The sequence below is a fragment of the Mobula birostris genome, chromosome 1 (assembly GCF_030028105.1).
Source record: "Mobula birostris isolate sMobBir1 chromosome 1, sMobBir1.hap1, whole genome shotgun sequence".
Classification (NCBI taxonomy): domain Eukaryota; kingdom Metazoa; phylum Chordata; class Chondrichthyes; order Myliobatiformes; family Myliobatidae; genus Mobula; species Mobula birostris.
In genome coordinates, this window is record NC_092370.1 from 11,507,048 (window position 1) to 11,579,136 (window position 72,089).

Sequence of the window (72,089 nt, forward strand, 5' to 3'; positions counted from 1 at the left end):
GGTGGAGGAGAAGAAGATATTCCTAAATCACTGGGTGTGTGTGTTGAGGCTCCTGTATTTTTTCCCTGAATTTAGTTATGAGAAGAGGGCACAGCTCAGTCAAAAACCAATCACCCCTGTATGGACTCTGTCTGTTCTTCACTGCCTCTGGAAAGCAATCAGAAAAATCGAAGTCCTCTCCCACCCCAGACTTCTCTCTTCTCCCCAACCCTTTCAAGTTCATGTTTATTGTCATTTGACTTTACATACATACAACTAAACGAGACAACTCTCTGCGGTTTCTTGCCGTCTATTGCAGAGTAGTTGCCATGCGAAGCTATGATGCATCTGGTTAGAATGTATACAGTGGTGCATCTATATAAACGAAAAATGGTCAGGGTCAACAGGGACCTGATGAATTTCTTTGGCTTTCTGAGGAAGTAGAGGTAGACGTAGAGGTCTATCTGTGGTCAGAGCAGGACATACTATTAGTGATGTTTATACCTCAGAACTTGAATAGATGATACAATATAGGGACAGAATTCAGCCATTTGACCCATCAAGTCTGCTCCCCCATTTCATCCTCTCAGCCCCAATCTCCTGCCTTATATCCCTTCATGCCCTGACCAATCAAGAATCTATCAACCTCTGCCTTAAATGTACATAAAGACTTGGCCTCCACAGCTGCCTGTGGCAAAGAATTCCACAGATTCACCAACCTCTGGCTAAAGAAATTCCTCCTTATCTCCATTCTAAAAGGGCGCCCCTCTATTCTGAAGTTGTGTTGTCCAGTCTTAGACTCTTCCACCATAGGAAACACTGTCTACATTCACTCTATCAAGGCCTTTCAACCATTCGATAGGTTTCAATGAGGTCATCTCTCATTCTGAATTCTAGTGAATACGGGCCCAGAGCTATCAAATGTTATCATATGACAAGCCTTTCAATCCTGGAATCATTTTCCAGAACTTCCTTTGAACCCTCTCCAGCCCTCTGTAGCCTCTCTACATCCTGAAAACTAATTGCTCCTCCACCTGTGTGCCTATTATCTGCAAACTTTGCAACAAAGCCATGAGTTCCATCATTCAAGTCATTAAAAAAGGATTGGTCCCAACACAGATCTCTGTGGAACACCACTAGTCACTGGCAGCCAACAGGAGAAGACTCCCTTTATTCCCATTCTTTGCCTTCTGCCAATCAGCCACTGCTTGATCCATGCTAGAATCTTTCTGTAACACCATGGGCTCGTAGCTTGTTAAGCAACCTCATGCGTGGTACTTATCAAAGGCCTTCTGAAAATCCAAGTACACAACATCAACCAATTCTCCTCTGTCTATCCTGCCCGTTGTTTCTATAAAGAATTCCAACAGATTTCTCAGACAAGATTTTCCCTTGGGGAAACCATGCTGACTAGGGCCTAGTTTTATCATGTGTCTCCAAGTACCCTGAGACCTCATCCTTAATATCCGACTCCAACATCTTCCCAACCACTGAGGTCAGACTAACTGGCCTATAGTTTCCTTTCATCTGCCTCGCTCCCTTCTTGAAGAGTGGAGCGACCTTTGGACTTTTACAGTCTTCTGGAACCAATCCAGAATCTGGTGATTTTTGCAAGGTCATTAATAATGCCTCCATGATCTCTTCAGCCACGTCATGCAGAACCCTGGAGTGTACATCATATAGTCCAGGTGACTTATCTACCTTCAGACCTTTCAGTTTCCCAAGGACCTTCTCTCTAGTTATGGTAACTTCACACACTTCATGATCCCCTATCACCACAGCACGCATCTTCTCCCCCCTTCCCTTCTGAGTCTCAGTGGCCAACTCAGTGCCAGAGACACGACCACTGTGATTTTCCTCTGTAAGATCATCCTACACCCCCCCCCCCCACACACTGACAGTATCCAAAGTGATATTCCTGTTGTTGAGGGGGATGGCCACAGGGGTACTCTGCACTGGCTCCTTAACCCCTTTCCCCTTCCTGACTGTCACCCAGTTTCCTGTGTCCTGCTCCTTGGGTGTGACTACCTCTCTATATGTCCAATCCATCACCCCTTTAGCCTCCGGAATGCTGGATACACTTCTTGCCGCTGTTATAATCAGTGGAACTGGAGGTTTCCCTGCCTTCCCACATCCCACAAGAAGAGCATTCAACTATCTTGCCTGGCCTACTGTCCCAGCTGAGCAAATATAAAGAAGGGAAAGGAAAAAAAACTTAACCTAGAGCCTATCCTTCCTTTGCTTTCTCTGACTGAGGCTTCTCTTTGCGGAAACCTTGAAGAGTTAAAGCCCTAAGATCAACACTCCGACCCTGTCCACTCTGACGACAGCCGCTGCGATGATGGCTGCTGCACTTGCCTCTGCCTTCCTTTAATTTGCTCTTGCTAATCAATTCCAAACGCCGAATGGTCACTGGTCAAGTTTGGTGGTGGGATCCCGTTAGAGATGGTGAAAGTTCCACCCCACCTGCCTCCACGTGCAGCATATAATTCTCCAGAACATCTGCCACCTCCAGTAGGATCCTAGCACCAAACACATCTTTCCCTCTCCCCCCCCCCCCCGGCGCTTTCTCTTTTCTGCAGGGATTGCTTCCTACGCGACTCCCATGTCCATTCATCCCTCCCCACTGATCTCCCTCCTGGCACTTATCCTTGCAAGCAGAACAAGTGCTACACCTGCCCCTACACCTCCTCTCTCACTACTATTCAGGGCCCCAAACAGTCCTTCCAGGCGAGGCAACCCTTCACCTGTGAGTCTGTTGGGGTCATCTACTGTGTATGGTACTCCTGGAGTGGCCTCCTGTATACTGGTAAGACCCAACATAGATAGGGAGATTGCTTTGCTGAGCATCTACTCTTCATCCACCAGAAGAAGTGAAATCTCCCAGTGGCCACGCACATGGGTTTTAATTCCACTTCCCGTTCCCATTCCGACATGTCAGTCCATAGCCTCCTCTACTGTTGCGATGAGGCAACACTCAGGTTGGAGGAGCAACACCTTATATTCTGTCTGGGTAGCCTCCAACCTGATGACATGAACGTCGATTTCTTGAACTTCTGGTAGTGCCCCCCCGCCCAGCCTTTCACCATTCCCCATCACTTTTTCCCTCTCTCACCTCATCTCCTTCCCTGCCCATCATCTCCCTCTGGTGCTCCTCCCCCCTTTTCTTTCTTCCATGGCCTCCTGTCCTCTCCTATCAGGCTCCCCCCTTTCTCCAGCCTTGTATCTCTTTCACCATTCAATTTCTTAGCTCTTTACTTCATTCCTCCCCCTCCCAGTTTCACCTATCACCTTGTGTTTCTCTCTCCACTCCCTACCTTTTAAATCTACTCCTCATCTTTTTTTTCTCCAGTCCTGCCGAAGGCTCTCGGCCTGAAGCATCGACTGTTCTTTTTTCCATAGATGCTGCCTGGCCAGCTGAGTTCCTCCGGCACTTTGTGTGTGTTACTTGAGCCAGAATCTCCATCGGGGACAGGCGCTTTCCGTGGATTCACTCTCCAAAAAGCTGATCTTATGTCTCAGAGTGAAAAATGGAAAAGAAAAAAGGATTGGTTTAAGAAGCCAGAAGAAATGGAATGAAAAACACAGATGTTAATGTTTTCAAGTATTAAGAATATATCGACTGTAGAAATGAAGACTGAATACTTCGTTTTATTTCTGGGCTAAACAGTTTGAGTAATATTCTATTAAGAACCATCAAATCATTTAAAAAGCTTTGTTTTAAAGTTTCCATTCTTAACCCTGCTCGAATGAGTTTAACTCATCTACAGTCCAGCAAACCTCAAAATAACAAGACAAAATACTGAAAGGTGTGAATCAAACTTGTGGAAACGATGTTCTTTGACCCTGCATTGGGCTACCTACAGCAATATCCTCTGAAACCACTGACAACAAGCGCAATCAGTCAACACTCCCTAGGTCAACAGCTCCAGCACTTGTAACTCCCGGTTTGGCTAGCGGCTTAAGATAAGGGGTGGTAGCCCCCGGCCCGGCCAAACTTAAGCAATCTCGTTTGGGTGTATGCTGCACGATGAGTCCCCCGTTACAAATCAGTACCATGAAATAACAGTACAAAATATGCAATTAAACAATTGAGCTTTATAATTCTTAATTTGACTATATGATTAGTAAAGAAAACAAAAAAAAGAAAAAGGGCCCATTCTCATGAAACAGTCTAAAGCACAACGTTGGAGCTCACTGATAAGCCGGTCGTCCACCATCGACCTCCTCCGATTGTCGCTGACCTTCGGACCCTCACTCCAAGTCCACTCCATCCAGTGGTCTACCAACTCTCTCTGTTCGCGCCTTCATTCCTCATCTCTCCCCGGCAAAAGACCGCAAATTCCCGGCTCCCACAAACACAAGAAAGAACAACATCCTACTCATTGGCTAATATGCCCCATTATCTCTAGTCATAACCCAAACATTGCTGCTACAGAGAAACCATTCACCTCAGCAGTGGAACATTACAGAGAAGCCATTACATTAGCAGTGAAACCTTACAGCGCGTTACACCCTAATTACACTCAGTTGGTTTAAACGAACAGGCCATATCATTTGTATGTCAAGCACTAGACTCCTCAAACAGATGCCTTTTTGCTATTTCTATAGATGGAGAAGAAGTCTCCATCTAGACTGTTTCAATGACTCTGTGTTCTTGATGTTTTATATTCTGTGCACTTTTGGCTTGTTTTTTATGTTTGCCTGATTTGTTCTCTTCTTTGTGCACATTGGGTGTTTGATGTTTTCTTTGAACGGTTCCATGGTGTTTCTTCGTTTTGTGGCTACCTATGGAAAGATGAATCTCAGGGTTGTATAATTCATGCATTCTTTGATAATAAATGTACTTTGAAAGTGTCCAATGGGCTACTCAGATTGAGTAGGAATTTTCAGGATGGCAAAGAGAGTCTCAAACCTATTTGGAAGCACACACAAGTCTAGCATAAGCAGAAAGAAGCATCACCTCCCCACTTGCCCTGTTTGTGGCAGATTGTGGATCCTATTTTATCCTGATCAAGCATCTCAGAGCCCACATCACTGAAGTGGAAGACTGCTTTGAACCTGGGGGGGCTGTCCAAGAACAAGAGTTTAGAATAGTTAAAATCAGCATGCAGTTTAAAAATACAGAAGTAAAGACATGTATTATTTAATGCAGAGTTTTTGCCTTTCAGGAGGTCCTGATTGTTGTAGACTTCGAATTATTTCATTCATCATAATGAGTGTTGGAATCATGGCAGCCTGTATTTTTATAAGCATTCCCTTAAACAGCAACAGATAATGACCTGATCCATGATGAACACTTGGAAAAAGCTTTAAGATTAGCAGAGCTTAGAAAAATAGATGGCTACGCGGTAGGGAAATTCTAGGCAGTTTCTGGAATAGGTTACATGGTCGGCACAACATTGTGGGCCAAATGGCCTGTAATGTGCTGTAGATTCCTATGTTTCTAAAGGCTGAGAAAGTCCTGTGGGTGTCCTCAGCATCTCTGGCTCCATACCATTTGCATTTCTTGAGCTTGTAGAATCCTAAAGTTTGGAGCACTTGCTGAAAGAACCAAAGCGAAGGGTGATCTGGCAAATTTATCCTCTTTTATTTCCCCACACCACCACTCCCAATTATTTCTGATGAATTTGATCATAACGGTTTGCCTCTTAAAGTCCAACCCTACATCCCTGTCGTGAGAAGTGGAACCAGGTAGGCCCAGCCAACAGGGCCCTGGTGAAGCTGTCTAGGCCAATCCCCTGTACAGTGAGTGCAGTGGACTGCAGAGGTGGTGGTGAACTCCAGCCATACCATCAACTTCAGAGGATGATGGAGATGGGACGTCATCAATGGTCTATGCTCCATTTGGAGCTAAGGGCCTAAGTAAGTAATCATAACAGTTTGGTAACCACCAGCAATATACATCAAAGTTGCTGGTGAACGCAGCAGGCCAGGCAGCATCTCTAGGAAGAGGTACAGTCGACGTTTTGGGCCGAGACTCCTCGTCAGGACTAACTGAAGGAAGAGTTAGTAAGAAATTTGAAAGTTGGAGGGGGAGGGGGAGATCTGAAATGATAGGAGAAGACAGCAGGGGGAAGGATGGAGCCAAGCGCTGGACAGGTGATTGGCAAAAGGGATATGAGAGGATCATGGGACAGGAGGTCCAGGGAGAAAGAAAAGAGGGAGGGGGGGAAAAACCCAGAGGATGGGCAAGGGGTATAGTGAGAGGGACAGAGGGAGAAAAAGGAGAGAGAGAAAAAGAGTGTGTGTGTATATAAATAAATAAATAACGGATGGGGTACGAGGGGGAGGTGGGGCATTAGCGGGGTCTCGGCCCGAAACGTCGACTGTACCTCTTCCTAGAGATGCTGCCTGGCCTGCTGCATTCACCAGCAACTTTTATGTGTGTTGCTTGAAATTCCAGCATCTGCAGATTTCCTCGTGTTTGAGTTTGGTAACCACACAGTCTTTGTGGATGGGTAGAAGTCTTTGTTTCCAATAGGGCACCCTCGATTGTTCTGAAGGACCACTATCATGCTAGGTTGGATAGATCCAGAACAGATTCAGCAGTTCAAAGCTAGGCACCCATGGAATGCTAGAAATGAACAACAGGAGAATCGCACTCCACTGCCTCCTGTTACCCCACGGACAGGCACTTCCCCACTATCATTACTATCAAATCAAAGGACCACACCTAATCAATTAGTGCCACCAAAGGCTTTATAAAAAAAAAGGCTATGTTGATATTTCTGCTAAGTGATGCTTTACTTCAAGGCCTGCTCTGAAGATTGGAATTGAAATTTGGGGTTTATTATTGTCACACGTAACAAGATACTTTGAAAAGCTTGTCTTCATACAGATCAGATTTGGCACAACAACATTTAAGATGATTACATTTATAACACACGTTCACTGCATCTTAAAATTTTATTAAATTAATTGAGCGCTGTGTACCTTAAACTTTTTAGATTTAAATTTGCTTAAGTTTGTTTCCTCTCACAGGGAACTCTGGAGCTTTCTAACATGTTCTTTTTTCTTTGGAACATTTTGTTTTCCGTACAATGACACAAAGCTGTCAATATTTTTTTGAGATTCGGTTTCATCTCGTTCACACACATGATCTCAGTGGACGTCCTTTGATTGAAGTACTGATATAAACTGCTCATTTGTTCGTTATGTGCCCTGTTGTATGATGGAGGTGATCATGGTCTTTCCATGACCATGATTGCACTTGGCAAATTTTTCTGCAGAAGTAGTTTGCCATTGCCTTCTTCTGAGCAGTGTCTTTACAAGATGGGCGACCCCAGCATTATCAATACTCTTTAGAGATTGGCATGAGTGGTTCCATAACCAGGACTTGTGATATGCACCAGTTGCTCATACAACCATCCACCACCTGCTCCTGTGGCTTCACCTGACCCTGATCTGGGGAGGGGGAGAGGGGGTGCTAAGCAGGTGCTACACTTCGCCCAAAGGTGACCTGCAAGATAGCGGAGGGAAGGAGTGCCTCACACCTCCTTTGGTAGAGACGTATCTGAACCTGCCACCCAACTGTAACAGTTGGTACAGCTATAACCTGTAATGGTTTTAAAGTCTTTTTGATTTATTAATGACACTCACAGTGGGCCTTTTCTGCAACACTGACTTACTAAAATTGAATGGAATTATATCTATTTTTGATTTCTTAGCACAAAAGTTATTTAAATATAAACAATACCTCTGGCCTCTGACCATAAGGTTATGTTATGGAAAACATCTCTAAACACTGTGGTGAACATCTACAGTAACTAAACCTACACGGGTGCCTCATTATCGGTGATGTTACTGTGAAGTAAGTGAATTGTTTTTGAAAGGGGTGATTTTGATACTTTGAAGTATTCATAATTTGCCTTAGAGTCATAAAGTCATAGAAAAGTACAGCACATAAACAGGCCCTTCGGCCGATCTAGTCCATGCAGAACCATTTAAACTCCCTACTCCCATCAGCCTGCACCCAGACCATAGCCCTTCACACCCCTGCCACCATGTACCTATCCAAACTTCTCTTAAACGTTGAAATCGAGCTTGCGTGCACCACTAGTGCTGGCAGTTTGTTCTGCACTCTCACGACCCTCTAAGTGAAGAAGTTTCCCCTCACATTCCACTTAAACTTTTTACCTTTCACCTTTAAACCCTGACCTCTGGTTGTAGTCCCACCCAACTTCAGTGGAAAAAGCCAAGCTGCATTTATCCTGTCTAGACCTGTCACAATTTTGTATACCTCTATCAAATCTCCCTTTAATCTTCTACATTCCAAGGAATAAAGTCCTAAACAACTTAATCTTTCCTTGTAACTCCAGTCCTGGCAACATCCTTGTAAGTTTTCTGGGTACTCTTTCACCATTATTTACATCTTTCCTGTAAGTGGGTGACCAAAACTGCATACAGTACTCCAAGTTATGCAGGTCTTATACAACTTCAACATAACATCCTATCTCCTGTACTCAACACTTTGATTTACGAAGGCCAATGTGCCAACAGCTTTCTTTACAATTCTATCTATCTGTGATGCCACTTTTAATGAATTTTGAACCTATATTCCCTGATCCCCTCCTTCTTAGTGCCCAGCTGTTCGCTATATAAGACCCACCCTGGATGGTCCTTCTGAAGTGCAACACCTCACACTTGTCTGCATTAAATTCCATCTGCCATTTTTCAGCCGATTTTTCCATTTGGTCCCGGTCCCGCTGCAAGCCTTCCTCGCTGTGCACTGCACACCCCGTCTGGTGTCATCCACAAATTTACTGAACCTGATCATCCAGATTGTTGATATAGATGACAAACAATATCAGACCGAGCACCAATGCCTGCAGCACATCATTAGTCAGGTCTCCAGTCACAGGGGCAACTACCTACTACCAATCTCTGGCTTCTCCCTCAAAGCCAATATCTAATCCAATTTACTACCTTACCTTGAATGCTGAGTGACTGAAACTTCTTGACCAACCTCCTTTACAGACCTTGTCAAATGCCTTACTAAAGTCCATGTAGACAACATCCACTGCCTTGCCGTCATCATCCGTCCTAGTAACTGCCTCGAAAAACTCTACAAGATTGGTTAGACATGATATATCCTCAGGTATCCTAAAAGTAACACTAGAATTTTTGAGAATTGCATGAAAATAAAATATAAACATCATCGCCAGCATAATAACCTAAGCAAGAAATAAACAATTCTTTTGTTCTGGATACACTAGTAGATTGCTTTTCTATTAACAATATGCCTTCGACCAACCAAAGCACCCAGCACTCCTGAAATATCACTTTTATCATATCTTGTAACCAGTTTATGGCTCATACAAGTCCTATATTTACTGCCTCCTTGGTCATTTATTGAGTTGTAATTGACCAAAAACAAAATCAAGCGACGGAATACTTAATGGAAGATATTTATTACTGTATCATATTTAACTTCAAGAAATAAATTTCACCTGAATACTTGAAAATTTACCTGTCTGCAATTTACCATTTAGGGAGAAAATTTGTGAGACTGTTTTCAATGCTTAAGAGCAGGGTGAGCTGCCTGAATGATAATTGCCCAGTTGTACTCACTTCTACATGTGACAAAGTGTTTTAAGAGGTTGATCATGACCAGGATCAACTCTTATCTAAGCAAGGACCTGGGCACTCTGCAATTTGCCTACGGCCGCAATAGGTCTACAGCAGATGCAATCTCACTGGCTCTCCTCTTGGCCTGTGACCACCTGGACAATAACAATACAGTAAGCTGCTGTTTGTTGATTACAGCTCAACTTTCAACACCATCATACCCTCAATACTAATCATCAGGCTTCAAAACCGGGCCTTTGTACCTCTCTCTGCAACTGGATCCTTGACTTCATCTTCAAGAAAGCACCGTCAGTGTAGAAATAACATATCCTTCTCATTGACAATCAACACCAGCGCACCTCAAGGATGCATGGTAAGCACACTGCCCTAGTCTCTCTACAATCATTACTGTGGCTAGGCATTTCTCAAATACTATCTATAAATTTGCCAATGACACTACTATTATTGGTAGAATCAGAAATGGTGATGAGGTGGCATACAGGAGTGAGATAGGTCAGCTGGTTGAGTTGTGTGGCAACAACAACTTTGCACTCAATGTCAGGAAGACCAAGGAATTAATTATGGGCTTCAGGAAAGCTAAGCTGAGGAACACACACCCGTCCTCAATGAGGGATCAGCAGTAGAAAGAGTCAGAAGTTTCAAGTTCCTGGGGGTTCAACATCTTTGAATATCAATCCAAGGCCCAAATATTGATACAGTTATGACATGACAGAGGCTATATTTCATGAGGAGCTTCAGGAGATATGGTATGGTACCAAAGACTGCAGCAAATTTTGACAGATGTACCGTGCAGATCATTCTAACACCGTCTGGAGTGGAGGGGCCACCGCACAAGATTGGAAGAAGCTGCAGAAGGTTGCGAACTCAGTCAGCTCCATCATGGGCATTAACATCCCCAGCATCACAGACATCTTCAAAGGCAATACCTCAAAAGGCAGCATCCATCATTAAGGATCTCCACCACCCAGGCCACGCCCTCTTCTTATTTCTAGCATCAGGGGGGAGGTTTGGGAGCCAGAAGACACACACTCAGCATTTCAGAAACAGCTTCTTCCCATCTGCCATTAGATTTCCGAACAGATAATGAACCAACCCATGAACACTACTTTACTATTTCTCTCTCTCTGTTTTTTGCACTACTTAATTAATTATGCCAGTGATTCTGATTCTGATTTTAGATGGCCATATGAGAGAGGTTGAGTAGACTAGGTCCCTATTCTCAAGTGAATGAGAAGAGATCTTACCAAAGCTTACAAATTTATCATGCTGGATGCAGAGAGGCTGCTCCCCTTGGCTGAAGAGTTTGTAATCTATTCACAGCCTCAGAATAAGAAGCAGGTGATTTAGGACTGAGATGTTTTCATCCGGGGGTTTTAAGCCTTGAGACCTCTATCCTGGAGGGATTGAAGGTTCAATCTTTGAGTTTGTTCCGGTCCAATGTTGATAGGTTTCTGAATCTGAAGAGATTCAGGGGATAAATGGGATAGTCCAGAAGAATATTGTAGACCAGCCATGATCCTTCTGGTTAGTAGAGCAGGTTTGAAAGGTCAAAGTACCAATTATTCCACTTAGTTCTTAAGTTATTGTACCAAGTTCTTTTGAGTAAATTCAAAGTTCGTTCAAAGTAAGTTTATTGTCAAAGTATGTACAGTATATGTCACCATTTAGATAGATAGATAGATATACTTTATTAATCCCGAGGGAAATTGGGTTTCGTTACAGCCGCACCAACCAAGAATAGAGCATAAATATAGCAATGCAAAAACCACAAACAATCAAACAGCAAAATGCAAACTATGCCAGATGGAAAATAAGTCCAGGACCAGTCTATTGGCTCAGGGTGTCTGACCCTCGACGGGAGGAGCTGCAAATTCGATGGCCACAGGCAGGAACGCCCTCCCGTGCCGCCCAGTGTTGAATCTTGGTGGAATGTGGCCGAAGTCCATCAGTAAAAAGTTCAATATCCGGTCTACAAACACGTTCTTCAATCATAATATGACCCGGATTGCACCATCTGTTGTTAACCAGAACAGTAAGCCCCAACTCCTTTACGCTTACCGCTCTCAGTGCACTTCCAGTCAGCCCGATCGGTCTGGAAGCTGTCCATGGAGAAGTTTTGATCGGGAATGTCCTCGTGCAGTCCTGTTCCAGTGAAACACATAACACTGCACTCCCAAAATGTTCTCTGATTCCTGGCTAGCGCCGTGAATTCATCCATTTTATTACCCACCGAACTCCTCTTCTCCATATGTCTCTGTTGACTCAACCCGGTCCTCTTTCCTCGACTTTGTGATCCCCCTCTGCATCCTCTGTGTGTTTTCCTCTGGATTTCAGCAGGGGTGTCCGCCACTCTGCTCGCTAAACAGGCCGGCATTAGCGCAAACAGCCGGTCCCTGGAATAAACAATGCGACCTTGCTTCTGTCCCGCGTGTCTGGATGTAACTATTTCCAGCGCTAAAAACCCAAATAAAACTCTCTCTACCAGCATGTTAGAGATTCTATTCTACAGAGTTACTACTCTGAGATTCAAGTTTTGCAGGCATTCTCATTAGAACAATGGAGTACAACAGAATCAATGAAAAACTATACAGAAGTGAAAACTGACAAAAGCCAATACGCAAAAGAAACCAAACTCTGCAAAAACAAAAACAAATCAAATAACAATAGTAAATAAATGAATACATACATACAGATATAATACTGAGGACGTGAGTTGTAGAGTTCTTGGAAGTGGGTACACAGGTTATGGAATCAGTTTATGGTTGAGGTGAGTGAAGTTATCAATGCTGGTTCAGGAGCCTGATGGTTGAAGGGTAATCACAGTTCCTCAAACTGGTGGTGTGGGACCCTAAGGTTCCTGTACCTCCTTGTGTATGGGGTGTATGGGGTGTCAGGGAGGGGTAGCACCTCTGGTGGGGGAACATGTCGCGTCCTTTTCAGGGTGGTTAGTCCACCTTTGGTCCCCACCTGGCACTCAGCTGTCACCTGTGGCTCCCCGTAGCTGTTTGCATGCGACAGCGGCCACACCCCGGGCAACGGCTTCGACAAGCCGGCTAAACCAGGTGAGGGTAGCCGACGGGTCTCGAACCCTCGGTGAGATAGGGAGTTGTCTATCCCAGCATGTGAAGACAGACTCCGGCGGATTGAGCGGACGAGACCAATGGAAGGTCCAACGGTCAAGAAGATGGTCTCTGCAAGTGTCGTGGAACGTGTAGAGCAGGACAAGACACAGAAGACGTCCTGGTCATCCACTGTGCCTGGTCCCATTTCCAGCCGTCTAGACTCTGTCTTGCCACTGGATCCAGTTGGGAATTGGGAAGAGAGAGTGAGGCTGACGCTGCGCAACTCTCCCTCACTTAAATCCAAATCACGCGCTAGTCTTGACACCATCATAATGGTGTCAAGGTCCTCATCGACGTCAACGATGGACGAACAACCCAACCCAACCTCCTTCCTGATGGCAGCAATGAGAAGAGAGCACAGCCTGGATGGTGGAGGTCCTTGATGATGAATGCTGCTTTCTTGTGCAGTGCTCCTTGTAGATGTGCTCACTGGTGGGTTGGGCTTTTCCTGTGATGGACTAGGCTGTCTCCAGTACTTTTTGTAGGCTTTTCCCTTCTTGGGTACAGGTGCTTCCATGCCAGACCTTGGTGGAACTAGTCAGGATATTCTTCACTATATCTATAGATGTTTATCAATGTTTTTGATGACATGACAAATCTGCGCAAACTTCTAAGGAGGTAGAAGCTCTGCCATGCCTTTTTTATAATGGCATTTACATGCTGATCCCAGTCTCCAATCTCTACAAGTCCTTGCCTTTTAAATAAACCCACCCCCTCCCCTCTCTTATCCACTTGAGGAAAATTGGAAGTCAGCAAAATACTGAAGATGGTGGAAATCTGAAATAAAATGCTGAAAGTTTGTCAGTGAATATCTGTGGAGACAAAGCTGACTTGCTGTTTCAGGAGATCCATGAACATTTATCAGAACTAGGAAAGGTTAGAAACTGATGATATTTTGAATTGTAGAGACGATGAAGAGTGAATGTAAGAAAATATCTGTGGTAGACAGCAGGTAAAACAAAGTGACATGGTGTATTTAGTATTTCTTTATTATTGACACATCTAATGAAATGCAATGAAAAACTTTTGTTTGGGTGCCATTGCGACAAATTATGCCGTGCTTAGAGAAGGCAGTGAAATCCAGTGAATAACAAAAGACAGATTTGGAGTGGGCTTACCATTTTGAAATTGTTCATGTCTGCTGCTTTCTTGACTAGTAGTTCTGCCTTCTTGTTGCTACGATCAATCTTGTTAAATATTATTGTCAGGCAGACCCCAGTCAACAATGTCAGCAGTCTGTGTAATTATCTGGTTATTATTTGTATGGAGTAGGACCTGCTATTTTTGCAATGATTATATTACACACTTTAATGTGGCATACTGAAAAATTGATGTGCCTGTATGTTGAGAAGGAAATGTACTCATTATTTCCCATGAAATTAATATTTTTGTTGTCAAAAGAATTGCAGAAATGAGAGTTTAACAGATTATTCATTTTCTGAATATCTGTTTTGTAATTAGATCCTGCCACTTATTTTTGACTTTAGAATTTGTGCTCAGAATTTGAAGATTTCAATCACAATGGTTGCACAAAAATTAATGATAGGTAAGTACGATGTATTACTGCGCTCACTCAAGTTGAGCATAATGCTCTCCTTAGGGGTTCTCTACTGGTGTGTCCTCAGGTGGCTGCAGAGGCTGATCTGGGATCCACATATCCAGGTGCAGTGTGTACACGAGTAAATGGTGGCTGTGATTAGTGGTTGGGTCTTTTGGTTGTTCAGTCTCTGCTTTCACAGCTGCCGCTTGTTGTCTGTGACACAGAGGGGGTCTCTCTCATGTAACACAACTCTATCTTGAGCAGATTTCCTCCAGCTGTATCTACTGAGTACAGTGTCTTCCAGTTTTTAGATGTAATGTTGAATTTCTTCAGGCTGATTTTGATATTATCCTTGAAGTGTTTCCTTTGCCCACAGGGGTCTCACTGACCTTCCTTCAGCTAAGAGTAAAGAATCTGCTTGGGGAGATGTGAGTTAGGTATCCAGATGACATGACCCATCCATCGGAGTTGGGGTTGCTTTATCATGGTGGAGATGCTGTTCATAATGGCTTCCTCCAGTATGCTGGTGTTAGTGCACCTGTCCTGCCAGCTGATCCTCAGACTCTTTTGTAAGGTAGGGGATTTTAATTTTCTATACATTGATTGGGACTCCCATACTGTTAGGGGTCTAGATGGTTTAGAGTTTCAGGAAAGTTTTCTAAATCAATATATAGAGGGACCAACTAGAGGGGATGCAATATTGGATCTCCTGTTAGGTAACAAATTAGGGCAAGTGACAGAAGTCTGTGTAGGGGAGCACTTTGGTTCCAGTGATCATAACCCCATTAGTTTCAATTTGATCATGGACAAGGATAGATTTGGTCCTAGGGTTGAGGTTCTGAACTGGAAGAAGGCCAAATTTGAAGAAATGAGAAAGGATCTAAAAAGTGTGGATTGGGACTGGTTGTTCTCTGGCAAAGATGTGATTGGTAGGTGGGAAGCCTTCAAAGGGGAAATTTTGAGAGTGCAGAGTTTGTATGTTCCTGTCAGGATTAAAGGCAAATTGAATAGGAATAAGGAACCTTGGTTCTCAAGGGATATTGCAACTCTGATAAAGAAGAAGAGGGAGTTGTATGAAATGTATAGGAAACAGGGGGTAAATCAGGTGCTTGAGGAGTATAAGAAGTGCAAGAAAATACTTAAGAAAGAAATCAGGAGGGCTAAAAGAAGGCATGAGGTTGCCTTGGCAGTCAAAGTGAAGGATAATCCAAAGAGCTTTTACAAGTATATTAAGAGCAAAAGGATTGTAAGGGATAAAATTGGTCCTCTTGAAGATCAGAATGGTCGGCTTTGTGCGGAACCAAAGGAAATGGGGGAGATCTTAAATAGGTTTTTTGTGTCTGTATTTACTAAGGAAGCTGGCATGAAATCTATGGAATTGAGGGAATCAAGTAGTGAGACCATGGAAACTGTACAGATTGAAAAGGAGGAGGTGCTTGCTGTCTTGAGGAAAATTAAAGTGGATAAATCCCCGGGACCTGACAGAGTGTTCCCTCGGACCTTGAAGGAGACTAGTGTTGAAATTGCAGGGGCCCTAGCAGAAATATTTAAAATGTCGCTGTCTACAGGTGAAGTACCGGAGGATTGGAGAGTGGCACATGTTGTTCCGTTGTTTAAAAAAGGATCGAAAAGTAATCCGGGAAATTATAGGCCGGTGAGTTTAACGTCAGTAGTAGGTAAGTTATTGGAGGGAGTACTAAGAGACAGAGTCTACAGGCATTTGGATAGACAGGGGCTTATTAGGGAGAGTCAACATGGCTTTGTGCGTGGTAGGTCATGTTTGACCAATCTGTTGGAGTTTTTCGAGGAGGTTACCAGGAAAGTGGATGAAGGGAAGGCAGTGGATATTGTCTACATGGACTTCAGTAAGGCCTTTGACAAGGTCCCGCATGGGAGGTTAGTTAGGAAAATTCAGTCGCTAGGTATACATGGAGAGGTGGTAAATTGAATTAGCCGTTGGCTCGATGGAAGAAGCCAGAGAGTGGTGGTAGAGAATTGCTTCTCTGAGTGGAGGCCTGTGACTAGTGGTGTGCCACAGGGATCAGTGCTGGGTCCATTGTTATTTGTCATCTATATCAATGATCTGGATGATAATGTGGTAAATTGGATCAGCAAGTTTGCTGATGATACAAAGATTGGAGGTGTCGTAGACAGTGAGGAAGGTTTTCAGAGCCTGCAGAGGGACTTGGACCAGCTGGAAAAATGGGCTGAAAAATGGCAGATGGAATTTAATACTGACAAGTGTGAGGTATTGCACATTGGAAGGACAAACCAAGGTAGAACATACAGGGTTAATGGTAAGGCACTGAGGAGTGCAGAGGAACAGAGGGATCTGGGAATACAGATACAAAATTCCCTAAAAGTGGCGTCACAGGTAGATAGGGTCGTAAAGAGAGCTTTTGGTACATTGGCCTTTACTAATCGAAGTATTGAGTATAAGAGCTGGAATGTTCTGATGAGGTTGTATAAGGCATTGGTGAGGCCGAATCTGGAGTATTGTGTTCAGTTTTGGTCACCAAACTACAGGAAGGATATAAATAAGGTTGAAAGAGTGCAGAGAAGGTTTACAAGGATGTTGCCGGGACTTGAGAAACTCAGTTACAGAGAAAGGTTGAATAGGTTAGGACTTTATTCCCTGGAGCGTAGAAGAATGAGGGGAGATTTGATAGAGGTATATAAAATTATGATGGGTATAGATAGAGTGAATGCAAGCAGGCTTTTTCCACTGAGGCAAGGGGAGAAAAAAACCAGAGGACGTGGGTTAAGGGTGAGGGGGGAAAAGTTTAAAGGGAACATTAGTGGGGGCTTCTTCACACAGAGAGTGGTGGGAGTATGGAATGAGCTGCCAGACGAGGTGGTAAATGCGGGTTCTTTTTTAACATTTAAGAATAAATTGCACAGATACATGGATGGGAGGTGTAAGGAGGGATATGGACCGTGTGCAGGTCAGTGGGACTAGGCAGAAAATGGTTTGGCACAGCCAAGAAGGGCCAAAGGGCCTGTTTCTGTGCTGTAGTTTCTATGGTTTCTATGGTTCTTTGGTAGTATTGTTACAGGGCTTTCAGGTGTCTGCTGGAGTGGTCCATGATTCAGCTCCATACAGTAACGTAGGAAGGACAACTGCTGTTTCAACCAGAAGTTTTGTTTGGGCCTGTAGGTTGCGGTCATGAAAGGCTCTTTTCCTTAATCTCGCATAGGCTGCACCACCACTACTCTGGCAGTGGTTTATCTCTGAGTCGATGTCTGAATGGAGAACCCCTGTGTGTGATTTTGTTTAATGTGGGGAGGCTGATGCATGGACAGTCACCACATGGTCCTTGACAGCTCAGGGTTAGGGTCCAATATCATAGTCATAGTCATACTTTATTGATCCCCGGGGAAATTGGTTTTCGTTACAGTTGCACCATAAATAATGAATAGTAATAGAACCATAAATAGTTAAATAGTAATATGTAAATTATGAAATAAGTCCAGGACCAGCCTATCGGCTCAGGGTGTCTGACCCTCCAAGGGAGGAGTTGTAAAGTTTGATGGCCACAGGCAGGAATGACTTCCTATGACGCTCTGTGTTGCATCTCGGTGGAATGAGTCTCTGGCTGAATCTACTCCTGTGCCCACCCAGTACATTATGTAGTGGATGGGAGACATTGACCAAGATGGCATGCAACTTGGACAGCATCTTCTTTTCAGACACCACCATGAGAGAGTCCAGTTCCATCCCCACAACATCACTGGCCTTACGAATGAGTTTGTTGATTCTGTTGGTGTCTGCTACCCTCAGCCTGCTGCCCCAGCACACAACAGCAAACAAGATAGCACTGGCCACCACAGACTCGTAGAACATCCTCAGCATTGTCCGGCAGATGTTAAAGGACCTCAGTCTCCTCAGGAAATAGAGACGGCTCTGTCCCTTGTAGACAGCCTCAGTGTTCTTTGACCAGTCCAGTTTATTGTCAATTCGTATCCTCAGGTATCCACCATGTCCACACTGACCCCCTGGATGGAAACAGGGGTCACCGGTACCTTAGCTCTCCTCAGGTCTACCACCAGCTCCTTAGTCTTTTTCACATTAAGCTGCAGATAATTCTGCTCACACCATGTGACAAAGTTGCCTACCGTAGCCCTGTACTCAGCCTCATCTCCCTTGCTGATGCATCCAACTATGGCAGAGTCATCCGAAAACTTCTGAAGAGTTTCATGGAGTGCAAGGCAACTGGGAACCCTTCACCAATGCAGCCATTCTCCACCTTCACTGGCCTTGTGACGAGCCATCACCTTCCGACTCTGTTTTGCAATTAGAACCTATTTCTTACATTTGCCTTCAGGACTTTTGCTCAGAACTGTAAAAATATTGAAGATTGCAAGAATTATATTGCAATACTGGAAAAAACCCAGACTAAGTGAAGGAATGAACTGAGGAAATGATTAAGATTTCATCATATGAACACATGTTGGGAAGAATTAACAGTGAGGGAAAAGTGCAAGACGCGTGGGATCAATTTTGGTTGTATGTTAATTTAAATTTAAATTAGAACTTCTTTCTGTCTCTAAGCTTTATTTGTTTTCCTGTCATGAGATGGCTGTGTAAATATGTTGTACTCTATCTGCTCTATGATATGCTGTGCTGCTTTGTAAAATAAGACTAATAATTTAAAAAATTTGAATTACTAAAAAAATTGAAGATTTAAATCTTAATTGTTAGACAAAAATGAATGATATTTAAGTACGATGTAGCTAAATTTACTTGATTTGTTTTATTTACATTGTGAGTAATATTTTTGATTAATTTTTGCAGCAACCCTGTAACATCCTTAGTAAATTTTACACTGAACTGAAAAACCTTGATCTCACATTTTGCTTATCAACTCTTTAAAGGCTTTGAGGTATGTAATGCGTGACTGTCTTGCATTTATTTTTGTATAACTTCTATCTACAAGAGGCACTGTTTGGTTTAGTATTAATATCTAGAACAGCAGTTTTCCTGGACTCATTGACTTTATAAATTTTCAATCTTATTATTGATGAGTGTAGTGGTTAGCACGATTTACAGTACCAGATATACGGGTTCTGTTATAGTCTGTTCAGAAACATAGAAACACAGAAAATCTACAGCACAATACAGGCCCTTCGGCCCACAAAGCTGTGCCAAACATGTCCTTACCTTAGAAATTACCTAGGGTTACCCATAGCCCTCTACTTTTCTGAGCTCCATGTATCTATCCAAAATTCTCTGAAAAGACCCTATCGTATCCGCCTCCACCACCGTCGCCGGCAGCCCATTCCACACACTCACCACTCTCTGCATAAAAAACTTACCCTGACATTTCCTCTGTACCTACTTCCAAACACCTTAAAACTGTGCCCTCTCGTGCTAGCCATTTCAGCCCTGGGAAAAAGCTTGACTGTTTGTTGAAGGTAGAGCAGTGGATGTAGTGTATATGGATTTCAATAAAGCATTTGATAAGGTTCACCATGTGAGGCTCATTCAGAAAGTAATGAAGCATAGGGATCCAAAGAGACCTTGCTTTGCGGATCCAGAACTGGCTTGCTCACAGAGGCAAAGGGTGGTTGTGGATGGTGTGTATTCTGCGTGGAGGACGGTGACCAGTTCCGCAGGGATCTGTTCTGGGTCACCTCCTCTTTGTGATTTTTATAAATGACCTGGATGAGGAAGTAGAAGTGGGGTGGTGGTTAGTAAGTTTGCTGATGACACAAAAGTTGGGGGTGTGGTGGGTAGTCCGGAGGTTGTCAGAGGTTACAGTGCAACATCGATAGGATGCAAAACTGGGCTGAGAAGTGGCAAATGGAGTTCAACCCAGATAAGTCTGAAGTGATTCATTTCAGTAGGTCAAATTTGAAGACAGAATATGATATTGGTGGTAAGACTCTTGGCAGTGTGGAGGATCAGCGAGATCTTGGGGTCCGTGTCCATTGGACACTCAAAGCTGCTGTGCAGGTTGACAGTGTTCTTAAGAAGGCGTATGGTGTGTTGGCCTTCATCAACCGTGGGATTGAGTTCAAGAGCCGAGAGGTAATGTTACAGCTACATGAGACCTTAGTTAGACCCCACTTGGAGAACTGTGTTCAGTTCTGGTCACCTCACTACAGGAAGAATGCAGATACTATAGAGAGAGTGCAGAGGAGATTTACAAGGATGTTGCCTGGATTGGAGAGCATGTCTTATGAGAATAGGTTGAATGATCTTGGCCTTTTCTCCTTGGATCGACGGAGGATGAGAGGTAACCTGACAGAGGTGTATAAGATGATGAGAGGCATTGAATGCGAGGATAGCCAGAGGCTAGGAAATAGGTATAAGTGGGACGTCAGAGGTAAGTTTTTCACACAGAGAGTGGTGGGTGTGTTGAATGCACTGCCAGTGAAGGTAGGAGAGATGGCTACAATAGGGTCTTTTAAGAGACTCTTAGGTAGGTCCATGGAGCTTAGAAAAATAGAGGGCTATATGGTAGGGAAATTCTAGGCAGTTTCTAGAGTAGGTTACATAGTTGGAACAACATTGTGGGCCGAAAGGCCTGTAATATGCTGTAGATTTCTATGTTTCTGTGTTTCTAAGAAGTTTGTACATTCTCCCAGTGACTGCGTGGGTTTCCTCCACAGTCCGAAGAGGTATCTGTTGGTAGGTTACTTGATCATTGTAAATTGTCCTGTCGTTAGGCGCGGATTAAATCAGAAGTTCCTGGGCGTCAGGGCCCAATCCACACTGTAACTCAATATATAAATCAATACATTTAAAATGCAGAAGTATCAAACAATGATGTTTTAAGAACTGCAAAAACAAGAAATTGCAAGGAATCTATCATAATCATTTTTATATTGGGGGATGAATGGTGACCAAAAAATGTGGTGGTATTTAATGAAAGTGACAATCCTGTAATGAAAATAAGAACAGCATTTCACAAGGTTTCTCATGGGAGGCTCATCCGGAAGATTAAGATGCAGAGGATCCATGACCCATTTGCCAATTGGATTCAGAATTGGCTTGTTCATAGAAGCAGAGGGTGGTGGTTGAAGGGTTTTATTCTGTGATTAGTGGTGTTCCACAGGGATCTTTACTGGGACCTCTGCTGCTTGTGATGCATATAAATGACCTGGATGAAAATGTAGATGATTATCAAGTTCCCGGTTTTAGATGGCGCTGGTGAAGCCCACTTATCAGCGGCAAACAAAACAAAGAATACAACTAAGTAGCTTACTAATAACACCTTTTCTTGTAAAATTTATGGTAAGTGACCACTGCAATACCAAAACCATGGCGAAATTTGTATCACCAGACGGAGAAACAGCAGTGTTCGAGCTCCTAGCTGGTGAGCTGCAAGGAGACACTCTGGCACCCTACATCTTTATAATCGTCCTTGATTACGCTCTGCATCAAGCTACCAAAGATCATGACAAGCTTCGTTTTACCATGAAACCAGGGCAAACCAAAAGGGTCAGACCAGTTATGCTCACAGATCTCGATTTTGGAGATGATAAGGTCCTCCTCTCTGACCAGATGGAGCAAACACAGCAGCTACTGACAAAAGTGGAAATTGAGTGCAATAAAGTTGGACTTCACCTAAACGCTAAAAAGACAGCAGACATGGTGTTTAACTGCAATGAAGGTACTCTCAAGATCGTAAAGAATGATACCATTAAGAAAGTCTTTGACTACAAGTACCTCGGGTCAAGAATGCTGAGTTCGGAGAAGGACATAAAGATACGGAAGGCGCTGGCGTGGAGGGCTATGAACGATATGAAGGAAATCTGGAAGTCGAACCTGACCAGAGGGCTTAAAAAGAGGATTTTCACAGCAGTCATAGAGTCCATTCTCACATATGGACGTGGGACGTGGACACTCACTAAGACTAGGCGGGCACGATGACAGACTCTCCACTTCTCCCTCTCCCTCATCAGTGTGTTCAGTTCATCTACATTAGCATAAATGGTTGCTATACACGAATGCTCCAGATGGCTCTTGATGTGAGTTGGCAACAGCACACGTCGAACGTCGAGCTCTATAACAACCTACCGATGCTCACCACTAAAATCAAGGTGAGAAGACTGCAACTAGCGGGGCACTGTCTACGCCACCCCGAGCTACCTGCCAGCCTAGTCATCGTATGGGAGCCCAAGCACGGGAGGATGAACCCTGGGCACCCTCCCAAGACTATGGTCAACACGCTCCTAGAAGACAGCGGCGCGGCTAATGTAGATGAACTGAACACACTGATGAGGGAGAGGGAGAAGTGGAGAGTCCGTCATTGTGCCTGACGCCGGCCCCCCCAGGACTGAGTCGACATCGTAGTAGTAGTAGCAGTAGTAGATCACTGCAAACAATGGAGATGCAAGTGAAAGCAAAGCTGAGTTGAGGGTCGAAGAATGAAGGTGCAAGATGAGGTCAAAGCAAAGCCAGGGCGAGCGAAGTGGAGCAAAATTGGAGTGGAGGAGAGGCAGATTCAAGGCCTGTCCATCTAAACTGAGAATGAGGTCTGATCAATCTAAGTTGCAGGCCGTTTTGGAAAGGTTGGGTATGGCCATAACATGGCAGTGGGGTTCTGGCCCAGAGCATATTGATGCAACAGGGCCTGGGTCCTGGTGCGAGGAATGACCCAATGTTCGGATAATCTAAACACAGGGCCAGATGGATTGAAAAGGCAGGGTTGTGGGACAAGAGGTGCGTGTCGGAACTATTTCACTCGCTGCTCGGCAATGTTTATTTGGTCCTGCGCTGAACTGAGGCTGAGGCTGTGGTCTTCTTCAGCTGCTCTGGGCTTCATGTCTATGGACTCACTTTTGTTCTCAATGCTATTTGCTTACTTTTGTTGTTTGCACAATTTGTTTTTTTTCCCTCTCTGCACATTGGGTGTTGGCAGTCTTCTTTTTAAAGGGTTCTTTTGGGTTTCTTTGTTTTGTGACTGCCTGTAAGGAGACAAAGCTCAGGTCTGTATAATACCTGTGATAATAAATGCACGTTGGATTTTAAATTTGCAGATTATACGAAGATTGGTGTGCTGAGAATAGCAATGCAACCAGTCGGGATACCCTCCATCGTCCATCTATAGAAGTGTGTCAAAGTTTAAGATAGTATGCCAAATCTGCACAAACTTCTAAGAAAGCAGAGGTGCTACCATGCCTTCTTTGATAACACCCTTATGTCACCACCTTTGATTCAGCCAACAGCAGCGGTATTGTCAGCAAACTTAAACATGGCATTGCAGCGGTATTTAGCCTCTCAGTCATAAAGGTAAAGAGAGTAGAACAGGGGTCTAAATTTACAGCCTTGTATTGCATGGGGAGTTGCTGCTGCCAATCCAAACTGACTGGGGTCTGCAAGTGAGGAAATCGAGAATCCAGTTGCACAAGGAGGTACTGAGACCTAGGTCTTGGAGCTTGTTGCTTACTTTTGAGGAGGTGATAATATTGAATGCAGAGTTGTAGTCAATGAGGAGCATCCTGATGTATGCATCATCACTGTCCAGATGTTCCAGAGCTGAGCAAAGAGCCAATGAAATAGCATCTGCTATTGACCTGATATGACAGTAGGCAAATTGGATTGGATCCAAGTCAATTCTCAGGTGGGAGTTGATATGCCTCATGACCAACCTCTCAAAGCACTTCATCACAGTGGATGCAAGTGTTACTGGACTAAAGTCATTGAGACACGTTACTTTGCGGGCACGTACCACGGACTGCTGAAGCGAGAGGTTAAAGATATCGATGAACACTCCAGCTAGTTGATCAGCAACAGGTCTTTAGTACTCAGCCAGGTACCCCAAACTGACCAGATGCTTTCTATGTGTTCACCCTCCTGAAGGATGCTTCCATGTCGGCCTCAGTTCATGAAGGTTCCTCTATGTTTTGACAGTCAAAGCAAGCATAGAAGGTATTGAGCTGGAATACTATAACGGAAGCAAAACCAAATAAGCCCAGCCACAGCTGTGGAGCATCGTTTGGCGATTCAATATTGGTCCAGAATTGCCACTTTGCACGTGAGATGGCTTTCCAGAGGTCATTCCTGGACCTTCTCTGGACTTGCTCCTCTGTCATTGGTATCAATGCCTTCTGCTCGGACATGCCTTTGTATCATTTCTCCTGGCCACCTTTTCTTAAACATTGGTCAGCATAGATCTCCTCCACGACCTGGATCAACGCATTGACCTCGTGTGGAGGCTTGCTTGCTTCAATGATGTCATCAGGTGATGCCAACCCACGGCCACCCACGTTGGAACAGCTGTGGGCAAGATGCTAGACAAAGATTAATCCAATCCCGGCTCCCGACTGGACAGTCTCACAGCTGCCCCTCCCTGACTCACTTCAGTTAGAAGTGTGAGGAGAAAAACATCTACCATATGAAACAACAAAAAAAAGCATAGCTCTAGTAGAAGGAACGAGACAAATAAGAGCATCTGAATATGGTAGTCTATATGTTGGAGCTTGATCCTCAAGTGCAAGGCCACTTAAGAAGGGCATCCCATTTGAACTCCAACATGTGACACAAAGCACTGCTGCGTGGAAGCTCTCACTGTCTTAGTCTGGTCAGCAGACATTCCAGATTTTGCTGCAATAGAAAAGGGAAGGTTACACCACACCCTTCTAAACAAGAACCTTTAACACTTTGTAGATTTCAATCTTTAAAAGTGTGTTGCTGCAACTTGAAGAATCAAGGCTATTTCATCTATGGCAGCCTGTAGGGAGAGAACACTGACAGAACCACATAATTATAACATATAGTTACAGCAGTGCAGAGCAATACCATAATTTGATGAGGAACAGACCATGGGCACAGTAAAAAAAAGTCTCAAAAGTCCCCGACTCGATCGACTCCCGAGTCCCCGATAGCAGGCAGCAAAAGGGAGAAACTCCCTGCCATAAACCTCCAGGCACTGTCAACTTGCCGATGCCTTGGAAGCAGCTGACCACAGCTGACACTGAGTCCATCCGTCCGAAAACTTCCAGCCTCCGACCAGCCTCTCCGTTACAGCCTCCCGAGCGCCATCCTCTGCTGAGCGTCTTCGACCACGCTCCGGCCGCTGAAACAAGCAAAGCCGAGGATTTCGGGGCCTTCAGCTCCGGAGATTCCGGTTACCACACAGAAGCAGCGGCAGCGAAGTGGGCGTTTCAGAAGTTTTCCAGATGTTCCTCCGTGCTCTCACGTCCATCTCCATCATATCAGGATTGTGCACGGTCCCCTACTTGACAGATAACAGACATCACCACCGAAGTGGCCGTGTTAAAGTCAGGAATGTGCTGCCAGTCCATCTCATTCACATGAAAAACATATCTGTTGAGTTTTGAATATTTCAGTAATACTCGAGTAATATTGTATACGTGTATGTGTGTGTGTATATATATATATATATATAGTTTGATTAAGCGCTCTTTGTTTTTTATTTAATTTACTTATGGGTTACCTGTGAAAGTACGTGAATGGCCATCATTATGCCACCATGCCATGTGTGTGTATTCAAATAAAGAACAAAGTACACACGTTTATCCCAGGCTCCCCGTGTTTTCTTTTCAATTAGTTTTGGAGTTACAAACATAACAGCATTCAGCTGACTGATCAAGACAATGCTCGTCAACAAGTCAAGTCTCTCACATAACCTGACGTCCTGTGCAGCGTAAGTCATCTGCACGCTGAAATTCATGAATGTCTTACTGATGAGTCTTGCTCTGACCTGGAAGTGACCAGGGTTTAAAAATTTCCCTGTTCAGTAGGTACTGAGTACTGACACCAGGTAGCAGTTGGTCTCTGATGAAATGGATCCTGACAGTCAGGTGTACTGCAAGTTTGATGCAATCCTTGTTGAGCCTAGTGTAGATGCAAAGCTGTCAGTCTCAGGTTTTGCAATTAAGACGGTGTTGGTTATATTGTTGTACAGAAATCTTAGCTTGGTGCAGTTGTTTGACATGATTATTAACCAGCATAAATGATAGTGAATACCATATATCAGAGATGAGTGGTGTGAATGAAAGCATAAAACACAATATCATCTTATGTGCTGTATTGTATGCCTTGTACAATCATGGTCTCATGAACATGATTGCTCTTGGCAAATTTTTCTACATAAGTGGTTTACCATTGCCTTCTCCTGGGCAGTGTGTCTACAAGACAGGTGACTCCAGCCATATTCAATACTCTTCAGAGACCTGCTTAACCTGGACTTGTGATATGCACCAGCTGCTCATACGACCATCCACCCATCCGCCACCTTCTCCCATGGCTTCACATGGCCCTGACTGAGGGAAAGGTGGCGGGGGGGGGGGGTTCTAAGCAGGCGCTACACCTTGCCCAAGGGTGACCTGCAGGTTAGCAAAAGGAAGGAGCACCTCCTTACACCTCCTTTGGTAGCGACGTATCTCCACCATGCCACCCTAAAACACAATAGAGATTGAGCAAAAGACTAGGACCATCGCAAATAGATTTCAATGTAGGCAAATAGGAGGGGACTCACCTTTTACCTAATAATTGACAATTGTGTTTTATGAATAGTTAAAAGCTCAATGCAATAGTGGTCCAGATCAGCCTTGATCTTATTGAATGGCAAAGCAGGCTCGACGGGCCAGATGCCTACTCCTGTCCTATTTCTTATGTTCCTACGTTCAAACATTATAGATCCATTATGAACAAGCACTGAAAATATTCATCAAGGCTAATAGACCTCTGGCCTTTATATTCCAAAACTCTTGATGTAATGATATTGCAATTATGCAAGTTATTCAAAGCTCTTTTTAGACCACAAGCAAAGTGATTTGTGTGGAAGATTGTATTTCTCAGAGAAGGCTGTAGGATGTTGATTTACCAAAATGGTATCCTGATTCTTTAAAGGTTAAACACAAGGAACAGAGAGCTATATACACTGAAAGGTTTAAAGAATAATCTGACTGAAATTTTCCAGGTAGGGAATCTTATCTCAAATGGTCAATAGTTATACTACTTGCAGAGAGATTTAAAACTATATTTTTGTTTCAAAAATTTTGAAGGAGGGTTACTAACACTTCTACATGTGTTAGTAACACTTCTACAAGCAAAGCAGGGAGAAATGTTCATTTATGGTTGGTAAACACAATACCAATTTATGGTTGGTAAGCCACTTTCCAGAAGTGGCTGCATGATCTTGGCTTCACTAGAAGAGAGATCAAGTCAACCAGCAGGGCTGTAGCTGAGGCAGCAGAGAAGGGATCAGCATGGGTGTGGACCAAGTATGTCCAGAGGGTCAGATAGTCAGACAGTGTATACATATCTTGCAAACCCTTCAGTAGTTGCATAGACACCTGAAGAGCAGACTATCTGTTGGATGGAAGTGACCAACAACTCTGATAGAGGCAGATGGATGCATCTCACCCTAACCATGAACTTTTTACTCTCCTCCCATCCGGTAGGCGCTACAGGAGCCTCTGCTCCCACACCAGCAGGCACAGGAAGAGCTTCCTCCCTGAGGCTGTGACACTGCTGAACCTCTCATCTCAGCGCTAAGCAGTATTGCATCCATATTGTACTGTCTCAGTACTTTTATATTTGTGTGCTGTAGCACTTTTTTTATTCACAGTTATTTTGTAAATAACACTATTCTTTGCATTTCTGGTCAGATGCTAAATGCATTTCATTTGCTTTGTATCTGTACTCGGCACAATGACAATAAAGTTGAATCTGATCTAATCTAATCTAAATTGTTAATTTTACAACTGAAATTGATGAATTTTTGGTTGTATTGAAAGACATAGTGAAGATTGGTACGTACTGTTGAGTTGCTGATCGGTCATCTTGTTGAGCGGTAGAATTAAATACTCTGATTACAACACAGTAATAACCCAGGATTTTTCTTCTGACAAAACTAGAAAAAGATTACAAAATGCTGGAGGAGCTCAGCAGTCCAAACAGCATCTATGAGGCTTGCTCCAGCTGCAGTGACGCTGACTTCGTGCTTGTGCTCTTGCAACGTTTACTCGGCTCTGCACTGAACTGAGGCTGTGGCCTGTGTGTTATTATGTGTGTACGTAATAAAGAACTTCAGCTCCCGGTGTGCAGTTGACCCAGAACCGGAAGTGACATCGGCGAGCTGGCCACATGTGCTCAGGATGAGCTGAAGCCACTCTGTAAATAAAACGTTCTAGCATTTACCCACACTACGTTTGTCTTCATTAAGAACAAACGTAACAGCCTTCTCCAGCTGCAGTGATGCCAGGCTTTGCGTATTTTATAAAACTTCAGTTCTGAATGCTGTTTGCCTACTTTTATTGTTTGCACGGTTTGTTTTTTTTCACTCTCTCTGCACATTGGGTGTTTGACAGTCATCTTTTTTATGGGTTCATTTGGGGATTCTTTGTTTTGTGGCTGCCTGTTAGGAGATGAATCTCAAGGTTGTATTATGTACACATACTTCGATAATAAATGTTTGAACTTTAAACTTTGAATAAAGAGTCAATGTTTGGGGCTGAGACCCTTCATCAGTCCTGCATTTTGTGTGTGTGTTACTCCGGATTCCCAGCATCTGCAGAATCTCTAAGTAAAATCTGCTTACTTTCAGTAGTCCACATTAATTTTATCCTTCACAGTAGGACATTGGCTCTCCACGTGGCCTTGGATCAACTGAACAATACAAATACCTGTGTCAGGAAGCTGATTATTGGGGGAGAAGTTACTGACATCCATCATTAAGGATCCCCATCACTCAGAACATGCCCTCTTCTCATTGTTACCATCAGGAAGGAGGTACAGGAGACGTGAAGGCACACACTTCTTCCCTCTGCCATCCAATTTCTGAATGGACGTCAAACCCATGAACACTACCTCACTATTTTTACTTTTCTATTTTTACACTACGTATTTGATTAACAATTTATGTACAGCCTATTCAGATGATATATCCTGATTTTGATAACAAACAGGTGTACAGATGTACCTAATAAAGTGGTCACTGAGTGAGAAATTCATAGTACCACTGGAGTTTTATAGGGGAATCCAGTGTTTTGAATTTGTCCTGAATTGAGTAATTCTTATTTATTCAGTTCTTTTCATTTGTTTTTTGAAGAAATTGGCCATAGATTTACCTTTAAAAAAATCTTACATTTGTTTCAGAGACTTCCCACTCATATTTCTCTCCATCTCTCATTTGCATCCTTATTCTGTTCTAGTTTGTAATTGTCTTTGCAAACATAAGCAGGAAGCCAAAGAATCACACAGCAAAATCACAGGTTGATTCAGAGACAGCAGCATTGGCAAGTTAAAACTTGGAGCTCTTTAGTTGCTGAGGAAAGGAACACCGACAGTATTGTGTTCTAGGTGTAACCTTTGATAGCTAATGGTTTGGTTTGTTCAAGTTTAGCACTGGTGCTTCACCTTATAGGGAGCCTGGACTGGTTATTCTTCCTCTTCATGTATAACATTGCTCGCAACTTTTGTCTCTGGGAAGAATCGTCTCGCTGCTGTCATCGTTCAGGAAGTACAGGGGCCTTGGGTTCCAAACCACCAGGTTCAGGAATGGTTAAAATAGACAATAGACAATAGACAATAGATGCAGGAGTAGGCTATTCAGCCCTTCGAGCCAGCACCGCCATTCACTGTGATCATGGCTGATCATCCACAATCAGTATCCCAGTTCCTGCCTTATCCCCATAACCTTTGATTCCGCTATCTTTAAGAGCTCTATCCATCTCTTTCTTGAGACTTTCCAGAGACTTGGCCTCCACAGCCTTCTGGGGCAGAGCATTCCATATATCCACCACTCTCTGGGTGAAAAAGTTTTTCCTCAACTCCATTCTAAATGGCCTACCCCTTATTCTTAAACTGTGGCCTCTGGTTCTGGACTCACCCATCAGTGGGAACATGCTTCCTGCCTCCAGCGTGTCCAATCCCTTAATAATCTTATATGTTTCAATAAGATCCCCTCTCAGTCTTCTAAATTCCAGAGTATACAAGCCCAGTCGCTCCAATCTTTTCGACATATGACAGTCCAGCCATCCCGGGAATTAACCTTGTGAACCTACGCTGCACTCGCTCAATAGCAAGAATGTCCTTCCTCAAATTTGGAGACCAAAATTGCACACAGTACTCCAGGTGTGGTCTCACCAGGGCCCTGTACAGCTGCAGAAGGACCTCTTTGCTCTTATACTCAATTCCCCTTGTTATGAAGGCCAGCATGCCATTAGCTTTCTTCACTGCCTGCTGTACTTGCATGCTTGCTTTCAGTGACTGAAGTACAAGAACACCTAGATCTCGTTGTACTTCCCCTTTCCTAACTTGACTCCATTTAGATAATAATCTGCCTTCCTGTTCTTACCACCAAAGTGGATAACCTCACATATATCCACATTAAACTGCATCTGCCATGCATCTGCCCACTCACTCAGCCTGTGCAAGTCACCCTGCATTCTCATAACATCCTCCTCAGATTTCACACTGCCATCCTGCTTTGTGTCATCGGCAAATTTGCTAATGTTACTTTTAATTCCCTCATCTAAATCATTAATATATATTGTAAACAGCTGCGGTCCCAGCACTGAACCCTGCGGTACCCCACTGCCATTCTGAAAGGGACCCGTTAATCACTACTCTTTGTTTTCTGTCAGCCAGCCAATTTTCAATCCATGTCAGTACTCTGCCCCCAGTACCATGTGCCCTAATTTTTCCCACTAATCTCCTATGTGGGACTTTATCAAAGGCTTTCTGAAAGTCCAGGTACACTACATCCACTGGCTCTCCCTTGTCCATTTTCATAGTTACATCCTCAAAAAGTTCCAGAAGATTAGTCAAGCACAATTTCCCCTTTGTAAATCCATGCTGACTCAGACCTATCCTGTTACTGCTATCCAGATGTGTCGTAATTTCATCGTTATTACCTTGCAACCTTTGCCATCAAGCAGGAGGTACAGGAGCCTTAGGGTTCAAGAACAGTTATTACCATTCAACCATCAGGCTCCTAAACTGGCGAGGATATCTTCACTCACCTCAACAATCTGTGGACTCATTTTCAAGAACTCTACAACTCATGCTCTCAGTATTATTATTAATATTCTTTATTTGCACAGTTTATCTTCTTTTGCACGTTGGTTGTCACTCTTTGTAGTTTTTTATTGCTTTTATTGTATTTCTTTGTTGTACTGTGAATGCCTGCAAGAAAATGAATCTCAAGATAGTATATGGTGACATGTACGTACTTTGATAATAAAATTACTTTGAACTTTGAAATCTGCTTGTGAAACAGCTGTTCTCCAAGTGAAGCTTACTGATAACAACCAAGGGACGCAGCACTGCTCGCTGTCACAGAGGAACCGACTTGAGGGATTTGTCATACTGCAAGGTAGGTTTGGAAGAATGGAGTACTATTGGCACAGCACTCTTTGTCCTCAAAGCTGGAAATATACCCCAATTACTTCTATTCGTCATTGACAAATTGGCTGGTTTCTGTTGACATGTCTGCAGACAACTGTTCAGGCTTCAGACAGAAGTTGTGGGGTAGCCCATTTGAAATCATGGTGGACCAAACTTGGGCCAATGCACTAGGACACAAAACACCGCGTCTCACAAGGGAAGGGTAAAATGTAATCGGTGAATGGTGAGCTGATTTATGGGCAATGTGATTAGCAGGATATGTTTTTGCATTATATTTACAAATAAATCAACAAAAGACATTTAATAGGAAAGTCTGCTCTGATTTAATCAAAAAATGCCTAACCTTTTGGTTGGTGTTGAAGTGTCAATAATTTGATTTTAAGATGGTGTTCGTATCGTATTCATTTTTTAAAAACTCCTACAACAACAAATTGCTTTTTTTCCTGCAAATATCCTATGATAGCCCGTTGACAGATTTGAACATTTTATTTAATACTAATGAAGCTGATAAATGATGGTTGTATAGTTTATTTTAATGTTTTCCCATACCTGCATAATTTTAAAACCATAATGAGCACGTCTTTTACATAATTAAATGCTGGCATTTAAAGTGCCCATTAATCATCTTTGTCCACAAGCTCTTGTTTCAGGATTCAATAGTTGGCCTTTGATTTTGATGCAGTAAACAATTGTCTGCAGACTCATCAATTTTTTTATTCTGTTCAAATTAATGAAAAACTTTGACATCAACTAGTAAATTTAGACTTTTTCTAATCATGTGTTTAACCACCTCTGAAGGCAAAATAGTCCATGAAGCTTAGCTGGTAAGGGACCTTTTTATCCTTCATGGGCATATTGTTCTGAAGATAAATGAATATTTAAAATTATGACTTATATATTGTATTTGTATACTCACCATACAACTCAAGTGTAGGTTTTTAATCATACCAGATTGATTTTCCTACCCTCCATTATTGAATGGCATTGGTGTAGCTCATGGGGTATATTGATACTTATTTGTTTAGTTATTTATGTTTCTATTAATGTATTTATTGAGATACAGCACAGAACAGGCCATTCTAGCCCTTTGAGCTGCACTGCCCAACAATCCTCCGATTTATCCTAGCCTAATCGTGGGACAATTTACAATGACAACTTTGGACAGTGGGAGGAAACTGGAGCACCCAAAGGAAACCCACAGGGTCACAGGGAGAACGTACAAACTGCTTACAGGCAGTGACGGGAATTGAACCCAGGTCACTGGCACTGTAAAGTGTTGTGCTAACCACTATGCTACCCTGCTGCCTTTTGATATCCATAATGAAATAACCATATAACCATATAACAACTACAGCACGGAAACAGGCCATCTCGGCCCTTCTAGTCCGTGCCGAACTCTTACTCTCACCTAGTCCCACCGACCTGCACTCAGCCAATAACCCTCCATTCCTTTCCTGTCCATATAGCTGTCCAATTTAACTTTAAATGACAACATCAAACCTGCCTCAACCACTTCTGCTGGAAGCTTGTTCCACACAGCTGCCACTCTCTGAGTAAAGAAGTTCCCCCTCATGTTACCCCTAAACTTTTGCCCCCCAACTCTCAACTCATGTCCTCTTGTTTGAATCTTCCTCATTCTCAATGGAAAAAGCCTAATCCACGTCATCTTTATCAATCCTCCTCATAATTTTAAACACCTCTATCAAGTCCCCCCTCAACCTTCTACGCTCCAAAGAATAAAGACCTAACTTGTTCAACCTTTCTCTGTAACTTAGGAGATGAAACCGAGGCAACATTGTAGTAAACCTCCTCTGTACTCTCTCAATTTTATAGACATCTTTCCTATAATTCGGTGACCAGAACTGTACACAATACTCCAAATTTGGCCTTACCAATGCCTTATACAATTTCAACATTACATCCCAAATCCTATACTCAATGCTCTGATTAATAAAGGCCAGCATACCAAATGCTTTCTTCACCACGCTATCCACATGAGATTCCACCTTCAGGGAACTATGCACCATTATTCCTAGATCCCTCTGTTCTACAGCATTCTTCAATGCCCTACCATTTACCATGTATGTTTTCTCTTACAGTAGCAAGCATGATTTCAAAGTTCAAAGTAAATTTATTATCAAAGTACATATATGTCACCATATACAACCATGAAATTCATTTCCTTGTGGGCATTCACTGTAAATCCAAGAAACAATAAAATCAATGAGGGCAGGCAAACAACCAACGTGCAAGAGACAACAGACTGTGCAAATACAAAAGAAAAATAGAGAAATAATAATAATAATAATAATAACAATAATAAGTAGAAACATAGAAACATAGAAAATAGGTCAGGAGTAGGCCATTCGGCCCTTCGAGCCTGCACCGCCATTTATTATGATCATGGCTGATCATCCAACTCAGAACCCCGCCCCAGCCTTCCCTCCATACCCCCTGATCCCCGTAGCCACAAGAGCCATATCTAACTCCCTCTTAAATATAGCCAATGTACTGGCCTCAACTGCTTCCTGTGGCAGAGAATTCCACAGATTCACCACTCTCTGAGTGAAGAAGTTTTTCCTAATCTCGGTCCTAAAAGGCTTCCCCTTTATCCTCAAACTGTGACCCCTTGTTCTGGACTTTCCCAACATCGGGAACAATCTTCCTGCATCTAGCCTGTCCAATCCCTTTAGGATTTTATACGTTTCAATCAGATCCCCCCTCAATCTTCTAAATTCCAACGAATACAAGCCCAGTTCATCCAGTCTTTCTTCATATGAAAGTCCTGCCATCCCAGGAATCAATCTGGTGAACCTTCTTTGTACTCCCTCTATGGCAAGGATGTCTTTCCTCAGATTAGGGGACCAAAACTGCACACAATACTCCAGGTGTGGTCTCACCAAGGCCTTGTACAACTGCAGTAGTACCTCCCTGCTCCTGTACTCAAATCCTCTCGCTATAAATGCAGCATACCATTCGCCTTTTTCACCACCTGCTGTACCTGCATGCCCACTTTCAATGACTGGTGTATAATGACACCCAGGTCTCGTTGCACCTCCCCTTTTCCTAATCGGCCACCATTCAAATAATAATCTGTTTTCCTATTTTTGCTACCAAAGTGGATAACTTCACATTTATCCACATTAAATTGCATCTGCCATGAATTTGCCCACTCACCCAACCTATCCAAGTCACCCTGCATCCTCTTAGCATCCTCCTCACAGCTAACACTGCCACTCAGTTTCGTGTCATCCGCAAACTTGGAGATGCTGCATTTAATTCCCTCATCCAAGTCATTAATATATATTGTAAACAACTGGGGTCCCAGCACTGAGCCTTGCGGTACCCCACTAGTCACTGCCTGCCATTCTGAAAAGGTCCCGTTTATTCCCACTCTTTGCTTCCTGTCTGCTAACCAATTCTCCATCCACATCAATACCTTACCCCCAATACCATGTGCTTTAAGTTTGCACACTAATCTCCTGTGTGGGACCTTGTCAAAAGCCTTTTGAAAATCCAAATATACCACATCCACTGGTTCTCCCCTATCCACTCTACTAGTTACATCCTCAAAAAATTCAATGAGATTCGTCAGACATGATTTTCCCTTCACAAATCCATGCTGACTTTGTCCGATGATTTCACCGCTTTCCAAATGTGCTGTTATCACATCTTTGATAACTGACTCCAGCAGTTTCCCCACCACCGACATTAGGCTAACCGGTCTATAATTCCCCGGTTTCTCTCTCCCTCCTTTTTTAAAAAGTGGAGTTACATTAGCCACCCTCCAATCCTCAGGAACTAGTCCAGAATCTAACGAGTTTTGAAAAATTATCACTAATGCATCCACTATTTCTTGGGCTACTTCCTTAAGCACTCTAGGATGCAGACCATCTGGCCCTGGGAATTTATCTGCCTTCAATCCCTTCAATTTACCTAACACCACTTCCCTACTAACAAGTATTTCGCTCAGTTCCTCCATCTCACTGGACCCTCTGTCCCCTACTATTTCTGGAAGATTATTTATGTCCTCCTTAGTGAAGACAGAACCAAAGTAATTATTCAATTGGTCTGCCATGTCCTTGCTCCCCATAATCAATTCACCTGTTTCTGTCTGTAGGGGACCTACATTTGTCTATACCAGTCTTTTCCTTTTTACATACCTATAAAAGCTTTTACAGTCAGTTTTTATGTTCCCTGCCAGTTTTCTCTCATAATCTTTTTTCCTCTTCCTAATTAAGCCCTTTGTCCTCCTCTGCTGAACTCTGAATTTCTCCCAGTCCTCAGGTGAGGCACTTTCTCTGGCTAATTTGTATGCTGCTTCTTTGGAATTGATACTATCCCTAATTTCTCTTGTCAGCCACGGGTGCACTACCTTCCTTGATTTATTCTTTTGCCAAACTGGGATGAACAATTGTTGTAGTTCATCCATGCAACCTTTAAATGCTTGCCATTGCATATCCACCGTCAATCCTTTTAGTGTCATTTGCCAGTCTATCTTAGCTAATTCACGTCTCATACCTTCAAAGTTACCCCTCTTTAAGTTCAGAACCTTTGTTTCTGAATTAACTATGTCACCCTCCATCTTAATGAAGAATTCCACCATATTATGGTCACTCTTACCCAAAGGGCCTCTCACGACAAGATTGCTAATTAACCCTTCCTCATTGCTCAAAACCCAGTCCAGAATAGCCTGCTCTCTAGTTGGTTCCTCGACATGTTGGTTCAAAAAACCATCCCGCATACATTCCAAGAAATCCTCTTCCTCAGCACCTTTACCAATTTGGTTCACCCAATCTACATGTAGATTGAAGTCACCCATTATAACTGCTGTTCCTTTATTGCACACATTTCTAATTTCCTGTTTAATACCATCTCCGACCTCACTACTACTGTTAGGTGATCTGTACACAACTCCCACCAGCGTCTTCTGCCCCTTAGTGTTACGCAGCTCTACCCATATCGATTCCACATCTTCCCGGCTTATGTCCTTCCTTTCTATTGCGTTAGTCTCTTCTTTAACCAGCAATGCCACCCCACCTCCCCTCCCTTCATGTCTATCCCTCCTGAATATTGAATATCCCTGAACGTTGAGCTCCCATCCTTGGTCACCCTGGAGCCATGTCTCTGTGATCCCAACTATATCATAATCATTAATAACAATCTGCACTTTCAATTCATCCACCTTATTACAAATGCTCCTTGCATTGACACACACAAAGCCTTCAGGCACTCTTTTACAACTCTCTTAGCCCTTATACAATTATGTTGAAAAGTGGCCCTTTTTAATGCTTGCCCTGGATTTGTCAGCCTGCCACTTTTACGCTTCTCCTTAGTACTTTTTGCTTCTACCCTCACTTTACACCCCCCTGTCTCTCTGCACTGGTTCCCATCCCCCAGTTGTGAACTAACCCCCTCACGCCTAGCCTCTAAGCAATAAAACTGAGCAAATAAAACTGAGTAAATAAGCAATAAAACTGAGAACAAACGAGATGAAGAATCCTTGAAACTGAGTCCATAGGTTGTGTGAACAGTTCGGTAACGGGGCAAGTGAAGTTGAGTCGAGTTATCCCCATGATGGGTGAGGGGAAGTAACTGTTCCTGAACCTGATGGTGTGAGTCCTGAGGCTCTTTTACCTTCTTCCCGTCGTAGCAATGAAAAGGGAGCATGGCCTGGGTGGTGGAGGTCCCTGACGCTGGATGCTGCTCTCCTGAGACAGCACTCCAAGTAGATGTGCTCAGTGGTGTGGAGGGTTTTACCTGTGATGGACCACTACTTCTTGTAAGATTTCCCATTCAAGGGAATTTATCCCAAAGATACTTTTCACTGCTAGTGTCACTGTGTTGTCAGTCTTCTGGTTTGCCTAACGTGTTACAGGTCACTTTATTAACCATTTTTTTGATAACACCTTGTGCTACCGGCATTTACTTAATTTTACAAATGATCAAACTTCACCCAATTATACTGTACTTCTCAATTAGTCATTTGTCAGGTTCCTGATTAATCAGGGCATGAAGAGTTATGGGGACAAGGCAGCAGATTGGGGCTGAGAGGGAAAATGGATCAGCCAATATGAAATGGCAGAGCAGACTTGATGGGCTTAAAGGCCTAATTCTGCTCCTATAACTTATGGTCATATGGTATTCAGAGGGTCTGCAACCTATCCAAAGAATGTGATTAAAGCTGTAAGCTTGAGGTTAGATTGGATGGATACATGAAAAATGGAAAGGACATAAGGTTACACACATCAAAGTTGCTGGTGAACGCAGCAGACCAGGCAGCATCTCTAGGAAAAGGTACAGTCGACGTTTCAGGCCGAGACCCTTCGTCAGGACATAAGGTTTGTGCATTTTTAAGATGATTTTTTCCTATCTTTTGGAATGTGTTGTGAATCATAAAAACTATTTATTTAATTATATAAAATAAAATATTTTAATTTGTTTAGTTCTGAGAAGTATTCCTGGGTGAAACTTGATCATTTGTAAAAATAAACACCATAAATACAAGGTACACATTTTATTGACTTCAAACTCAGAACACCCCTGATATTTTTTCACCTCTTCAATTGTGTTATCAGTAAAGATCATCCTGGACGCTGAATTTTGGGTCAGGATCCTTTCAGAAATGAAACCCTTACTAGTTAGTTGTCAAAATTAGTTTGTTAAATGTTCTTTACGACTGGTAGACAACTGTTCTAATTAAATTTATGAACTTGATATGCCATGGTGTCAATCTTTAGCTCTTAAGGAAAAATTTACGTCAAGTAGTTAGAATGATATTGTCAGTAATGTTTTTGTGATCTGCAGTAATGTTCTAATATTTCAATTATTTAATTATTTTTCCTATTAATCTATTTAAATCATGTTATTTCTGATTCCAGTAGTTAATCAGATTCCTCCCTTCCCCAGCCTGAGATTTGTTTCCCACAAGGGTTATCTGCCGATCTATAGCCACCTGATTTATCTGGTCATAGTAGGTTTCCAACACAAGAGATTCTGCAGATGCTGAAAATCCAGAGCAACAGCACAAAATGTGGAGGAACTCAGCAGGTCAGGCAGCATCTGTAGAAATGAAAGCAGTCCACGTTTTGGGCCGAGACCCTTCATCAGGACTGGAAAGGAAGTGAGGACAAGCCTGTAGGGTTGTAGCATCTGTCATTTTCATTAAATAACAGCCAGTCCTAATTCTTTTGGTTTGGAGATGGTAGCTGAATTAAACATTCTTCACTGTAAAGGACACAAGTAACTTCCAATTTCCTATTTACACCTATACCTAGAAAGAGAGGGAGGAACTTTTTCTGGGTGCCATGGTTAACACAACGCTATTACAACTCAGGGCATCAGAGTTTGGAGTTCAATTTCAGTGCCATTCTGTAAGGAATCTCTGTGCCTCCTCTCCAAAGAATCCATGGGTTTTTCCTGGGTGCTCCAGGTTGCTCCCATAGTCCAAAAATGTAACAAGTCAGTTAATTAGTTAACATGAATTGTTCAGTAATTAGATGAGTAAAATCAGTGTTGTGGGCTAGCTAGGGCAGTGTGGCTCAGATGGTCTACTCTGCACAGTATCTTTAAATAAATAAACAAACTTGGTGTGAAAGTTACAATCATCAGGAAAGTGATACAGAGCAAATTGTTGGAGCTCTAAGCTGACGGTTCTCCGTTTCTTGATGGACTTCATTCTGGGGTTTTAAATGTGACAGGTGAGATATTAATTTGATTTTAACTTTCCAAAATCCCTTAATTTAAAGAAGGCTAGAAAGTTGCATTGTACTGGAAAGAGCAAATGTAATTCCTTTAATCAAAAGGAAAGTAACCACCTTCCAGTTGACTTAACTTTGTCATGATACATGATGTTAGAAACCATGAATAAAAATATTACTGTGGGGTGCTTGGAATAAAATTTCCAGTTAATCAGGAAAAGTCAACGTGATTTTGTGAAAAGGAAGTTGTATTTAACGATTTTATGTTTGTTCTTTGAAGCAGTAACTTATAATATTGTGATCACTCGAGTCAAGTATGATGTTCTCCTAAGGAGTTGTCTGTTGGTGAGTCTTCAGAATTTGATAACAAATCAATCAGGATTTCTGAGCAATGGCATAGTCATTTATCAGAATTTTACCATGGTTTCCTTTTGGGAGTGTGATTGCTCAAGTTGATTATGATGTTCTCCTAAAGAGTTGTCTATTGGTGGCTCCTCAGGCAACTGTAGAATCTGATCTGGGGTCCACATGGTGCAGTGTGGGCAAGGGTAAGTAGTGGCTCTGGTTAGTGGTTAGTACCTTCCATTGTTTATTCTCTCCATTTGCCACTTGTTCTCTGTGACACAATGGAGGGCTTTCTCATGTAGCAGTGTTCCCTCTTGAACAGATTTCCTCCGGGTGTATCTATTGAGTGTAAAGTCTTCCCAGTTTCTGAATGTAATGTTGAATTTCAACAGCTCCACAATAAATTACTGTGGATAAAGGGAAAATGGTAGATTACTATATATATGATTTCTGAAAGGCATTTCAAAAGGTGCTGGATGAAAGGTCATTAGGTCAAAGTTCAAAGTACATACGTCATCATATGCAACCCTGAGATTTATTTTCTTGTCGGTATACAAGAAACATAATAAAATCAATGAAAGACTACGCCCAGCAGGACTGACAAACAGCCAATGTGCAAAAGACAATGAGCTGTGTAATACAAAAGAGTAAAAATAAATAATAATAATAATTATTATTATTATTATTATTATAAATAAATAAGCAATAAACATGAAATGGAGGCCATGAAAGTAAGTCCATAGGTTGTGGGAACAGTTCAGTGATAGGGCAAGTGAAGTTGAGTCAAGTTTTCCCTTCGTGTCCAAGAGCCTGATGGTTAAAGGGTAATAGCTGTTCCTGAATGTGGTGGTGTGGGTTCTGAGGCTCCTGTACCTTCTTCCTGATGGCAGCAGAGAGAAGAGAGCATGTCCCGGGTGATGGGGGTCCCTGATGATGGTCATTATGGGAAATGAAATCATGGATGCAAGAGATAACATCTTGCTCCTGATAGAAAATTGTCTGGTTAACAGGAGAGAGAGCGGGCATAATTCTGATAGGCAGAATGTAACCAGTGAAACAATGGAAACAAAGCAGGGGCCTCAACTTTTATTGACAATTTTTATATGTGACCTGGATGAAGGCACTGAAGGTATCAGTGAGACCCAACGTAACTTAGGGGACCACTTCGTCAGACACGTTTGCTCCGTCTGCCACAAAAGGTGGGTTCTCCCAGTGGCCACCCATTTTAATTCTACTTTTCAATCCCATTCTGACATGTCGGTCAATGGATTCCCCTACTGCTATGCTGAGGCCACTTTCAGAGTAGAGAAGCAACACCTCACATTGCAGCTAGGTAGGTTACAACCTGATGGCACGAGTATCGATTTCTCTAACATATGGTATTTTTTTTTGTATTTTTACTTCTTTCCTCCACCGCCTTTCATTTTGTATTCCCCACTCTGACTTCTTACCTTCTCCTCACCTGCCTGGTGCCACTTCATACCCTTTCTCCCGGTGATCCACTCTCCTCTCCTATCAGATTCCTTCCTCTCTACCCCTTTATCATTGCCACCCACCTTGCTTTATCTATCACCTCCTCTACTACCCATTGTGTTTTCCCCTATTCCTTCTTCACCTTTCCTGCCTATCACCTCCCCCACCCCTTTATCTTTCCCCTTACTGGTTTTTTACCTGATACCTACCAGCCTTCTCCTTCCCACCTTCTTTATAGGGCCTCTGTCCCCTTCCCTCTTCAGTCCTGACGAAGGGTTCTGGCCCGAAACGTTGACTGATCGTTTCCACGGATGCTGCCCAACCTGCTGAGTTCCTCCAGCGTGTTGTGAGTGTTGCTTTATCTATCACCTTCTAGCTTGCCTTCCTTCCCCTACCCCATTTTTTATCCTGGTTTCCCCGCTTCCTTTCCAGTCCCAGTGAAGAGTCTCAGCCCAAAAATCAACCCTTTACTCATTTCCATAGATGCCATCTGACATGCTGAGTTCCTCCAGTATGTATTGCTCTAGATTTCTAACATCTGCAGAATCTCGTGTATTTATCGTTTTTTTCTAGCTTCCAATAATATCTCCCCCCAATGATCCAAAGTACATTTATTATCAAAGTATGTGTGCAGTATACAACCCTGAGAATCATCTTCCCACAGACAGTCACAAAACAAACGAAATCATGGAACCTGTTCAAAGGAAATCATCACACCACCAACACACACAAAGAAAAAGAACAAATCATACAAACAGCAAAAAATGAGTGGTAAACTCAGAATATAAAACATCAAAATAGGAGGAGGAGGAGAAGATGGCGGCGCGACGGCAGTGCGCACGGCCACTCCGGTGGTGATGTCTGTTATCTGTCAAATAGGGGACCGTGCACAATTCTGATTTGATGGAGATGGATGTGAGAGCACGGAGGAACATCTGGAAAACTTCTGAAATTCCCGCTTCGCTGCCGCTGCTACTGTGCGGTAACCGGAATCTCCGGAGCAGAAGGCCCCGAAATCCTCGGCTTTGCGTGTTTCAGCGGCCGGGGCGAGGTCAAAGGCGCTCGGCAGAGGATGGCGCTCGGGAGGCTGTATCGGAGAGGCTGGTCGAAGGCTTCAAGTTTTCGGTCGGATGGACTCAGTGTCGGCTGTGGTCGGCTGCTTCCAAGGCATCGGCAAGTTGACGGTGCCTGGAGGTTTATGGCAGGGAGTTTCTCCCTTTTGCCACCTGCTATCGGGGACTCGGGAGTCGATCAACTCGGGAACTTTTGAGAATTTATTTACCGTGCTCATGATTTGTTCTTCATCAAATTATGGTATTGCTTTGCACTGCTGTAACTATATGTTATAACTATGTGCTTCTGTCAGTGTTAGTCTTTGGTCTGTCCTGTTTTCTGTGATAACACTCCGGAGAAACATTGTATCATTTCTTAAAGCATGTATGCATTTGTAAATGACAGTAAAAGAGGATTGAGTGTTCTCATAATCTAATCTAAACCACAAAGCAATTGAAACAATCCAGGAACATTCAGCTGAGTTCAATTTAGAGCTGTGTCACTCACTGAGTGCAGGCCGCAGAGCCAGTCTGCCCTGATCAAAATTGCACGAAATAGCAATAAAAATGAGCAACCAGAAACCAGGAACACACCAAAATGTGAACTACAGGATCCAATCCACAAACTGCGTTAATTAAACCTTGCCCATACCCACGACTACAGCACTATCCTCCAGAAGCATTGGGCGGGGGAGGGAGAGAGAGAGTTCGCGGTCAAACACAGGCAACTTCTTCTGGGAGCAGTGAGTGAGACTGAGAGAGGGAAACCAGTCAAACGGAGGGATCTTTCTCCAGGAGCAGTAAGCAAGAGCGAGACGGAGAGAGGGACTGGTCAAATGCAGCCAGACAACACTCAACACCCGCTCGCCTTCCGCTCTCATCCTCATTGATTTCAATCTTTCTCGACCGTTAATCGGCGAGATTGGCAAGAAATTGAGTCAATTATGAGCTAGCTCTCTGTCTCCTGGCTTCTTGTCCTCTAGACTGCACACTTTGCTCAAAATCCCACCGAACTCCCTCTGAGATAGCAAAGCGGCAGATCATTCAATCGGACCAAAAACTCACCATTAAAATGTAAATCACAGGTTCTAATGGTAGCAGAATCATATTGGAAAGATGAAGAAAGAGTAAATGAAATAAATTAAGTAGATTCAAGAACTGCCTGAAGGACGTCGCCACTAATCATGTTGTTCACTGGTGTCATCTTCTTCCATTTCCCATTTCTCTCCTTCTCCCTCCCCATTTTTTGTTCTCCTCTTACCCCTTCCTTTCTCCTTAACCATCACCACCTTCTGGAGCACCTCCTCCTTGCCTTTCTGCCATGGTCCATTCCCCTCTCCTATCAGATTCTTTCTTCTGCTCTTTTCTTCTTCCACCTAACAACTACCAGCTTCTTTCTTCAACCTCCCTCCCCCACTCACCCATCTTGCCCTTCACCTGGTTTCGCCTATCACTCGCTAGCTTGTACTCATTCCCCTGCCCACATCTTCTTATTCTGGCTTCTTCCCCCTTCCTTTCCAGTCCTGACGAAGGGTCCAGGCCGAAATATTGACTGTCTTCAGATGCTGCCCGACCTGCTGAGTTTCTCTGGCAATTTGTTTGTGTCTTGCTCTGGATTTCCAGCATATCCCGAATTACTAGTGTTTATAGTTGGTACATTTGTTAATTTCCCAAAAATAGGCCGGGAAGTAAGTTGTAAATTCGATATAGAGACTGGAAAAATGATATGGGTAGGGTGAACTGGCAAAGGTTACAGAGAAAAATGTGATTAGAAACCATAGAAAAACTACAGCACAGAAACAGGCCTTTTGGCCCTTCTTGACTGTGCCGAACTATTTTCTGCCTAGTCCCACTGACCTGCACATGGACCATATCCCTCCATACACCTCCCATCCATGTATCTGTCCAATTTATTCTTAAATGTTAAAAAAGAACCCGCATTTACCACCTCATCTGGCAGCTCGTTCCATACTCCCACCACTCTCTGTGTGAAGAAGCCCCCCCAATGTTCCCTTTAAACTTTTCCCCCCTCACCCTTAACCCATGTCCTCTGGTTTTTTTCTCCCCTTGCCTCAGTGGAAAAAGCCTGCTTGCATTCACTCTATCTATACCCATCATAATTTTATATACCTCTATCAAATTTCCCCTCATTCTTCTACGCTGCAGGGAATAAAGTCCTAACCTATTCAACCTTTCTCTGTAACTGAGTTTCTCAAGTCCCGGCAACATCCTTGTAAACCTTCTCTGCACTCTTTTAACCTTATGAATATCCTTCCTGTAATTTGGTGACCAAAACTGAACACAATACTCCAGATTCGGCCTCACTAATGCCTTATACAACCTCATCATAACATTCCAGCTCTTATACTCAATACTTTGATTAATAAAGGCCAATATACCAAAAGCTCTATTTACGACCCTATCTACCTGTGACGCCACTTTTAGGGAATTTTGTATCTGTATTCCCAGATCCCTCTGTTCTACATTTTGTACATTTTGGTAGGAAGAGAGATATTTTAAACAATCAGAGCTGTTGGATCCAGGGGTACTGTGATACAGGCACATCAGGTAATTAGGAAAACTATTGATGTTTTATTATGAGGAGATTGGAATCAAATGTAGGGAACCCTTGAGGATTATAAAGAAGCTGGAAAACAACTTGGGGAGGGATTTGGGAGAGTCTATGAAAAGTTCCTAGCAAGTAGGATTAAAGAGAATCCCAAGGAATACATCAAGAACGAGAGGATAACTAGGGAGAGGATAGGACTATTCAAGGATAAAGAAGGACATGTGTGCTTGGAGGCAGAGGACAAAGTATTCATTTAGCAGGTGCTAAATGAGTACTTTGCATCAGTATTTACCAAAGAGAAGGACATGGATTAAAGATAAACTTTATTTGTCACATGTACTGCACATCAAAACATACAGTGAAATGAGTTTAAAAACGCAAACACAAGGAAATCTGCAGATGCTGGAAATTCAAGCAACACACACAAAATACTGGTGGAACACAGCAGGCCAGGCAGCATCTCTAGGAAGAGGTACAGTCGAGGTTTCGGGCCGAGACCCTTCGACAGGACTAACTGAAAGAAGAGCTAGTAAGAGATTTGAAAGTGGGAGGGGGAGGGGGAGATCCAAAATGATAGGAGAAGACAGGAGGGGGAGGGATGAAGCCAAGAGCTGGAAAGTTGATTGGCAAAAGGGATACAAGGCTGGAGAAGGGAGAGGATCATGGGACGGGAGGCCTAGGGAGAAAGAAAGGGGGAGGGGAGCACCAGTGGAAGATGGAGAGTGAAATGAGTTATTCATAACAATGATTAACACAGTCCGAGGATGTGCAGGGGGCAGCCTTCAAGCGTCTCCATTCTTCTGGTTCTAACATCGCATGCCTGCAAGTTACTATCCATGGCCTGTATGTCTTTGGAATGCGGGAGGAAACCAGAGCACCCAGAAAACCCCATTTGGTCACGGAGAACAAACAAACTTCTTACAGACAGCAAATCATAAACACAAGAGGCTCCGCGAATGCTGGAAACACACACAAATTGCTGGAGGAGCTCAGCAGGTCAGGTAGAGTGGGAAATAGAAAAAGAGGGAAGGGGGAGAGAAAAAGTATTTACCAGAAGCAGAAATCGATGTTGATGCCATCTGGCTGCTCAGACAGAATAAGAGGTGCTGCTCCTCCACCTGACAGTTGCCTCACAAGGGGAGGCCATGACCAATATGTCAGAACGGGAAAGGGAATTAGAATTAAAGTGATTGGGCCCAGGAAATTCTGATTTTAGCGGACGGAGCAGAGGTGATATATCCCAGATCGATATCTTCATTTTCTCTCTAGTCACAGGCAAGGTCCAATACCTTGTCCTAATCTATTCTCCTCATCACATCCTTTAGATCCCTTTTAAACCTCTGCCCCATAACCTTCTACTTAGATATCCCTGTTGGTGGGAAAAATGTTTCTTGCTATCTGCTTTGTATGTGCTTCTCATCACTTTCCATACCTCCCTCAGGCTCCTAATCTCCAAGGAAAGCAAATCAGCTAATATTCTTCCATTATTCAAACAAAGAAGTGGGAATAAGCCTGGAAACTATAGACCAGTGAGTCTCAACTCAATGGTAAGGAAGCTATTGGAGAGGTTCTCAGCAGTGGGATTTATGTGCATTTGGAAAACCATGGCCTCATTAGGGATAGTCAACATGATGCTGTGCAGGGCAAATACTGTCTAACTAACTTGATTTTCCTTGAGGCGTTGAAGAAGGTGATTGATGATGGTAGAGCTATGGATGTCATCTCCCTGTAAGGCATTTGACAAGGATGCCAGTCCCTCATGACTGGCTGATCAAGAAGATTAAACTGTTTTGGTTCCGCGGTTGCTTTGCCACTCAAATTCAGAATTGGCTTGCGTGATAGAAGACCATTTCTGATGAGATTTATTTTAGCTGGAAGTCTGTAATTGGTGGTGTTCAGCAGGGATCTATACTGGGACCTCTGCTGTTTGTGATATATATTAATGACCTGGATGAAAATGTAAATTCGCAGATGATATGAAGATTGGTGGTGTTGTGCATAGGATCGAAGATTACCAAAGGATACAGCAGGACATAGATTAGCTGCAGATATGTATCATGATGAGCACTGGCAATGTCTCACCCAGGTGCAGAGGAAGGGTAGATTCCCATGTGAAGATTGAAACAAGAGGTTATACATACAAATACCAACAGAGCATTGATGGCACAACTGAGCGACACTGTGAGACAAAACATTCTCAACACACAAGGACTCCGTGCACAGCGCTAATCAAGAGTCCGAATGAAATTATCATAGAAAGCGGAAAACTTGCGCCAATCACAATTAACTTGACAAGATTAAACATAAAGCACGAGGGCTTAACAACTTTCATTAAGACAACAATTATTAAGTACAGGTGCTCGAGAAACCTAGAAGCCCGACACTCTACGGCTTGGTGCAGAGGCCCACAGGGCTCAAGACCATACGTGCGGAGAAATGGCACATGGAGTTTAACCTGGCCATTTGTGAAGTGTTGCATTTTGGGAGATTAAATCTAAGTGGAGTGTTGACGCGTGGCTAAGTGGTTAAGGCGTGCGTCTAGTGATTTGGAGGTCACTAGTTCGAGCCTTGGCTGAGGCAGCGTTTGTGTCCTTGAGCAAGGCACGTAACCACACATTGCTCTGTGACGACACTGGTGCCAAGCTGTATGGGTCCTAATGCCCTTCCCTTGGACAACATTGGCGGTGTGCAGAGGGGAGACTTGCAGCATGGGCAACTGTTGGTCTTCCATAAAACCTTGCCCAGGCCTGCACCCTGGAAACCTTCCAAGGCGCAACTTCATGGTCTCACGAGACTAACGGATGCCTATAAATCTAAATGGATAATACACAGTTAATGGCAGACCCTTCACAGTGATGATGTACAGAGGGACCTTGGAGTCCAAGTCCATAGCTCCCTGAAAATGGCTGCTCAAGTTGTAGGTTGGTAAAGGAAGTATATGGCACGTCTGCTTTTACTAGTCAAGGCACTAAGTTCAAGAGTCGGGAAGCAATGTTGCAGCTTTATATAAAACTCTAATAAGGCTGCAACTGGACCATTACATCCAGTTCCAGTTGTTGCATTATTGGAAGGATATGGAGGCATTGGAAGAGTGCACAAGAGGTTTACCAAGATGCTGCCTGGATTAGAGGGTGCCAGCTATCAGAAGGGGGATTATGCTTCTCCGGAGCAGCGGAGGCTGAGGAAAGACCTGATAAAAGTTTATAAAATTATGAGAGGCCCAGGTAGAGTTGACACCAATATCTTTCCCCCAGACTGAAATGTCTAACACTGGAGAGCATGTATTTAGAAGACTTTTATGCATTAAAAACAAGAGTGGTCAGGATGGAGAACAGGTTCTTCCCTCAGGGCATTAGGCTTCCAAACTCCCTGTCACATTGCATTCAAAGTGTCACTAGATAACTTGTACTGATGATGATTGTACAATATTTACTTTATGCACTTTATTTTGTTTATCTAAGCATAATTTATTGGTAGATTTAATTCTTACTTTCCTAAGTTATTGTATGTTATATTTGTGTATGTGTACTACTGTGTTTTACAGCCTGGTCCAGAGAAACGTTGTCTCGTTTGACGGTATACATTGACAATAAACTTGACTTGCCTTGACTTAAGATGAGAGCGGGTAAGTTCAAAGGAAACGTGGGGAACAGAGTGGTTGTTGCCTGAAATACTCATCCAGGGGTGGTAGTGGAGGCAAATACAATAGAGGCATTTGAAAAGTCTCAGATCTAAATGTGCAGAATCAAGGGAAATGAACATTGGGGTTACTGAGTTAGACATTTAATTACTAGTATGATTGGCCCAAAGGGCCAGATCCTCTGCTGTACGTTCTATGTTCTAAAGAAGTTAGAGGTTATTGTGTTGCCCTTAAGGCATTTATTTGACTTTGTTGGGCCTATGCTTTAGAAGATTTATTTGTAACTATTTTCCAGTTAAAGTTAAAGGTTGATAATTAAGTTACAGTATAACAAAGGTAAATTCATTGTCTATGGTATATCGCGGCATGTGATGGCGTCACCTCTGGTTTCGCCATGTCTTATGTGTAACCTCCAGTTCGGAGAAGGTGTGAAGGTGGGCACCATGCGTGTGGCATGGTCGTGAAGATCTCCATGTCTACCCACAAAGAAACATTATACTGTAGAAGCAACAGCTTAAGTTCATTCATTTAAGTTCATGTATTTGAAGTAAAAATATTAACGCGGTTTCTGTTAAGGAAGCGGTGGTTGGGGCAGTGCGCGTACTGGCTTTTCAATTTCAAACGCGGGGTCGGCTCGAGCCCAATGGCGGTTTGGCGGGACCCCCTCGCCCGCTACTCGGGGCGGCTGGAGACACTCGCTAAAAGAAGAGGTCTCCAGAATGAAACAGACGCTGTATATGTTTGTATTTTTTTATCAATAGTTTTCACCATACGATGTTAATGTGGAAGAGTGAACAGTAAATGGTTAACTTTAACTCTGTCTTTATTGGCTCCAGTTTAACTTGGTGTTTAGTCAGAGTTTCAACACACTGCACGAGAACACTACAGTTATTGTCAGGGCCACACCTGGACTAATCTGTATGCTATTAGTCTAGTTTGAGGTAGGATGTTAATAATATAGGGTGAAGGGTCAACATTCAAAAAAATTAAAGTTTACCCATTTAAAGCAGATTTGAGTTAATCTTTTTGCATTGCCTTTAAGATTCTTGAAAGGTCAGTGGAAAAAAGGCTTTAAGTGCATTTAAGGTTGAAGTTAATAATAGATTATTAGAGGAGAGAGGTTACCGGATGGTGAAAATTTGCTGTTTGCAGATTTGAGATAAATATTAAATTGGCCATAATCTTATTAAATGATGGAGGCATCTTTTTGCTAAATGCACTAATGCTGCAACTTACAGTCACACTTGCTCAGCATTTTTTTGCTAAAGTTTTCCACATCAAGGTTCAAAGTAAATATATTATCAAAGTACATATATGTCACCAGCTGTGTACATACATCTACTGATGCCTCTGGACACATCTTCAGTGATGTTCCTGGAATCATCGGGTGTTTCGGGTCTTTCAACATCATACAACCTCCTCCAGGTGACCCAGCCGGGGCTGATCAGACCCCAGCTTGTATCCAGATGGCTAGCTACTTATGACTCCATGGCTCCCCTCTTTTGAGCCACAGCCATCTTGAGGCCCTCTCTGCCGCATCGGTGGTACTGCGGATGGCTCTCCTCTTCCTCTCTCCCTCGATGCCCAAAATGCTGAAGGCTCTAACTAAGGAACGGGCTACGAATCCCCTACAACCAACCTCCACTGGGAGACACCTCGCTCTCCATCCAGCCTGCTGACAGCTGCTGACCAGTCCTGCGTACTTGGAGAGCTTCCTTTCAAAGGCCTCTTCCAAGCTATCTTCCCATGGGACTGTCAGCTCCAGCAGCACCGCTTGCTTAGTAGACTCAGACACTAGAACAATGTCTGGTCGCAGGGTGGTGGCTGCGATATGGTTGGGGAACTTCAGCTGCCCTTCGAGGTCCACCAACAGCTGCCAGTCCCTTGCAGAGATCAGGATGCCTGCAGATGTTCTTTTGGCAGGTATTGGCTGCTCCCCAGCTCTGACAAAGGCAATGGGCTGCTTGGAGGGTCAGGACCGCTTCGCCCACTCAACTCCTGCGCTGACGGCTTCAGCGATGGTCTTCAGGACCTGATCATGCCTCCACCTGTACCGTCCCTCACCAAGTGCCCTTGCGCAGCCGCTGAGGATGTGCTCCAGGGTTCCTCGCTTGAAGCACAGTGGGCACGCAGATGACTCTGCCTTGCCCCACGTTTGCAGGTTTGATGGGCTTGGAAGCACATCGTACACTGCCTGGATGAGAAATTGGATGCGGATATACTACCTTGAGATTCATTTTGTTGTGGGCAATGGCATCAACACAGATGATGCCAACAAGCTTGATAAACTGATTAGAAAGGCTAATTCTGTTATCAGAGTCAAACTGGATGCACTGGAAGCTGTGGTAGAACAGAGGACATAGAACATAAACATAGAAATCTACAGCACATTACAGGCCCTTCGGCCCACAATGTTGTGCTGACCATATAACCTCCTCAATTCCATAGAACCCTACAGAAAATCCTGGCAATTCTAGATGGTGTTTCTCACCCTCTGCATGCCAGCTTGGCAGAACAGAGGAGCACATTTAGTATTAGACTACACCTATAGCCAGGGAAGTGATGACCCCCTCCTGTTAGACTGTTTTGAGGTAACCTTTTTAAAATTCTTTGTTACTTCTCCTAATATTTGTATATCTGTACACTTGTAATGCCTCTGTGACACTGTAATTTCCCTTGGGATCAATGAAGTATTAACCTATCTATCTACATATCCCTCCATTTTTCTTTCGTCACTGTACCTATCTAAAATTCTCTTAAACATCCCTAATGTATCTGTTTTGAGGGAGTTGTTTTGTCTTTTTATATCACTCCCAGCTCCTCCTTTTTCTCTTATAGTGTCATTAATGATTGGTGCGTGTTGCTGGAGCCAAATTATTAAGTTTCATCTGTGAGTCCGAGTGCGGTTTCTTTGCAGTTAAGAGGTTTTATCTAGACCGGTAAAAGACAATATGTTTTCGAGGAAGTTACCAGCAGTGAAGGTTGTCTACAGACTTTAAGAAGGCATATAACAAGGACCCACATGGGAGGTTTGTCTTGGCACTCAAGATGAATTAGTTGATTGGATTAGACATTGGCTTTGTGGAAGAAGTGAGAGACTGGTTATAGATGGTTGCCTCTCTAATTGGAGGCCTATGACCCATGTAGTCCCACAGGATGCTGGTTCCATTGTTGTTTGTTATCTTTATCAATAATCTGAATGATAATGTGGTCAACTGGATCAGCAAATTTGTGGATGACACCAAGTTTGGGGGCATAGTGGGCAGCGAGGAAGGCAATCAAAGTTGGAGCGGGATCTGGACCATCTGAAAAAAATGGGCTGGAAAATGGCAGGTAGAGCTTAGTGAAGACAAGTGTGAGGTTTTGCACTTTGGGAGGACCAACCAGGGTAGGTCTTACACAGTGAGCGGTAGGGCACAGAGGACTGTGGTAGAATAGAGGGAGCTGGGAGTACAGGTCCATTATTTCCTTGAAAGTAGCATCACAGGTAGCTAGGGTCGTAAAAATAGCCTGTTGCACATTGGCCTTCAGAATTCAATGTATTGAGTTCAGGAGTTGGGATGTTCTGTTGAAATTGTATAAGACATTGGCGATGCTTAATTTGGAGTATCGCATCCAGTTTTGGTCACTTATCTACAGGAAAGATATTAGAATATGAGAACACTCAGTCCTCATTTATTGTCATTTAGAAATGCATACATGCATTAAGAAATGATACAATGTTCCTCCAGAGTGATATCACAGTAAAACAGGACAAACCAAAGACTAACACCGACAGAACCACATAATTATAACATATAGTTACAGCAGTACAAAACAATACCATAATTTGATAAAGAACAGACCATGGGCACAGTAAAAAGAAGTCTCAGGTCCCGATCAACTCCCGATAGACCCCAATAGCAGGCGGCAAAGGGAGAAACTCCCTGCCATAAACCTCCAGGCACCGTCAACTTGCCGATGCCTTGGAAGCAGCCGACCACAGCCGACACTGAGTCCATCCATCCGAAAACTTCCAGCCTCCGACCAGCCCCTCCAATACAGCCTCCCAAGCGCCATCCTCTGCCGAGCGCCTTCGACCTCACCCCGGCCGCTGAAACAAGCAAAGCCGAGGATTCGGGGCCTTCTGCTCCAGAGATTCCGGACCACACAGTAACAGCAGCAGCGAAATGGGCATTTCAGAAGTTTCTCCAGGTGTTCCTCCATATTCTCACGTCTAAATATAAATAAGATTGAAAAAGTATAGAGAGAATTTAGAATCAGAATCAGATTTATTCTACCAACAATGGTTGTTTCATCAGCAAATTTTTAGATGGCACCTGAGCTATCCCTAGCCACACAGCCATGGGTACAGAGGGAGTAGAGCAGTGGGCTAAGCACACATTCCTGAGGTGCGCCAATGTTGATCACCAGTGAGGAAGAGGTATTATTGCCAATCCGCACAGATTGTGGCCTTCCAGTTAGGAAGTCAAGGGTCCAATTTCAGAGGGAGGTATAGAGGCTCCCTGTCTAACTTATCCACCAGGACTGTGGGCATGATGGTGTTAAATGCTGAGCTATAGTCAATGAACAGTATCCTGACATGGGTGTTTGTACTGTCCAGGTGATCTAAGGTTGTATGAAGAGCCATTGAGATTGCGTCTGCCTTAGACCTGTAGTGGCGATAGGCAAATTGCAGTAGGTCTGGGTCCTTGCTGAGGCAGGAGTTGATTCTAGCCATGACCAACCTCTCAAAGCATTTCATCACCGTAGATGTGAGTGTTACTGGACAATAGTCATTAAAGCAGGTCACACTACGGTTCTTAGGCACTGGTATAACTGTTGCCTTTTTGAAGCAAGTGGGAACTTCTGACCATAGCAGTGGGAGACCAAAAATGTCCTTGAATACTCCTGCCAGTTGGTTGCACAAGTTTTCAGAGCCTCACCAGGCATTCCATTGGTGCTTGCTGCCTTGTGAGTGTTTACCCTCCTGAAAGAGAAAACCTGATATTGGCCTCTGAGACAGAGATCACAGGGTCACTGGGTGCAGCAGGGATATTCACAGCTGTAGTTATGTTCTCCCTTTCAAGGCGGGCATAGAAGGCATTGAGCTCATCTGGTAGCGAAGCATCGCAGCCATTCATGCTATTGGGTTTCACTTTGTAGGAAGTAATGTCTTGCAATCCCTGCCAGAGCTGATGTGCATCTGATGGTGCCTCCAAACTCACTTGGAATTGGGTACTTGGGTACATACATGGAATTATGATGTAGTGGCCATTACAGAGACTTGGCTGGCACCAGGGCAGGAATGGATTCTCAATATTCCTGGATTTCAGTGCTTTAAAAGGGATAAAGAGGAGGGAAAAGGGGAGGAGGGGTGGCATTACTGGTCAGGGATACTGTTACAGCTACAGAAAAGGTGGGTAATGTAGCAGGATCCTCTTTCGAGTCAATATGGGTGGAAGTTAGGAACAGGAAGGGAGCAGTTACTCTACTGGGGGTATTCTATAGGCCCCCTGGTAGCAGCAGAGATACAGAGGAGCAGATTGGGAGACAGATTTTGGAAAGGTGCAAAAATAACAGGGTTGTTATCATGGGTGACTTTAACTTCCCTAATATTGATTGGCACCTGATTAATTCCAAGGGTTTAGATGGGGCAGAATTTGTTAAGTGTGTCCAGGATGGATTCCTGTCACAGTATGTGGACAGGCCGACCAGGGGGAATGCCATACTAGATCTAGTACTAGGTAATGAACCGGGTCAGGTCACAGATCTCTCAGTGGGTGAGCATCTGGGGGACAGTGACCACTGCTCCCTGGCCTTTATAATTATCATGGAAAAAGATAGAATCAAAGAGGACAGGAAAATTTTTAATTGGGGAAAGGCAAATTATGAGGCGATAAGGCTAGAACTTGTGGGTGTGAATTAGGATGATGTTTTTGCAGGGAAATGTACTATGGACATGTGGTCGATGTTTAGAGATCTCTTGCAGGATGTTAGGGATAAATTTGTCCCGGTGAGGAAGATAAAGAATGGTCGGGTGAAGGAACCATGGGTGACAAGTGAGGTGGAAAATCTAGTCAGGAGGAAGAAGGCAGCATACATGAGGTTTAGGAAGCAAGGATCAACTGGATCTATTGAGGAATATAGGGAAGCAAGAAAGGAGCTTAAGAAGGGGCTGAGAAGAGCAAGAAGGGGACATGAGAAGGCCTTGGCGAGTAGGGTAAAGGAAAACCCCAAGGCATTCTTCAATTATGTGAAGAAAAAAAGGATGACAGGAGTGAAGGTAGGACCGATTAGAGATAAAGGTGGGAAGATGTGCCTGGAGGCTGTGGAAGTAAGCGAGGTCCTCAATGAATACTTCTCTTCGGTATTCACCAATGAGAGGGAACTTGATGATGGTGAGGACAATATGAGTGAGGTTGATGTTCTGGAGCATGCTGATATTAAGGGAGAGGAGGTGTTGGAGTTGTTAAAATACATTAGGACAGATAAGTCCCCGGGGCCTGACGGAATATTCCCCAGGCTGCTCCATGAGGCGAGAGAAGAGATTGCTGAGCCTCTGGCTAGGATCTTTATGTCCTCGTTGTCCACGGGAATGGTACCGGAGGATTGGAGGGAGGCGAATGTTGTTCCCTTGTTCAAAAAAGGTAGTAGGGATAGTCCGGGTAATTATAGACCAGTGAGCCTTACGTCTGTGGTGGGAAAGCTGTTGGAAAAGATTCTTAGAGATAGGATCTATAGGCATTTAGAGAATCGTGGTCTGATCAGGGACAGTCAGCATGGCTTTGTGAAGGGCAGATCGTGTCTAACAAGCCTGATAGAGTTCTTTGAGGAGGGGACCAGGCATATAGATGAGGGTAGTGCAGTGGATGTGATCTATATGGATTTTAGTAAGGCATTTGACAAGGTTCCACAGGGTAGGCTTATTCAGAAAGTTAGAAGGTATGGGATCCAGGGAAGTTTGGCCAGGTGGATTCAGAATTGGCTTGCCTGCAGAAGGCAGAGGGTGGTGGTGGAGGGAGTACATTCAGATTGAAGGATTGTGACTAGTGGTATCCCACAAGGATCTGTTCTGGGACCTCTACTTTTGGTGATTTTTATTAACGACCTGGATGTGGGGGTAGAAGGGTGGGTTGGCAAGTTTGCAGACAACACAAAGGTTGGTGGTGTTGTAGATAGTGTAGAGGATTGTCAAAGATTGCAGAGAGACATTGATAGGATGCAGAAGTGGGCTGAGAAGTGGCAGATGGAGTTCAACCTGGAGAAGTGTGAGGTGGTACACTTTGGAAGGACAAACTCCAAGGCAGAGTACAAAGTAAATGGCAGGATACTTGGTAGTGTGGAGGAGCAGAGGGATCTGGGGGTACATGTCCACAGATCCCTGAAAGTTGCCTCTGAGGGGGATAGGGTAGTTAAGAAAGCTTATGGGGTGTTAGCTTTCATAAGTCGAGGGATAGAGTTTAAGAGTCGCGATGTAATGATGCAGCTCTATAAAACTCTGGTTAGGCCACACTTGGAGTACTGTGTCCAGTTCTGGTCACCTCACTATAGGAAGGATGTGGAAGCATTGGAAAGGGTACAGAGGAGATTTACCAGGATGCTGCCTGGTTTAGAAAGTATGCATTATGATCAGAGATTAAGGGAGCTAGGGCTTTACTCTTTGGAGAGAAGGAGGATGAGAGGAGACATGATAGAGGTGTACAAGATAATAAGAGGAATAGATAGAGTGGATAGCCAGCACCTCTTCCCCAGGGCACCACTGCTCAATACAAGAGGACATGGCTTTAAGGTAAGGGGTGGGAAGTTCAAGGGGGATATTAGAGGAAGGTTTTTTACTCAGAGAGTGGTTGGTGCGTGGAATGCACTGCCTGAGTCAGTGGTGGAGGCAGATACACTAGTGAAGTTTAAGAGACTACTAGACAGGTATATGGAGGAATTTAAGGTGGGGGCTTATATGGGAGGCAGGGTTTGAGGGTCGGCACAACTTCATGGGCCGAAGGGCCTGTACTGTGCTGTTCTATTCTATGTTCTATGTTCTATGAATTGCTTCTTCGCCCTTGAAATAGCTCTTCACAAGACATGCCTGGTTTTCTTGTACAGACCTGGGTCACTGGACATTAGTGATCAGATCTACCCCTTAGCAGACGACAAACCTCCTGGTTCATCCACGGCTTTTGGTTTTCATATGCACACACTCATCCACTCAGCTTTTAAAGGAGTCGGTAAGAACTGCAGCATACTCAGCTAGATTCGAAGATGAATCCTTGAATACAGTCCAGTCCACCAATTCAAAGCAGTCCTGTAGGTGCTCCTGTGCTTTCCTTGTCCATACCTTCTTGGTCCTCACTGCTGGTGCTGCAGTCTGCAGTCTCTCCCTATACTCAGGGAGTAGAAATACAGCCAGGTGATCAGACTTCCCGAAGTGTGGGTGTGGGATGGCACGGTAGGCATTCTTGAGGGTGATGTAACAGTGGTCCAGTGTGTTGGTTCCTCTGATACTACAAGTGATCTATTGATGGTAATTATTCAATGACTTTTTTAAACTGACAGTTAAAATCCCCCAAAATGATGGTGAGGGCATTATGGTGTGCTGTTTGGTGCGTGTTGATCACATTGCTCAAATCGTCTAGAGCCTGTTTGACATTTGAGGAAGAATGTACACCACTACCAAAACAATCGCTGAAATCTCTCACGGCAGGTAAAATGGACAGAACTTAATTGTGAGAAATTTACAAGGATGCCGCTGGGACTTGGGACCTGAGTTCTAGGGAAAGGTTGAATAGGCTAGGACTTCATTCCCTAGAGTGTAGAAGAGTGAGGGGAGATTTGACAAAGGTATACAAAATTATGCTTCCTTCATAATGTGCCACCTAGTATGACACGGGCGATCATGGTCCTTCCATGAGCATGATCGTTCTTGGCAAATTTTTCTACAGACGTGGTTTGCCTTTGCGGCCTTCTGGGAGTGTCTTTACAAGACGGGTGACCCCAGCCATTATCAATGTTCTTCAGAGACTATTTGCCTAGCATCAGTGGTTGCATAACCAGGACTCGTGATATGCACTAGATGCTCATACGGACGTCTACCACCTGCTGCCATGTCTTCACGTGACCCCGATCGGGGGGGGGGGGGGCAAGCAGATGCTGCACCTTGCCTGCGGTGACCTGCAGGCTAGCAGAAGGAAGGAGCACCTTGCACCTCCTTTGGTGGAGACGTATCTCCACCACACCACCCATTATGGAGAGTATAGATACGGTAAATGCTAGCAGGCTTTTTCCACTGACGTTGGGTGAGAATAGAGGCCATTTCCCCTTTCATCCTAGATCTAGAAAACTAGGGTGACAGGTGAATGCTTAAGGGGAACATGAGGGGGAACTTCTTCACTCAGAGGGAGGTGAGAGTGTACAATGAGCTGCCAGTGCAAATGGTGGCTGCGGGTTCGATTTCAATATTCTGGAGAAATTTAGATAGGTACAGGGATGGGAGGGTCATGAGGGCTATGGTCTGAGTGCGGGTCGACGGGAGTAGGTAGATTAATGGTTCGGCATGGACTAGATGGGCCAAAGAGCCTGTTTATGTGCTGTAATGTTCTACTACTCTATAAACTCTTCTGGGATAAATCAGGTTTAATTCGAAAGATTAGGTAACAAATGTGTTTAGTTTTTAAATGAAACTTGCTGTTTGCTGCCATCTAGTGTTCTGTTGTGGAATAATAGAGCTAATGAATATAACCATATCCTACATTTCTTCTTCTTCCTTAATGCAACTGGCAGATGCTATCGTGAAAGAATGAGGTTAAGGAGTTTGAACTGAGTGCACAAGGGGCATTCGGCAGCAGAGGGAACTAAGCTCCAGAGTCCTTCTGGAGAGTGGAAAATTTCAAATGTCACTCCACTTTAAGAAGGGAGGGAGTCAAAAGACAGGAACATATAAGCTATTTAGCCTGATTTCAGTGGCCAGGCAGATGTTGGAGTCCATTATGTAGAATGAGGGTGATATTAAGGTTAAGGGAGATCTTAGTAGGAGTTTTGCATCTGTATTTACTTGGGAGATGTATACAGAGTCTGTACAGGCAAAGCAGAAGAGAGATCATGAACCGTATACAGATTACAGAGGAGGTGGTACTTGCTGTTTTGAGGCGAACAAGAGGAGATAAATCTCCGGGTCCTGACAAAGTGTTCCCTCAGACCCTGTGGGAGGCAAGTGCAGAAATTGCAGGGGCCCCAGCAGAGATAGTTAAAGCATCCTTAGCAACAGTTGAGGAGCCAGAGGGTTGGAGGACAGCTGACGTTTTTACTGTTGTTAAAGAAGCCTCTAAGAATGAGCCAGGAAATTATAGGCCAGTGAACCTGGGTAAGTTATTTGAAGGTATTCCAAAGGACTGAATATATAAATATTTGTACAGACAGAGACTGATTAGGGACAGTTAACATGGCTTTCTGCATGGTAGGTCACGTCTAACCAATCATATAGAGTTTTTTGAGGAATTTATCATGAAAGTTGATTAAGACAAGGCAGTGGATGTTGTCTACATGGATTTTAGCAAGGTCTTTGACAAAGTCCACATGGAAGGTTAGTCAATAAGGTTCAGTCACTAGTGTGATGGGGTCCTGAATTACCCCTATGAACTGTGCTTTTTAAAAGAGAGAGGGAGAGTTGTGGAATGCTAGACACCGTGTGTGTGTGTGTGTGTGTGTGTGTGAGAGAGAGAGAGAGAGAGAGAGAGAGGGAGAGAGGCGAAGACTGCTCACAGTTTGTTTACACTTTTGCAAGGACACTGGCAGTTTCCAAGTTCTTACAGAGAGAGAAGGGAGGAGCTGCTTGATGGACAGCTGGTGTTCAGCACGGTGAGATAAATCGAAGGTCAGATGATAGACCTGGAGACACATGGTTTTGGACACTGAATGAGCTTTGTTGTGCCCACAGAAAAGGTGGGTTTTGGAGGATCAATCAGGCAGGTCGATCAGTGGCTCTTGCAGTGTGAAAAGGGTGTGACCGGTGGGGAGTTATTTGTGTGTCCAACCCTCGCCTGGGTTGATAATTCCACCACAGAAGAACAGTCCCCTTTGTTGTGGTCACAGTTGGTGACTTCTAAAGAATTTCATAGGACAACAGGACGATCAACGGCGTTAGCTCACCTGAAGACTCAAATCTCTCCCTCTCTCTCTCTCCGTCACTACTCAACACAATACCACGAACTGCACTGACCTTTACTATTTACCCCTAGACGTGGAGAAGCTTGGTTTTCATATATTTCCACACTTACTTATATATAATCATTGCTAACCTGTTTGATATATCTGCAATTATATTACTGTATTGTGTAGTTACTAATAAATACATTAGTTAATAGTAGGCATTGGACTAGCGACCTGAAGGTCGTGAGTTCGAGCCCCAGCCGAGGTAACGTGTCGTGTCCTTGAGCAAGGCACTTAATCACACATTGCTCTGCGACGACACTGGTGCCAAGCTGTATGGGTCCTAATGCCCTTCCCTTGGACAACATTGGTGTCGTGGAGAGGGGAGACTTGCAGCATGGGCAACTGCTGGTCTTCCATACAAGCTTGCCCAGGCCTGCGCCCTGGAGAGTGGAGACTTTCCAGGTACAGATCCATGGTCTCACAAGACTAACGGATGCCTTTAAAGTTAATAGCAATACTGGACTCCAAAATGTTTTCCATTTCTGCTGGTTCTTTAACCCGTCACGGGGTATGTGACACTAGGCGTTCAAGATTAAGTAGTAAATTGGATTAGACATTGGCTTGAGTGGAGAAACCAGAGAGAGGTAGTAGATGGTTGCCTTTCTGACTGGAGGCCTGTCAGAGACTAGTGGTGTGCCATAGGTGCTGGGATAATTTTTGTTTGTCATTGATATCAATGATCTGTATGATAACGTGGTAAACTGGATCAGCAAATTTGTGGATGACACCAAGTTTGGGGCATAGTGGACAGTGAGGAAGGCAATCAAAGATGGAGCAAGATCTGGACCATCTGAAAAATAGGCTGAAAAATGGCGGATAGAACTTAATGAAGACAAGTGTGAGGTTTTGCACTTTGGGAGGGCCAGCCAGGGTAGGTCTTACACAGTAAACGGTAGGACACTGAGGAGTGTGGTACAACAAAGGGATCTGGGAATACAGGTCCATAATTCTTTGAAAATGCCGCACAGATGGATAGGTTCATAAAGAGAAGCCAATGGTGTGATTTCCTTGTGGTATGTTAATCTAAGTAGGGGTTCCCAATCTGGGGTCGACGGACCCATTTCTTAATGGCATTGGTCCATGGCATAAAAAAGTTTGGCAACCCCTCATCTAAAGAGAAACCCGATAAAAATTAAAACTAGTATGATTCCTGTCATAAATTCACGTGGAGTGTTTTTAACATAATTCTGAAGTACACTGGAACATTACACTGTCATGCAACATTTGACAATAAGTCACCAGGAAATTTCATGAGAAGTGTGTACAATTTGGACAATGGAGCATGGTAAATTAAAGAGACATAGAGCTTTAGGGAAGGAATTTTCAGAAATGGGATATTGGGTGTTGAAGGTAAACATAATACAATTTTAAAGTTGAGAAAACATCAGATAAAAGCTAATAGAGCATAGAACATAGACCAGTTCAGCACAGGAACCGGTCCTTTGATCCACAATGTTGTGCCAAACCAATTAAATTAGTAATAAAATGGTCAACTAATTAATCTATCTTGCCTACACAACATCCATATCCTATAATTTTCCTCACAGTCATGTGCCTATCTAAACGTCTCTTAAAAGTCTCTGATGTATCTGCCTCTCCCACCACCTCAAGCTCTGCATTGCTGGCACCCACCGCTCTCTGTGTAAAAAACTTGCCCCCTCACATCTTCCTTGAAATTACCCCTCTTACTTTAAATCCATGCCTCCTGCTATTAAAATGATGACACCACAATTGTAGGCCGTATCTCAGGTAATGATGAGTTTGAGTACAGAGAGGAAATTAAGAACCTGCTGGCATAGTGCGAAGACAATAACCTATCCCTCAACGTCAGCAGGACGAAGGAATTGGTTGTTGACTTCAGAAGGAGTAGCGGACCGCACGACCCAATTTACATCGGCGGTGTGCAAGTGGAACGGGTCAAAAGCTTTAAGGTCCTCGGGGTTAATATCACAAATGACCTGACTTGGTCCAACCAAGCAGAGTTCACTGCCAAGAAGGCCCACCAGCGTCTTTACTTCCTGAGAAAACTAAAGAAATTTGGCCTGTCCCCTAAAACCCTCACTAATTTTTATAGATGCACTGTAGAAAGCATTCTTCTAGGGTGCATCACAACCTGGTATGGAAGTTGTCCTGTCCAAGACCGAAAGAAGCTGCAGAAGATCGTGAACATGGCACAGCACATCACACAAACCAATCTTCCGTCCTTGGACTCATTTTACACCGCGCGCTGTCGGAGCAGTGCTGCCAGGATAATCAAGGACACGACCCACCCAGCCAACACACTTTTTGTCCCTCTTCCCTCCGGGAGAAGGCTCAGGAGCTTGAAGACTCATATGGCCAGATTTGGGAACGGCTTCTTTCCAACTGTGATAAGACTGCTGAACGGATCCTGACCCGGATCTGGGCCGTACCCTCCGAATATCCGGACCTGCCTCTCGGTTTTTTTTTTGCACTACCTTACTTTCCATTTTTCTATTTTCTATTTATGATTTATAATTTAAATTTTTAATATTTACTATCGATTTGTAATCCAGGGAGCAGGAAGCGCAGAATCAAATATCGCTGTGATGATTGTACATTCTAGTATCAATTGTTTGGCGACATTAAAGTATAAAGTATTTCAACACTGTGAAAAAGATACTGTCTGTTTATTCTATCTATGCCTCTCAGAATCTTATAAACCTCTATCAGATCTTCCCTCAGCCTCCAGGGCTCCAGAGAAAACAACATAAGTTTGTCGAACCTCTCGTTGAACATGCCCTCAAATCCAGGCAGCATCCCGGTAAGCCTCTTCTGTGCTCTCTGCAAAGCCTTGACAGCCTTCCTATAATGGGGTGACCAGAACTGTTTGCAATATTCCAAATGTGCCTAACTAAAGTTTTATAACACTGCAACATAACTTCCTGTAATGACGGTAGAGGTTTCACTTCAGAGTTGAAGAAGGTTAAAGAGCAGAAGGGTTGAAGGGGATAAAGAAAATGAAGGGTTTGGAATTGCAGTTGTGAAATTTCTACCATGGTGTATACTGGAGTAGGGATGGTGATTATTCCTTGTGTTGTCATAGCCAGGGGTGGTAGTGGGGTTAAGCTCCCACTACTCACAATAGCGTGCATCTCAAATAGCCTCTGACAACCAAGTCCAGCTCCTGGCCTTCACATCTGGTTTAGCTACTAAGCCCGGCGGAACCATTGCTACTGCCAGGAGAAGAAGCAAAAGCGGGTTAGTGGTGCTTTAAAACCAGTCGCTTCAGGCAGACTGGGATTGTCGGCCTTGGTTGGCTGCTCATCTAGGAGAAGGGAAGTTCTGATCTCAAATCTCTGCTTTCTTAAGGCCATACCCACTCATGGGGAAGGTTTCAGGAGTAAGCCCTGAGGGAAAAACCCAGAGCTGGAGTCCTTCGTCGAGTTCAATGCTGACTGGCATCTCCCACCAAGCTGCTGGTGTAGGTTTTCACTAACAAAATGGTGTGAGGCATTTTATGTTCAAGAAAAACAGTAACAACTCATTTAATGTCCTCCAAAATACGGAAACATAAAGTGCAGTAAAAAAAAACAAAATCATCACATCAGACCGGCCTCTTAAAGTGAACCCCTACTCAGTGGCAGTTGTTGTGAATAATGCTTCCACCCATTACTTTACCCTACACAGGCACCCCTCCCCACCTCCAGAATTCACTAAAACTGACTTTGTGAGACTGTCTGGATCTCAGACAAGCCGCTCGGCTCGGGTCCTGTGTTTGCTGCATGAAGAGTTCTTTTAAAAATAAAACAAGGATTGTGATTTCCCAGGAGAGACAGCATGGGGTCCATTAGCTCTGACGGACGAGCATTCCCGAGGCCAGGCGAAGACAGCAACTGTTTGGCGCGCTCAGACTCCGATAGTAAAAGATAAGTTTTCAGCGATCAGTATTTATCTCGTTTAGACGGGTGTTCCAGTAGACTTACCGCTCTTGCAGCCATGAATTACTGAGCAATGCTACTATGTTGTAAAATCTGAAGCCGTCCGTGGAGATTTCTTGCAGCGCAGTTTGGGCTTCCGCTTGTACAAACCTAGCAACAGCGTTCTGCTCCCAAAGCTCCAGGTGACTGCATGGGCCGACATGTTCAATAACTCTGGAATCGCCCTACAGTATCGGTCACCAGTGCAGGTTTTCGCAAATAAAACGGCATGAGTTGCTTTATGTTTAAGAAATAACGTAACAACTTCATTTATTGTCCGCTGAACACTGAAACATAAAGCACGGTTAAAAAAGACTTCACATAATTATGTCATCATGTCAGACTAGCCTCTTAAAATGAACCCCAACTGAATGTCAGTGGCCATCAATAATGCACATTTCCACCCATTACAACGGTGCCAAACTGTATTGTTCTCTGCCGTTCATTCGGATTCATCAGTCGCATGGAGAGAGGCAGCCTGGTAGACGGGCAACAGCTTGCTCTTCATATAATACTGCCCTACAGCTGGGATGCAACATCCATGCTCGACTCTGACCTATGGAGGGCCTCAAGTTCTCAGGATTACAGAAGCTTGGGCCGGTGAGCTGGAATCACAAGTCCAAATCACGTCAGTGTGATTTTTATTCACGTTTGTTAACCAACAGTGGAATTAAAAAGCTACTGAAGTTACAGGATTGCTGTGCATTCTCGGATGAAGAATTTGCTTCAGGGGAGGAAGCCCGCTGTGACTTCAGCGTAAAAGATTTGTGGTTGACTGAAGTCAGAATCTGAATCAGGTTTCATATCATCATGTGTCATGAATTTTGTTGTTTAGCAGCCACAGTACTTAGCATTACGTAAAAAAAAATATATAAATTACAGTAAGAAAAAGAACACTACAGCACAGAAACAGGCCCTTCAGCCCATCTAGCCATGCTAACCTATTTAAACTGCCTGCTTCCATCGACCTGCACCTGGACCATTTCTCTCCATGCCCCTCCCATCCTTGTACCTATCCAAACATCACATAAATGTTGAATCCAGCTTGCGTGCACCACTTGTGCTAGCGGCTCACTCCAAACTCTGACGACTGGCTGACGTCCCCTCCCATGTTCTGAGAGGCAGTATTAGGGAACTCTAGTCGATGAGGGATACTGCGGCTCTGGTAAGGGAAACGGAAGAGGCAAACGTCAGGGAGAGCAGGTGCATCCTTTGAGTAGTATAAAACCTGTAGAAATACACTTCAGAAGAGAATCCACAGGGCAAAGGGGGACTTGGAATAAGGTAAAAGTGAATCCTAAAAGATTCTACAGGTATCCAGCAGAAGTGGTGGATGTGAGTTCCATTTCAACATTTAAGAGAAATTTGGATAAATAGTAGTTGGGAGGGGTATAAAGGCCTATGATCTGGATGCAGGTTGATGGAACTACATAGAATAATTGCTCAACATGGACTGGAGGGCTGGAGGGCCTGCTGTAATGTTCTATGACTCTCTGACTCTATTCAGAACAAAAGGGTAACTAAGGAGAGGACAGGGCAACTTCAGGGTCTATGTGGTTATCTATGTGTGAAGTCATAGAAGGTAAGTGAGGTCTTAAAGAAATAGCTCTTGTCTGTATTTACCAGGGAGAAGGTCACATAAAGTAGAGAATTTAAGGAAGACAATAATGATGCCCTGAAACAGATCAGCATAACAAAAGAACACATTTTAATTCCATGTCCCATTCCCATTCTGATAGGTCTATCCACGGCCTCTTCTACTGTAAAGATGAAGCCACACTCAGGTTGGAGGAACAACACCTTATTTTCCATCTGGGTAGCCTCCAACCTGACGGCATGAACATTGACTTCTCTAACTTCCGCTAATGCCCCACCTCCCCCTCGTACCCCATCCGTTATTTATATTTATACACACATTCTTTCTCTCTCTCTCCTTTTTCTCCCTCTGACTACACCCCTTGCCCATCCTCTGGGTTTTCCTCCCCTCCCCCTTTTCCTTCTCCCTGGGCCTTCTGTCCCATGATCCTCTCATATCCCTTTTGCCAATCACCTGTCCAGCTCTTGACTCCATCCCTCCCCCTCCTGTCTTCTCCTATCATTTTGGATCTCCCCCTCCCCCTCTCACTTTCAAATCTCTTACTATCTCTTCCTTCGGTTAGTCCTGACGAAGGATCTCGGCCCGAAACCTCGACTGTACCTCTTCCTAGAGATGCTGCCTGGCCTGCTGCGTTCACCAGTAACTTTGATGTGTGTTGCTTGAATTTCCAGCATCTGCATAATTCCTCGTGTTTACATAACAAAAGAGGAGATGTTGTCGGTCTTGAAACATATAAGAATGTATAAATCATGGGGCTGACTGACTGTATTGTAGGATATTATGGAAAGCAAGGGAAAACCTCCTCGAGGACCACAAACTTGTCATTGGGTTTGGAGGCTTGTGTGCCTCAGTGACCCAGAGAGTCATTTTGGCTGGAGTCAGGGCCTTGTGTTTTGGCTCTTGGTAGGGTCACCCATGACAAACAGGTCAGAGGCTAGAATAAAAGTCCCCCAGGTTTGGGGGTTCAACACAGGGCTAACAATCCTGCCTGGTCAAAAACCAATTGTTACAGAAACAGCAGTGAAGAATCCTTCTGTGCAGACAGGGATGGTGGACCTTCACTGCTGCCCTAAACACCCACTGCTTAACAGGCAGTTAAAAAAAAAAGTATGTACTCAGTTCCCAGCAGAGATTTTTGTATCTTCATGAACCACACGTGGGCTAGCAGAGGACTGTAGGATGGCTAATGTGCTCTTATTTAAAGATGGTTGCAAGGATGAGCAAGGGAACTAGAAGACAGGGTCAATCTGCAACTTAGAAGGCAAGAACTGATTAGAATCAGAATCAGAATCAGGTTTATTACATAGAAACATACATAGAAAATAGGTGCAGGAGTAGGCCATTCGGCCCTTCGAGCCTGCACCGCCATTTATTATGATCATGGCTGATAATCCAACTCAGAACCCCGCCCCAGCCTTCCCTCCATACCCCCTGACCCCCGTCGCCACAAGGGCCATATCTAACTCCCTCTTAAATATAGCCAATGAACTGGCCTCAACTGTTTCCTGTGGCAGAGAATTCCACAGATTCACCACTCTCTGTGTGAAGAAGTTTTTCCTAATCTCAGTCCTAAAAGGCTTCCCCTCTATCCTCAAACTGTGGCCCCTCGTTCTGGACTTCCCCAACATCGGGAACAATCTTCCTGCATCTAGCCTGTCCAATCCCTTTAGGATCTTATACGTTTCAATCAGATCCCCCCTCAATCTTCTAAATTCCAACGAGTACAAGCCCAGTTCATCCAGTCTTTCTTCATATGAAAGTCCTGCCATCCCAGGAATCAATCTGGTGAACCTTCTTTGTACTCCCTCTATGGCAAGAATGTCTTTCCTCAGATTAGGGGACCAAAACTGCACACAATACTCCAGGTGTGGTCTCACTAAGGCCTTGTACAACTGCAGTAGTACCTCCCTGCTCCTGTACTCGAATCCTCTCGCTATAAATGCCAGCATACCAGTCGCCTTTTTCACCGCCTGCTGTACCTGTATGCCCACTTTCAATGACTGGTGTATAATGACACCCAGGTCTCGTTGCACCTCCCCTTTTCCTAATCGGCCACCATTCAGATAATAATCTGTTTTCCTATTTTTGCCACCAAAGTGGATAACTTCACATTTATCCACATTAAATTGCATCTGCCATGAATTTGCCCACTCACCCAACCTATCCAAGTCACCCTGCATCCTCTTAGCATCCTCCTCACAGCTAACACTGCCACCCAGCTTCATGTCATCCGCAAACTTGGAGATGCTGCATTTAATTCCCTCATCCAAGTCATTAATATATATTGTAAACAACTGAGGTCCCAGCACTGAGCCTTGTGGTACCCCACTAGTCACCGCCTGCCATTCTGAAAAGGTCCCGTTTATTCCCACTCTTTGCTTCCTGACTGCTAACCAACTCTCCACCCACACCAATACCTTACCCGCAATACCGTGTGCTTTAAGTTTGCACACTAATCTCCTGTGTGGGACCTTGTCAAAAGCCTTCTGAAAATCCAAATATACCGCATCCACTGGTTCTCCCCTATCCACTCTACTAGTTACATCCTCAAAAAATTCTATGAGATTCGTCAGACATGATTTTCCTTTCACAAATCCATGCTGACTTTGTCCGATGATTTCACCGCTTTCCAAATGTGCTGTTATCACATCCTTGATAACTGACTCCAGCAGTTTCCCCACCACCAACGTTAGGCTAACCGGTCTATAATTCCCCGGTTTCTCTCTCCCTCCTATTTTAAAAAGTGGAGTTATATTAGCCACCCTCCAATCCTCAGGAACTAGTCCATAATCTAACGAGTTTTGAAAAATTATCGCTAAAATTACCACCGGCATGTGTCATGAAATTTGTTAACTTAGCAGCAGCAGTTCAATACAATGCATAATATAGGAGAAGAAATAAATAAATAAATAAATAATCGATTTCAGTATATGTATATTGAATAGATTAAAAATTATACAAAAAACAGAAATAATATATATTTTAAAAGTGAGGTAGAGTTCAAGGGTTAGATTAGATTATAAGAACACTCAGTCCTCGTTTATTGTCATTTAGAAATGCATGCATGCATTAAGAAATGATACAATGTTCCTCCAGAGTAATATCACAGAAAACAGGACAAACCAAAGACTAACACTGACAGAACCACATAATTATAACATATAGTTACAGCAGTGCAAAGCAATCCCATAATTTGATAAAGAACAGACCATGGGCACGGTAAAAAAAAAGTCTCAAGTCCCAATTGACTCCCGAGTCCCTGACAGCAGGCGGCAAAAGGGAGAAACTCCCTGCCATAAACCTCCAGGCACCGACAACTGTCGATGCCTTGTAAGCAACCGACCACAACCGACACTGAGTCCGTCCGTCCAAAAACTTTGAGCCTCTGACCAGCCCCTCCGATACAGCCTCCCGAGCGCCATCCTCTGCCGAGCGCCTTCAACCTCGCCCCGGCGGCTGAAACAAGCAAAGCCGAGGATTCGGGGCCTTCTCCTCCGGAGATTCCGGACCACACAGTAGCAGTGACAAACGGTTCAATGCCCATTTAGGAATCGGATGGCAGAGGGAAAGAAACTGTTCCTAAATCATTGAGTGTGTGCCTTCAGGCTTCTGAACCTCCTACCTGATGGTAACAGTGAGACCCAAGATGGAGCTGACTAAATTTACAACCCTCTGCAGCTTCTTTCGGTCCTGGGCAGTAGTCCCTCCATACCAGACAGTGATGCAGCCTGTCAGAATGCTCTCCACGGTACACCTATAGAGGGTCTTGAGTGTATTTGTTGACATGCCAAATCTCTTCAAACTCCTAATGAAGTATAATCACAGACTTGCCGTCTTTACTCACTTTCAATCTTTTTTTATTGATTTAAAAGAATAAGGGTAAATACAAACCAGGGGAGAGGTTATCTCAAATACATAATTCAATAATAATACAAACAGAGAAAGGATGTCAAAATCATGTATAATATTAAGCTAATATAAAGAGAAAAGAGAACCACCTCTCATAACGGTTCATGGAAAAAAAAGATTCAAAATTTTCTATTATTGGAGAAAAAAACACACTAAACTAACCTAAGCCTTCTTTATAACTACATCAATATGTGGGACCAAGTTTGATCCTCAGAGATCCTGACATCCAGGAACTTGAAGCTGCTCACTCTCTCCACTTCTGATCCCTCTATGAGGATTGGTATGCGTTCCTTCGTCTTATTGGTCCCCAACGGGCACTAACATCCTGGCAGGGAGGTTTGCAAAGGCTAGTGGGGAGAGATTAAACTAGAATTGCTGGAGGGAGGGAACTGAACTGAATAGGCAGAGGAAGGGACATTTGACTCACATATGGACAGTGCGAGAGGGAGGATAGGCAGGTGATAGAGAAGGTTTCAGATGTGTCTATTTTAATGCAACAAGCATCGTGAACAAAGCAGATAAGGGTGGATCAGTACTTGGAGCTGTGATGTTGTGGCCATTACAGAGACTTGGCTCAGAGGCAGGAATGGTTACTTAGAGCGCCAGGCTTTAGATGTTTCAGAAAGGACAGGGAGAGAGGCAAATCAGGTGGAGGAGTGGCACTGCTGATCAGAGATAGTGTCACGGCTGCAGAAAAGGAGGAAGTCATGGAGGGATTGTGGACTGAGTCTCTGTGGGTGGAAGTTAGAAACAGGAGGGGGTCAATAACTCTACTGGGTGTTTTTTATAGACCACCCAATAATAATAGAGACATCGAGGAGCAGATAGGGAGACAGATTCTGGAAAGGTGTAATAATAACAGGGTTGTTGTGGTGGAGATTTTAATTTTCCAGATATTGATTGGCATCTCCCTCGAGTAAGGGGTTTAGATGGGGTGGAGTTTAGTAGGTGTGTTCAGGAAGGTCTCCTGACACAATATATAGATATGTAGATAAACCTACAAGAGCAGAGGCTGTACTTGATCCGGTATTGGGAAATGAACCTGGTCAGGTGTCAGGTCTCTCAGTGGGAGAGCATTTTGCAGATAGTGATCACAATTCTATCTCCTTTAACATAGCATTGGAGAGGGAGAGGAACAGACAAGTTAGGAAAGCGATTAGAACATAGAACAGTACAGCACAGTACAGGCCCTTCGGCCCACAATGTTGTGCCGACAATCAAACCCTGCCTCCCATATAAGTCCCCACCTTAAATTCCTCCATATACCTGTCTAGTAGTCCCTTAAACTTCACTAGTGTATCTGCCTCCACCACTGACTCAGGCAGTGCATTCCACGCACCAACCACTCTCTGAGTAAAAAACCTTCCTCTAATATCCCACTTGAACTTCCCACCCCTTACCTTAAAGCCATGTCCTCTTGTATTGAGCAGTGGTGCCCTGGGGAAGAGGCGCTGGCTATCCACTCTATCTATTCCTCTTATTATCTTGTACACCTCTATCATGTCTCCTCTCATCCTCCTTCTCTCCAAAGAGTAAAGCCCTAGTTCCCTTAATCTCTGATCATAATGCATACTTTCTAAACCAGGCAGCATCCTGGTAAATATCCTCTGTACCCTTTCCAATGCTTCCACATCCTTCCTATAGTGAGGTGACCAGAACTGGACACAGTACTCCAAGTGTGGCCTAACCAGAGTTTTATAGAGCTGCATCATTACATCGCTACTCTTAAACTCTATCCCTCGACTTAGGAAAGCTAACACCCCATAAGCTTTCTTAACTACCCTATCCACCTGTGAGGCAACTTTCAGGGATCTGTGGACATGTACCCCGAGATCCCTCTGCTCCTCCACACTACCAAGTATCCTGCCATTTACTTTGTACTCTGCCTTGGAGTTTGTCCTTCCAAACTATACCACCTCACACTTCTCCGGGTTGAACTTCATCTGCCACTTCTCAGCCCACTTCTGCATCCTATAAATGTCTCTCTGCAATCTTTGACAATCCTCTACACTATCTACAACACCACCAACCTTTGTGTCGTCTGCAAACTTGCCAACCCACCCTTCTACCCCCACATCCAGGTCGTTAATAAAAATCACCAAAAGTAGAGGTCCCAGAACAGATCCTTGTGGGACACCACTAGTTACAATCCTCCAATCTGAATGTACTCCCTCCACCACCACCCTCTGCCTTCTGCAGGCAAGCCAATTCTGAATCTACCTGGCCGAACTTCCCTGGATCCCATGCCTTCTAACTTTCTGAATAAGCCTACCGTGTGGAACCTTGTCAAATGCCTTACTAAAATCCATATAGATCACATCCACTGCACTACCCTCATCTACATGCCTGGTCACCTCCTCAAAGAACTCTATCAGGCTTGTTAGACACGATCTGCCCTTCACAAAGCCATGCTGACTGTCCCTGATCAGTGCCTATAGATCCTATCTCTAAGAATGTTTTCCAACAGCTTTCCCACCACAGATGTAAGACTTACTGGTCTATAATTACCCGGACTATCCCTACTACCTTTTTTGAGCAAGGGGACAACATTCGCCTCCCTCCAATCCTCCGGTACCATTCCTGTGGACAACGAGGACATGAAGATCCTAGCCAGAGGCTCAGCAATATCTTCTCTCGCCCTTGTGGAGCAGCCTGGGGAATATTCCGTCAGGCCCCGGGGACTTATCTGTCCTAATGTATTTTAACAACTCCAACACCTCCTTTCCCTTAATATCAACATGCTCCAGAACATCAACCTCACTCATATTGTCCTCACCATCATCAAGTTCCCTCTCATTGGTGAATACCGAAGAGAAGTATTCATTGAGGACCTCGCTCACTTCCGCAGCCTCCAGGCACATCTTCCCACCTTTATCTCTAATCGGTCCTACCTTCACTCCTGTCATCCTTTTTTTCTTCACATAATTGAAGAATGCCTTGGGGTTTTCCTTTACCCTACTCGCCAAGGCCTTCTCGTGCCCCCTTCTTGCTCTTCTCAGCCCCTTCTTAAGCTCCTTTCTTGCTTCCCTATATTCCTCAATAGACCCAGCTGATCCTTGCTTCCTAAACCTCATGTATGCTGCCTTCTTCCTCCTGACTAGATTTTCCACCTCACTTGTCA